Consider the following 67714-nt stretch of genomic DNA (forward strand, 5'->3'; position numbering starts at 1 on the left):
ACCATCTTACTAGCTCTGAAATCTGGGGCCAAAAAAAAAACGAAGCCTATTCCCATGACCTCAAAGGTCACTACCCATCATTCAGACAGCCATAGACTGACGGATCCACCAGGGCGATAAGTATAATATATCATTCTAACATTCTCACATTTCCTGTTGTTGAGTTTTTTCAAATAACAAAATATCTCAGATTTTCCAAACAATAAGCAAATATATCTATTTTGACAATGACTATATAGGCAAGACGACCCAGCGTCTTCAGGTCAGAATCGCCCAACATGTTCCCCATTTCATCCGAGATCATCAACCTACCACCAGAAAATCTCAACTGATAGAATCGTCCATCGGCCAACACTTGGTCAATAAAAAGGAGTGCGGTCTTGTTTTCTCTCCAGAGTGTTTTTCTGTTTTGTACCGAGGACGCACAAAGTTCCACCTGTCTGTCCTCGAAGCACTTGCCATCATTGCTAACCCCCCTACTTTGTGCAAGCAGAGAAACCTCCGGCTTCAATTAGAATTATTTGGGTAGTCAGGTTTTTTTTGGGTTTTTTTTTTTTAACCTCCTCTCCGCTCTTACTCCATACCACTACCAAATATTCTAAAAAATAATAATTTTCAGACTTATGACCCTTGAAAATGTTAGTCTGAACGAAAAGCGCTTTGGGTGTATTTTAACGATCTTGCTTTTAATCAACTTATTTATTTTATTGAATTGTACATATAACTTGCCCCATTATTTTATTTTATTTCTTTTTTCTTTTTTTCTTTTCCTCACCCCGTTTTCCATCTTATTTTAGTTGATTGAATTTACGTGATGGTTCACTTCTTTATAATTATTCTAAAATTTTGCCAATCGAATAAAGTTATATATATATATATATATATTTTACTGTATTTCTTCGGGATATCTGCTGTTACCCAGGATCGATTAAAGCTATCTTAGCATAGTTATTCGACCCTCTTCAGGCTCCTGAGTGGGAGGTCTAATTCCCCAATGAGGGGCAAATTGCTCCCTCGGGTTGGTCACGTTACACAAGTGCTGAAACAAGTGCCAGAGGAGCAAGCAAGACCTAGTGAGGAACATATTGCTATGGACTCCACGGCACAGATGCACAAGCATAAGATGACCCAGATCCACATACATCCAGCAAATTGTACATGACACCAACTGTGATTCTGAAGATCTGAGGCAGCTAATGCAAGACAGGGAAATCTGGAGAGAGAGAGAGTCACATTGGTTCAGGCAAGGAGCACAACCAGATAGATAGATAGATAGATAGATAGATAGATAGTATTGCCCTATACAAAAGATTAACCGTTTATCTGGCCTAACCTGCTCAACTCTGTATTTCAAACAGATTTCTTATTTGAAAAGTCTTTATTGAATTGAAATAAATTTATAATAAAATTTGGGTAAATATTTGGTTGTTTTTTTTTTTTCTTATTTATACATCATTCCATCAGCAATGATCACGTAGAAGTTTTAAGCAATGTGTAATTGTATTCTTTGTATCGCCAAAAGATTAGAAAGAAAGCTAGACAGAATGTACACTTGTATGCTACGAAGAGTGTCAAATATATCTCGGCAAGATTGTCCCAAGAAGTAGCAACTTTATGGTAGCCTACCTGCCATATCTACTACCATCAGGGAGTGACATCTATGTTTTGCTGACAAGACAGAGAAATCTGGAGAAAGAAAATCACATTGTTCCAGGCAAGGAGCCTGACAAGATAGATAACCCTAAACCCTAACCCTAACCCTAAACCCTAACCCTAACCCTAACCGACCAGATAGATAACCCTAACCCTAAACCCTAACCCTAAACCCTAACCCTAAACCCTAACCCGACCAGATAGATAACCCTAACCCTAACCCTAAACCCTAACCCTAACCCGACCAGATAGATAACCCTAACCGTAACCCTAACCCTAACCCTAACCCGACCAGATAGATAACCCTAACCCTAAACCCTAACCCTAACCCTGACCAGATAAATAACCCTAACCCTAAACCCTAACCCTAACCCTAAACCCTAACCCTAACCCTGACCAGATAGATAGATCATCCTTAATTCTACATAAAATCATGCACTAATGATGTCATAAATGGATGACGTCACAACTTAAAAACTGGAAACCATGTTTTAGTATTGAAAAAAAATTTATAGCTTTTTGACAGCTACTATTCATCTTTTTGGCTAAGAACAAAGTGTAGTATCTGTTCTCCAGATGCTGCACTTCATTTTCTTGTTCTCTTTCGGTGGAGGAGAAATCCTTCATGACTGAGACAATTTTTATTTTTGTACCTTTTCTCCACGTTAAAAAACGACCCTGGTGTCTAACTCTGTCCCGTGGGGAGGCATAGTAAATAGGTACAAAGTGTAGTTTCTGTTCTGATACAACCTGGATGGAATGTCATCAGTATGTATGTGTGTGCGAAACAGCACTGGCCCTATTTGGGTTTAAGTAGCTTCATACAAAGGAGGAAGTTCCATAGGAGTATGACATTTACAAGCGGTCCCCAGTTGCATGTATATCCCCATTAGGGGAGATGATGTACGGTTTTTGCAACTCTTGCAGGGAGGTGTCGATGTCCTCCTAAATACAGCACCTGGGAATTCCCATATTGGTCACGTCCTCTGGTTATCACTGCTTTCTCGAAAACTTTGGTCAGTGGCACGTGAACCCAGTTCATGGGAAGAAAATTTAAGGAACTCTGCAACACCATTGTCCGCTGAGCAAGCGACAACACCAATATATCAACTCAGATCAAACAGACAGGCAGAAAAATTTGTGGACACGTTTAAACAAGCTCTGAAGAAGAATCAAGGCATGAACAAAAATGAAAGGAGTATCCAGAAGTTTATTGCGGTTAGGGTTAGGGTTAGGGTTAGGGTTAGGCTAAACCCAAATATGACAGCTGAGTTAATATTTGCAAGAAAAATATACTTTGTGTTTGATAAGATGTCTATTCTGACAAAAGAAACCATCAATAAAAGAAAAACAGATGATTAAAGTCTATTAGTCAGGTAACAAAGTTTTTTTTCTTTAATTTTTGGACTGGAAGAATGTGTTGCAGATGATACTTGCTACAATCACAGGCAGGAGCTAATGCTCGTGGCTCGTGATTTCAAATCCATTTTCTTCCTGGCTTGTCCAATCACAAGCCAGCTCTCAATCACATGACCAAGTGTATGAAAAGTAAAACTGAGAACGCTCTCCCTCTTACTCTCTTTCTTCCTGCTTTGCCCAGCAGCACACATTGCCGGGGGGGGGGGGGGCTTTGGCCCCCTGCCAAAGTTACTATAACAAGCCAACATGGTTCTCTTCAAACTCCCATTTATTTCCACGTATGATACCCACACAAACTTTCTTTATCATGCTGCAGAACTGCTCTCATCGATACACCAACACACACACACACACACACACACACAACCACACACACACACACACACTACAACACGTAAATACACTGAAGACTTTGCTCTTTCTTTCTCCTTTAACCAGCCTCCTTCGTCCCGACGACTGCTGGCTGCAGACACGTATGGACTGAGCTGTTCTTTCCTCAACAAGCCCGCAAAATATTAAATCTATCTTTACACAAGAATCAATGTGGCTGAGCGTATGAAAGGTAAAACTTTACATGAGAACACGTCCACCTACTACTGTTTCGCTCTTGTACATGCTACTAACGAGGATAACAAATAAAGTTGTTTATTAAATGTTAAAATGAAACTCCATTCCGTTTTGTCATTAAATATTAAAAATGTTTTGGAAAGAAGGAATAGTGACCAAAAGAATTGGAAAGCAAAGACATGTCAGGTGTTTCCTTGTTCCCAAATCCAACAAAGCCTAAACCATTGTTAAGATGACTATTGTGCTGTTGACTGAGGTATGGTTTTACGACCCTTGTGTCACAACATTCCGCTGTTGGAAGAAGATAAATGTCGGGTGCAGAAAGTGGCAATGCTTTTGTATGATTCCTTTATGTGTCCTCAGATAAACCTTTTCTCCTGTGTAGTTTTAAGAGGTTTACATTTCCAAGCTTTGCCTTCTCCCTTTGAGAATGGGTTAGCTTATTAATGATTATCTAAGCACTTTTGACCATTCTAAAGGGCTGTCTATTTCTTGAATGTAAAAAAAACTGGTTTTCATCTTGACAATTTTATCATCCCATCCTGTATATCACTTATGCGTTTTTCTATGTAATTACCTTTCACTAGCTTTTTTTTGTTGTTTTACAAAGGCGTCACCATTTATCAAGGCCGAGAGGCCACTCAAGGATAAGGGTTAAAGAGTGTACAGTAGTCAAAAGGACAATATAGTAATCAATAGTAATGGAAGTTCGGTAAATTTGTTAACTTAAGTGTAACGGCTCATCAGAAACTTGCTCACGTTGGACTTGAAGACAACCATATTATAGACAGTTGGAAAGCAGGAAAACGGAAGACAATTTCACAGGCGTGCAGTTCTAAGAAAGAAGCTTTGTTCATGGAATCTACGTATAGGTTTAGGCACAGATAAAGAGTGGGGGGAATTATTGATAGTGTGTACAGCTAGACGAGTGTTTCTTGTGAAAGTTTGGCGAGGGGGGACCATAGATTGAAGCTCAGTTGAACACCTTCCATGAAAATAACGATACATCAGAGACAAACTCGCAACATCTCTTCTGTGAGATAGAGGTTGCAAGGAAGAGAAAAGGACATCTCCTACGAGGCTACGAAGTCTATTTTGAACTCTATCAAGGCAGGACAAGTCTTTTCTAGCAGCTCCTGCCCAGATGTGGCAACAATATTCCATCCTTGGACGTACCTGGCTCTAATATAGATAGAGAATAGCATCAGCAGTGAGATATTTCCAAAGTTCCAAAGTCTAGCAGTTCTGAGGAAGAAACTATTGGAGTAGAAGGCCTTCTTACACCTAGGGATCTCTACTGTGAAGAGGTGGGATTTAGCTACTTGTCGGGTTTGTCGGGGGGGGGATTCACGTCGAGGGGGTGCAAGTGCTTGTAGTTCATCAGAGCATTCACCATTAAAGTATTTGTAGAACAGGCAGAGGGATGCAAATTTCGTCGATGGGACAGAGGCTGGAGCATAAATGACAGGTCAGAACCTATCAGGTTGGCGACTCTCTTTTGAACCCTGTCCAGGAGTGAGAGACAAGTAGCAGATGCACCAGCCGAAATGTGACAACAATACTCCATACACGAGCGAAATTAAGTATAATTTACTGAGCAGATAACTCATATTTATAAACTGACACCAACTAGAACAGAGGGGTTGTTGAATGCTTACTTAGCGTTATACACGATATATCAGAAATAGAATTGTTAATCAAAGTGTGACGATGAACGGGAACAAAAGTCCGATCAGTACATTTTAGAGTCAACTTTGGGTTTTGTGACAGTTTACGGCAGTTGTGAACATTTTGCAGTCTTGGGTTGACGACAGTTACGAGTTCAACAGTTGCGGTTTGGACGCGATTGAATGCAGATCATGGCTTGAACCAAATCAAGAGAGCTTTCTTCTTTTTTTTTTACAAAGGCATCACTACTTATCAAGGCCCAGAGGTCACTCGAGGATAAGGGATAAGAGTGTACAGTAGTCAATTGGACAATATAGTAATTGCTAGTAATGGAAATTCGGTAAATTTGTAAACTTAAATAGAACAACTCATCAAGAACTTGTTTACGTTGGACTTGAAGACAACCATATTCTAGTCAGCTGGAAAGCAGGAAAACGGAACAGAGTTCCACAGGCGTGCAGTTCTAAGAAAGAAGCTTTATTCATGGAATCTACGTTTAGGTTTAGGCACAGATAAAGAGTGGGGAAATTATTGATAGTGTTTTCTGCTAGACGGGTGTTTCTTGTAGAAGTTTGGTGATAGGGGGACCATAGATTGGAGCTCAGTCGAGCACTTTCCATGAAAATAACGATACAGCAGAGACAAACTCGCAACATCTCTGCTATGAGAAAGAGGTTGCATGGAAGAGAAAATGACAAAGAAAAGCTTTAGGAGATCGATATGACCTGACATCAACTGAGGAACACGAACCTCGGCAAAATACGTAGATGTTGACCTTAGCATTTAGAGGGTCGATGGTGTCACACATTCCTCCAGAGTGCAACTGATATCTTCAGAATGTGTCAAAGTTTGTGTTGTTTTTGTGGTTTATTTTCTCTTTTTTTTTTTATATTTGTGAACCCACTGGCAATGTGAGCGCCAACGACATAGCCAGAAGAGAAGACGAAAAAGAAAGAGCACATGTGGTATCACAAAAAAATATCTTCTCTCTTGTCCCAGTCAACTTGACCTTGAGTAAATCCATTGTCAAGGTCGCTGAAAAGATGGTGGTATCATTCTACTGCTCCAGTAGATACCTTACTGCCGATGCAATTCTCTACCTGTATAAGAGCCAAGTACGTTCAAGGATGGAGTACTGTTGCCACATCTGGGTAGGAGCTGCTAGAAAGAACTTATCCTGCTTTGACAGAGTTCAAAATAGACTTCATAGCCTAGTAGAGGATGCCTCTTTCTCTTCCCTGCAACCTCTTTCCCACAGAAGAAACGTTGTGGGTTTGTCTCTGCTTTATCATTATTTTCATGGCAAGCGCTCATCTGAGCTCCAGTCTATGGTTCCCTCTTGCCAAACTTTCACAAAAAACAATCGTCTAGCTGAAACCACTATCAATAATACCCCGACTCTTTATCTGTGCCTTAACCTAAACGTAGATTCCATGAACAAAGCTTCTTTCTTAGAACTACACACCTGTGGAACTGTTTTCCATTTGCCTGCTTTCCAGCTGACTACAATATAGTCGCCTTCAAGTTCAACATGAACAAGTTATTGATGAGCTATCCCCTTAAGTAATCCAATTTACCAAATTATAGGGAAAATCGGTGTAAAAGTGTAAAAATTAGAAAAAATGGAATTTGCCAGGTGAAGGTTATGGCGGTTACCATAAATTTTAATGACGTTTGAAAAAGGGTCACCATTTCGGTCGGTCCCCTTTTTGGGGCACCTCCGACATTAGAGAGAGAACAAGAGTGCTGAAAAAGAACGGCTGTGGAAAAGAAAACATCGGTTATAATTAAGTGCAACGAGACTTTAGGATTGATGATGTTTTATAAAAGTTTCCAAGATATATGGTTACAAAGAGGATGGTACATTTTCTTTGATAAAAGTCTTTACCCAGGGAAACTGATCCATCGCGTGTTGATGCTTCTATCGTTTCCGCATGTCTGAGAGAGATTTCTTCTTTGTATCTCCCTCCAGGACAGTCCTCTATTCCGATTGGCTGAAACCTCTGGTGACGTTGAGAGAAGAAAGGAAGAAAAGAGTAGTGAGAAGGAGAGAAATAAGGGAAGCATACCGTAGCAGCATCATGTTTTAATTTTTAGCCTTACAGCAAACATGTCTTCATAGCTTAGGCATTAACATCAAAGGAAAACATAAATTGTAAGCTAAACATTTTAGTTTCCATTCTCGGTGGTGGTGCACGAGTCATTTCTTTTAAAACTTTTTAAATCATTACTATATATTGGGCCCAATATAATATAATAATAAATACAAAATCTGCATCAATCAAAATATCATATTTAAGCATATTTTATGATCGAGCAATACCAGGCGGCTTATGAAAGCTCAGTGAATTAAAATATCATATTTAAGCATATTTTACGATCGAGCAATACCAGGCGGCTTATGAAAGCTGAGTGAATTAAAATATCATATTTAAGCATATTTTACGATCGAGCAATACCAGGCGGCTTATGAAAGCTCAGTGAATTAAAATATCATATTTAAGCATATTTTACGATCGAGTAATACCAGGCGGCTTATGAAAGCTGAGTGAATTAAAATATCATATTTAAGCATATTTTACGATCGAGCAATACCAGGCGGCTTATGAAAGCTCAGTGAATTAAAATATCATATTTAAGCATATTTTACGATCGAGCAATACCAGGCGGCTTATGAAAGCTGAGTGAATTAAAATATCATATTTAAGCATATTTTACGATCGAGCAATACCAGGCGGCTTATGAAAGCTGAGTGAATTAAAATATCATATTTAAGCATATTTTACGATCGAGCAATACCAGGCGGCTTATGAAAGCTGAGTGAATTAAAATATCATATTTAAGCATATTTTACGATCGAGCAATACCAGGCGGCTTATGAAAGCGGAGTGAATTAAAATATCATATTTAAGCATATTTTACGATCGAGCAATACCAGGCGGCTTATGAAAGCTCAGTGAATTAAAATATCATATTTAAGCATATTTTATGATCGAGCAATACCAGGCGGCTTATGAAAGCTGAGTGAATTAAAATATCATATTTAAGCATATTTTACGATCGAGCAATACCAGGCGGCTTATGAAAGCTGAGTAAATTAAAATATCATATTTAAGCATATTTTACGATCGAGCAATACCAGGCGGCTTATGAAAGCTGAGTGAATTAAAATATCATATTTAAGCATATTTTATGATCGAGCAATACCAGGCGGCTTATGAAAGCTCAGTGAATTAAAATATCATATTTAAGCATATTTTACGATCGAGCAATACCAGGCGGCTTATGAAAGCTCAGTGAATGAAAATATCATATTTAAGCATATTTTACGATCGAGCAATACCAGGGGGCTTATGAAAGCTGAGTGAATCAAAATATCATATTTAAGCATATTTTACGATCGAGCAATACCAGGCGGCTTATGAAAGCTGAGTGAATGAAAATATCATATTTAAGCATATTTTACGATCGAGCAATACCAGGCGGCTTATGAAAGCTGAGTGAATTAAAATATCATATTTAAGCATATTTTACGATCAGACCGTGCACATGATTGGACACAATATGATAATTTTTTTTTTTTTTACAAAGGAGTTACCACTTATCAAGGCCCAGAGGCCACTTGAGGATAAGGGTTAATGAGTGTACAGTAGTCAATGGGAAAATGTCATAGTAATCGTTAGTAGTGGAAATTTTATAAATTGGATTAAGAGGACGGCTCATCAAGAATTTGTTCATGTTGGACTTGAAGACAACCATATTTTTACTCAGTTGGAAAGCAGGCAAATGGAAGAGAGTTCCACAGGTGTGCAGTTCTAAGAAAGAAGCTTTGTTCATGGAATCTAAGCTTAGGTTTAGGTATAGATAAAGAGTGGGTGAAATCATTGATAGTGTTTTCAGCTAGACAAGTGTTTTTTGTGAAAGTCAGGCCAGGAGGGAACCATAAATTGGAGCTCAGACGAGCACTTGCCATGAAAATAACGATAAAGCAGAGACAGGTTCGCAACGTCTCTTCTGTCGGAAAAAGGTTGCAGGGAAGAGAAAAGGACTCCATAATAATAAATAGGAAATGTGTATGAATTAAAATATCACATTTAAACATTTTATCACCAGGCAACGCCAGGTGGCCTGCTAGTATACATACATATATATATATACATATATATATATGTTTTAAGAAAAATAGAAAAACCGAATGAAATTATTAAAAAATCAACGTTTCATCCTTATTTCAGAGGACATCTTCAGGATAATTGAAATAAAAATGTAAGAAAAGAAAAAGTCATAGATCGTGCGAAAAAGACAGTTTTTTAATCCTACCCATTCCCGACATGGGTAGGATTCAAAAACTGTCTTTTTCGCACGATCTATGACTTTTTCTTTTCTTACATTTTTATTTCAATTATCCTGAAGATGTCCTCTGAAATAAGGATGAAACGTTGATTTTTTAATAATTTCATTCGGTTTTTCTATTTTTCTTAAAACATAACGTCAACCACCGCTGGTATTTTTTCATTCCTTATACATATATATATATATATATATATGCATTTTTGGATTTTACCGTCATTGGATACTACTTTACCCTTCACCAGACTATCCATTCACACCGATCTGCACCAGCTTCTGCAGGTAGTACACACATTCTCCAGTGACATCGGAATGAAGTTTGGCCTGGATAAATGTGCCAAGTGTACACTCAGAACTGGGAAGAAGATCCACACAGAAAATATGCCGCTTAATGAAAACATCGACATCAGGGATCTAGAAGAGCACGAGCTTTATAAGTACCTTGGCATTGAGGAAAACGAGAACATACAGCAAAAATGGTCAAGATGAGGGAGAAGATTAGTAAAGAATATGTACGCCATGTGAGGAAAATATACAAAACACAGCTTACAAATAAAAATAAAATAGCTGTCATCAAACAGTTTGCTATGCCAGTAATAACATACAGCTTTGGTATCATTGACTGACCACAAAAATACATCAACCAGCGAGATGTAAAGACACGGAAGCTACTAACGCTTCATAAAATAATATATAGAAATCAGTGTCTACCAAGGCTGTATTTGACCAGGGGAGAAGGAGGTCTGGGACTCTCAGAGATCAATCATCAACATAGGGCAACTATTGTGAGCACTGGTCAGTATCTGAGAAGCTCCCAGAATCACACCCTCTCAATAGTATACGAACATCGAGATAAGAGCCAGCAGAACAACATCAGTCACCCAGCTGGCCAAGCATTTTGCTCAGGGCTGTCTCTCAGATTAGGACGAAACACCAAACAAGTGTGCCACAGAAATAGCAAGAAAGAGCCGGCAAAAATATACCGAGACCTTTCAACAGATGAACCTTAAAGAATGGGACCAACATCAGCGTGCAAAGTATTTTGGGGGGGGGGAACTCTCTCAGGAATACATAGATAAAGAAGATTCCTTGGACTGGCTCAAAAGAGGAGTCCTCCACCACGATCAGGAAAAAGTCATAATAGCTGCTCAAGACCAGGGATTGATGACCAATGAATTCAAGAAGATGGCAGGGATCAGTAATGACAATAAATGCAGGTTCTGCCATACAGAATTGGAAAGTGTTGGTCATCTGATATCAAGTTGCAAAGTTCTCTTAGGGGACGGCTACTATACAGCGAGACATGATGGAGTATGCAAGTACCTCCACTGGACCATCTGTAAAAAATTAAACATCAAGTGTAGCAGCAAGTCCTGGGAACATCAACCTGAAAGAACAGTTGGAAATGATTTATATACCATACATTACGACCATGTAATCCCTACAGCCACTTACCTTGAAAATGCTGCTGTGAAACCTGACATAGTTATATGGAATAAGTCAGAGAGAGTTGCAACCTTGATTGAAGTGAATGTTTCTAATGATGGCGGTCTGAATAGAGCTGAAAGAGAGAAACAGACCAAATACCAAGGTCTTATGAAAAGAAACTGGAATCTTAAAGAGATATCAATCATACCAGTTATCATAGGTGCCACAGGACTTATGAAGAAGAACCTGAAGTCCTACCTAACTAATATTCCAGGTGAACCAAGTGCAAAAGAGATCCAGACAATTGCACTTAAGGGAACAACAAGGATACTAAAAAGAGCTCTCGGTTGGTTTCAATAAAAAGCGGGGCAATGTTGGCAGCTGATTTGACTGCCCCATACCCAGCATTACAATCTTTAAAGGAAGAAAAAAAAAGAAAAGAAAAAGTGAAATCACTTTTTTCTTCACCCTATTCCTTCTGCTTCACTTTTTGTTATCAAGTAAGATCAATGACTTACTTGTAGTTTCATTAAATACTTTTGCAAACAAAATCCGATCCCGCATTTTGCTAAATCCTACCCTCTGATGAGAAGAAAAGTATTTCTTCGAAACTCTGCGGATTAAGGACTATCCATTTATTTTGTGCTTCCTTTTTAAAATTAAATATGTTTTTAACTCTTTTCCAAAGTGTTTTTAACATATTTTATTAACTACTTGTTCTTATATATATATATATATATATATATATATATATATATATATATATATATATATATATATATATAGATAGATAGATAGATAGATATAATTACTATATATATTATAGGTACATAATCACTAGTTGTAAAATAATGAATACGAAATCTGTACAACATCAATAGCTCTATAACAATAAATACGAAATTTGCATAAATTAAAATATTATATTTAAGCGCATTTTACGACCGGGCAACAGCAGGCAGCTTGCTAGTAGATGCATAAAAAAAAAGGCGGGGTATAACTTCAATATAAAAATAGTGCGAGTTCTCACGTGCTTCGAGTAGTTAATTAAGGAGAAAGAGAGAGAAAGAATAAGATAGAAAGATAGATAGATAAATATAGAGAGAAAGAGGTAGAGAAACAGACACGCCTCTTGAGAGACCGCACTTGATTAAAACAATAATAATGGCCGACGATACGACTAGCCTTCTTCAAAATCAACAACAACCAACAGCAAGAAGCGGCTTTTATAGAAATGGCAACGACCTTAATAGGCCTGTAAGTAAAACTATATTATTTGCCTTTAACTTATATATTATAAGTAGTAAAGAATTGCGAACGTTTTAATTTATCGTTTAGTTGATAAAACTCTAAACACTAAAAAAAAAACACGCACACACACACAGGAAAAACGGGCACTTGTGACAAATAACCTCCTATCCCCCAAACACATCGTCTTTCTGTTTTATCTTTTTATTTAAATGTTTTTTCTTTATTTTTAATTTTTTTTTAATTTTTTTAAATTTTTTTTTTAGTAATGAAAGGTAAATATTAAAAAAAAAAAAGTACTCTTTATTTTATAATTGATACTTCTACAGATCTATTTTTTTAGATTGGATTTTCAAAATATACCTGTAATCTAAAATTTGCGTTCCGAGTTACGTCGCTCGTGTGTGAACTTTACCGTCTACTTTATAAACATCGGTAATCTGGAAGAAAGACAGAGCCTGTTTCCTCCGTTTGACTATAGGTGGCGTTACTGTCTGTCCACCCAGTTACGGAAGAACAACATGTATATAATGGCACCCTTGAAATAAAAATGTTTTTTTTTTATATTTTAATTTTAAACATTTTTTTTTTCAAACATATTTACGTTTCTTTGTTTTGTTTTTGCAAACCTTTACGTTTTGTTGCTTGTTTATTTTCAAACATTTACGTTTTTTACGTTTCTATGAGCTCAGAATCTCCTTTAAGGAATACTCAAAACACATGTCACTTAAAGGTAAAATGTTATCAACAATTGCATCCACTTTGTGGTTTGGCAAGGGTTAATTGGCGGCAAAGATCGTAAAAATAAAAAAAGCTATATTTGAGAAAAATGTTTGCAAAAAAAAAAAAGAAAAAACGTAAATGTGTTTGGGGGGGGGGGAAACAAAAAAGAAACGTAAATGTTTCCAAAAAAAATTAAAAGCGAAAAAACAAACGTAAATGTTTGAAAATAAACAAGCAACAAAACTTAAATATGTTTGCGGGTTTGTATTACTGTACACATAGATTCGAAAAAGTTGTCAAAAAACAAATATATAACAAATAAATGTTATCAAAAGCAAGATAAGTTACTTTTCTACCAAAATGGATATATTTTTCGTGTTTTTATTCACTTTAACATTTTTATTCAGCTCGAAAAACCTACATTGTTTACCGATGTATTTGAAAATTCAAAATGGCGCCCGCGCCCGACTCTCGCTTTAACGGGGTAAGTTCTGGAAACGGTGTTATAAATAATAAACTAGACAAAATACTATTAAAAAACTACCGAATATATATCAACCTATGTCACGGTAATATATATTTAGCGAGTTTCTAACAGTATTTTGTCTAGTTTTATATTTATAGCACCTTTTCCCAAACTTACCGTGTTAAAGAGAGAGTCGGGCGCCATTTTGAATTTTCCAATACATCGGTAAACACAGTATGTTTTTCGAGCTGAATAAACATGTTATAAAAACACTGAAAACATATCCAGTTAGGTAAAAAGTTACTTATCTTGCTTTTGATAACGTTTATTTGTTATATATATATATATATATATATTTTTTTTTTTTTTTTTTTGACAACTTTTTCGAATCTGTGTACAGTAATACAAACCCGGGTGCCATTATATACATGTTGTGCTTCCGTAACTTCCAGATACCATAACATCTAAGAAAAATACAAAAAAATTACTTTTAACTAACAATAACTTTCTACTCATAACTTTCTACTCAATGAATTATAATTTTGGATTTGTTACTATTTTCGACATAACAATTATCGACTTTTTTTGCAAAATCGATCTGTCGACTCAATACTAAGACTTAAATTTTTTTTTTTGTTTTTTTTTCTGATTAGAGTATTATTTCCCTTAAGTTTAAATGTTCCACAAATGATTCCTACGCCATGTGAAAAGGCAGTTTGTTCCATAAAGGCGCATTCAACAATTGTCGTTTATGTTACCGCTCGCAGACGCAGCGTAGCGTCGCCGTAGCGACCGTAAACGGAAGCTGTAAAATAGCGGGAAGTAGTTCGTGGGTTCAGGGGTTCAACCACTCTAATTTGTTTTCTTTTATAGGTACTTGAGGTCGCTGTTCTGAAAAAAAAAAAATTACCCCCCCCCCAACTTTTATATTTAATTTCAAATTTTCCGCCATCTGAGAATGCGCGTAGCGTAGATTGCTACAATGCGCGTTCGCGCGTAGCGTAACCAGAAGCTGCAATGGTGGACTGCGCGCTCACGCGTAGCGTAACCGGAAGCTGCAAAATGGTGGACAGTAGTTCGTGGGTTCAGGGGGTTAATACTATGCAAACGGTAAATTTGCCCCAAGTTTGACTATCAGATTCGTTGTCAGCGACCTCAATTACCTATAAAAAAATAAATTAGAGTGGTCGGCGTTTTGTAGTAGCGTATCTGGATATTTACCAAAAATTAAAAAAAAAAAAAAAACAGGTAAATTGTGTAATTGTGGTAGGGGTCAGTTTCCTAAACGTCCATCTAATAGCGTTATGATATTTTTGTGTTTTCTTTCCACCTCTTAACTCGCCTTTACAATGACGCCATGGGAAGGTTTTCGAGTATGCTGAAAACGAATATCACATTTAAATTTGGAGCAGACAAATAGTTTTCCGGATAGTAAGACATTGGTAGGTTGTCATTTGCGATAGTTGTTTATTAAATTATGTGAAAATACAGAATAGTTACAAAACACTCCTTTCATGTTAAGATAGGCTTTCTGACAATAATACCGTCATTGGTGCTCGTGCAGTTTAGTTTACCAAAGACATTGAAAAAGAACTAGGGTTTGTTTTACTGTACACATAGATTCGAAAAAGTTGTTAAAAAACAAATATAGAACAAATAAATGTTATCAAAGGCAAGATAAGTTACTTTTATACACAACTGGGTATGTTTTTAGTGTCTATATTTAATGTAACATGTTTATTCAGCTCGAAAAACAGTGTTTACCGATGTATTGGAAAATTCAAAATGGCGGCCGGCTTTCTCGGAGACGGTAAGTTTGGGAAAATGAGTTATAAATAAGAAAAAAAAAACAGTCAAAATACTGTTAAAAACCCGCCGAATATGTCAGCCTATGTCACGGTAACATATATTGAGCGAGTTTCTAACAGTATTTTGTCTGTTTTATTTATTTATTTATAACTCATTTTCCCGAACTTATCGCCTCAAAGAGTCGGCTGCCATCTTAAATTTTCCAATACATCGGTAAGCACTGTTTCTCAAGCTGAATAAACATGTTACATTAAATATAAACACTAAAAACATATTCAGTTAGGTAGAAAAGTAACTTACCTTGCCTTTGATAACATTTATTTGTTTGTGACAACTTTTTCGAATCTGTGTACAGTAAAACAAACCCAAGAACTATATTGTACGTAATGTATTGTATGTTATGGAATAGTTCTTATAATAAAACTCGCTTAGTTTTATCAATCAATGTGTTCCTATATATATATATATATATATATATATATATATATATATATATATAAAAAGAAAATTAAATTCACCGTTGTTCGTTCGTCTTTCCGCACTTTTCTCAATAACTACGCCTTGGAAATTTTTGAAATTTTGCACACTCATTAAGCATGACATGAGTAAAAAAAAAAAAGTAACAGAACGGATTTTCCGGGACCCCCCCCCCTCTAGGGGTGCCTTTCGGGTTAAAATTGACACGTTTTAATTGCTAATTAAACAAAAAAAATTGATGCCTTGGATTTTTATAAAACTTTCTGAAAAGTTGTAACTAATTGATTTCTATGTAATTTTGTTTGTCTATACTTCACGATAACTCTTTGGTGTAACCCAAGGAAGGGCTCTTTTAGTGCTAATAAAAACACTCCATTTTTTTTTTTTTTTTTTTTTTTCATAACTATTTTACCATATTTGTCCAAAATTTTCTGTGTATATCTATTTAGCAGTTTCGCATGGTGCTGAACTCAAATTTAAATATGTTAAGGCCTTCCTTAGCCCAAGGCCTTAACATATTTAAAGCCGCCTTGGGAACTTTTGGGATTAAAGGGGGGGGGCAAATGATGAACTTAGTTATTTCTTTTTTTTTTTTTTGCATGGTGCAGAACTCAAATTTACATATGTTATGGCCTAAAACTGCAGTTTGTTCATTTTCACCAGGATTTGACGTCCTCTGGGGACTTTTGGAGCTAAATGAGTGTGGGGGAGAAAATATTGAACTCAACCGTTTTCTTTTTTTTTTTTTTTTTTTTAAGGCCCCCCCCCTCCTCGTCGGCGGAAATAGATGTCCGCGATACAATCTGTGCGAGCCTTTTCTAGTCTCGCACAAAAACACGCGTTCACATTTCGAACCACGTTTCTTGTCAAACACATGCACGTACACACACGTACTTATATTCACATTCACACACATGCTAACGTACACACACATACGCGCACATGTACACATGGACTGCGTCACTTCCCCTTAAAGGAAATCCACACATGCGCAAAGAAACAACTACAAAAGTGAGAGACCTGAGCTGTTTCCTTCTTTTCGATTCGGCTACGACCTGGGCGGTCGATGGACCAATCGCTCCCTTTCGGGGCACGCACCCGCACGCCTCATGTCCTCTGCTACTATGTGTGGGGGCAAGATCCAACTGACAGTACGTACACTTTGCATGCTTTCTATCTCCATGGCCTGGATTGACTTTCTCTCTCTCTCTACAACAATAGACTTTCCTTCTCATCAGTTAAGAGCAAGAGACACACGCCAAACCAAACACGTGCTGTAACCTTTCATTTAATTTGTTTCTTCACAAAATAAATTCTAGTTCGTTTAATTCAATAAACGCGTTGTTCATTCCTTTCTCAATTCAATTCATTTTTCCTACTTTGTATGACTGGGGAATATATATAATATATCCACCAGTCCGCTACAAATCTCATTAAAATTTGATTTTCCTCTGTAAAAAAAAAAAAAAAAAAAAGCTTTTTTTTTTTTTATTTTGAGAACAATATTCCATAACGGGTACGTACAATAGTTTTTTCAATATCTTTGTTTTTTAATATCTTTGATAAACTGCACAAGCTCACGTTATTTCAATGTAGTAACATAGATGCACAAGTACAAAGACATTTATTCTTGCAGGGTCCATCATCTCTAGTGACTCTTGGAAGACGCACAGCAATCTCGGTCAAAAACATGACAGCAGTCACTGAAATTCATTGGGAGAAAAAAAAATCTTGGCATAATCTACCTCAGATTTTCAGTAGACCTGGAAACCTTATGTCCTTATTTTAAAGGTGAGTGTTGAGATGGACGGTCATCTCCCTCTCAGTACAGACCAATAAGTCTCCTGTGCATTATGAGTAAGTTACATGAATCTGTGTTAAATAAAGAAGTAGTAAACCACCTCGGCAAAAGTAACCTTAATGACATGCAATATGGTTTCCGTTCTGCTAAATCTACAGGTTCATAAGAGTAGTGATGGGCAGAAATCAGAAGCTCAGAGTATTAATACTGAAGTCCCTCAGGGATCCATCCTGGGTCCAACTCTTTTCCTGATCTACATTAATGATCTTCCAATTCGTAGACATTTATGCTGACAACACTACCGTCTACGCAGCACATCAAAGGCCGTAAACAATCAAGTTCTCTCTGATTATCTCTCCTCTGATCTTGAGCGCATGGTACAATGGGGGAAAGAAGTGGCTGGTTACTTATTAATGCATCTAAAACAAAGCTTCTATCTCTACACCACTTACGTTCTGATGACAATCTGGCATCAGTTGAAATGAATGGGTCTCATCTTGGGAAGGCTCAATGTTTGGACAAGCTTCTGGGCTTGACTTTTACTCCTGATCTAAAATGGAATACATACATCAAATCTGTTGCCAAGGTCGCTGGAAAAATGAGATCCTTGTATCGATCCAGCTACCTGCTGATGCAATACTATATAAGAGCTAGGTACGTCCAAGGATGGAGTATTGCTGTCACATCTGGGCAGGAGTGCAAAGAAGACCTTATCCTGCCTTGACAGAGTTCAGAATAGACTTTGTAGCCTAGTGGGGATGCCCTTTTCTCTTCTCTGCAACCTCTTTCTCACAGAAGAGACGTTGCGAGCCTGTACCTGTTTTATCATTATTTTCATGGCAAGTGCTCGTCTGAGCTCCAATCTATGGTCCCCATCTCTCGCCAAACTGTCACAAGAAACACTCGTTTGGCTGTAAACACTATCAATAATTTTCACCCACTCTTTATATGTGCCTAAACCTAAACATAGATTCCATGAACAAAGCTTTTTTTCTTAGAACTGCACACCTGTGGAACTCTCTTCCGTTTACCTGCTTTCCAGCCAACTATAATATGGCTGTCTTCAAGTCCAATGTAAACAAGTTCTTGATGAGCCGTTCCCCTTAAGTAATCCAATTTACCAAATTTACAATTCCAACGATTACTATGATATTGTCCTTTTGACCAATGTACACTCTTTAACCCTTATCCTGGAGTGGCTTCTGGGCCTTGATAAGTGGTGATTCCCTTGTTAAGAGAAAAAAAATTTCTAAATGTTATTTAGAAAGCCCTTAACATGAGAAGGGCGTTTTGTAACTATTCTATGCTTTCACCTAACAATTTAATAAATAAAATATCCAGTAGTATTGTATTTAACTTGAAAATCTAATTTATAAAACTCATGTCTGTCTCCATATTTTCAAACTCTATCTCTTCCGAAACTAAAAGTCGCTTTGCAACGCTAGGGGCCTCAAATGATTGGATTTTTTACGGACTGTTCTTTTATGGGTCTTTAGCTGGTTAAAATAGTTTTTAAGCGGTCAAAATGGAAAAAATCGTTATACATTTTTGTACATTCATGTTCGTTTATTTTTTTATCAGTTCATACGTGTGTCATGTTGGTACAGTGGTAATGTCACCAGCTTTGAAAGGTTAAAGTTTTGCTTTTGGTTTCGATTCTAGCTGATGGCACCAAAATACATTTTTTTTAGCTTCTACGCTATTGGAACGAAATTTCAGAGATCGTAATACTGAATCTACATATTCCTCATATTTTTAAAATGATTCTATCCGAAAATCAGGAAAATCGATAAGGTAGAAAATTATTTATTAAAGAAAATAAAAATAGAATTTGAAAACGATCGTAAGACACAGTTCAACAGGGGGTAATTTTTCGTTTTGATTTAAACAATATGGCGGCAACCTTTCACTTGCTAACACGATTAAAATTTTTAATTTGGTAATATTGAGGTAATTTCAACTGCATAATTTGGAAGCTACCATTGTAACTTATTAGAATTGACAAAAAAATCAGTTGAAACCATTGTTTTTTTTATCTGAAAACTCCATTTATCGACTACAAAATCTCATCCCAATTCTGTAGAAGCGTTTTTTTTTTTTTTTTTTTTTTTTTTACACTTTTGAAATCACGACTCTAAATGTATTTTAACGACCCCCCCCCCTCCCGCTAGTAACCTTGTAGAATGCTTAAGGTAACACAATTTTTATCCTGTGAGCTCAATTCTGGTGTCACGGTATTAAATTGTTACATGTGTAACATAAGCTATGTTACATGTGTATATTCACTGTCAGTGCTCCAGTAGAAGAATCCCCGCCCTCCAAATAAAAATACAGCTCCGTTTTTGTTTTTCTTTTTGTTTGTCTTTTTGGGGTGGGGGATAGGAGTGCGACATTTATTTGTTATACTGTTGAAATTTTGACCACTTTTTCGTATCTTTGTGGATTTGTAGCAGTTAACAAACTTTACTGTAAGCGGATCAATGCCCGGTGCCAAAGTGATTCGGTCGCACTGCCCAATCAATTGGCAGGGCGCATTGATTTTAGCTGTCCCCTTAAGAATTATTTTGATCCCTTTGGGATCTCGGCTGCGATCGACAGAGGGATGCCAGCAAGCAACCTATACAGACCCCTCTCACTCACTCCTCCCACTGCTACTTGTTGACGACAGCAGTCTGATGGCAGACGACACTTTAAAACACATTTATACTTTCTTTCTTACTCTCCAGTCTGAGATACAATCTCGCCTTTCTTAAATAAACCCTTTGTTGTTGTTTTGTTAAAAGAAATGTCGTTTGGCCTTGTGTTTATTTAAGCAATAATCCACCTATAGATTGCAAAACAAACCCGGACATTTTATGCACCATATTTTATCCTTAATAGTAAATAATAAACAAACAAATTAAATTAAAATTTAAGTGAATAAAAGAACTTGCATTTGAACAGAAAATTCTTGTTTATAATCGCCATTCTGTGTTACTTTGGTAACTGGGAAGCTTTTCAAAGTGGATAGTAGTATCGTAGCAATTTACCCCCCCCCCCCGCGCCTCCTTATTGTTGAACAACATATTTGTAAATGAGAAATTCTGGAATCCAGCAAATCTAAACAACACGGGTGCAATGGTTCAAAGCCCATCTCACTGGAAGAGGTAGACAACTTTACTGAGGCTTGAGTAAAGAAGCACACCCTTTTTATACAGTTTTGCCAGCTGCTCATATGACACTTTAATGGGATTCAATTGATCAGCTTATGTGCAGAAAGAATTTTCTTTTTGCATGTCTGCCAAGGCTTGGGGGTAGGGGTTGCTCGAAGGGGTCACTATATCTTACAACTTTTTACATACTGCCTAGATTATATGTCCGTTTTACGAAACCAGGTCGTTTGAATCTTTTGTTACAAAATTTGCGCTGTGATTTCATTTTCTCTACTATGGCGTGATGTTTGACCTAGAAAACCACGCATTCATGTGCTTTTTTTTAAACGTTTAATTTCATCCTTCATCACTTCTCCCCCCCCCCATAACGTTGTGGTAAGTTGTTAGGCTATTTGCCTCGAGGCTTCGGGTTCGAGCCTGCCTCCCTACCAAAGTTTTTTCTTTTACACCCGGCCAATACCGGGCACTCCCGCTAGTTCAAGTATAAATTGCAAATTACACACACACACACACACACACACACACACACACTAAGAGAAAACAACAAAGCAACGGCGACGCACATACAGAAAAATTATCTCTACGAATAAAACAACTTCAGTTCAAAATGAATAACATTTTGGTGGGAGGAGGGGCGATTTAATATAGTGCTTGTTTCTTGAACAACAGATTGCAAATGAATTTCTTAGCTCCACCGAATCAAAACTTAAGTGCAATGGTTCAGTTCCATTTTGTTAGGAGAGGTATACAGAACCAACTCTACTGTCAGACCCCCAGAAAACAAAAATGCCTCTGTGAAACAGAGGGCCAGGTTTAATTAATTTTGACGATTGTCCGACTTATTTACTTTCTCAATTCCCCTCAAAACTTGATGTTTTCGTCCTGGGACTAGAAAAAAAAATAGCATGTTTTACTTGCTAACTTTTGCATAAGATTGGAGTACAAATAAAAAATATATATATATATATATATATATATATGCAAGTGTGTTCGTGGGGTGTGTGGGTGCCCAATTCAAAGTTTTATGAAAGACTTGGTTTTGAATAGAGGCTGCAAAAGTTGCTGACCATTCCAAGTCAAAAATATTGGAAGCGTCATATTCAAATAGATCTTAACCTTATTGACTATACCCGTGCTTCTCCTGCTGCTGCTAACCCTGCCCGCCCTACACTCATGTTTCCATCATCACACTAAAGACTGCCAAAGGATCGGTCTCGAAAAGAAACATTTTTTTTTTTTATAAGACATTTTGTATTCCTACATGTCAACACAGGAAATAAATACAGAAAAGATAAACATTTATTTTTCATATTGATATTTCATTCATACATATATATTAGTGATGGGACGATTCCAATATTTTTCCCCGATTTCGATACAATTTCCGATTCTTTATAAATCTTTAAGTATTTAACTATAGAGTTGTTATTTTCCCTGATCTCTGTAAAAAGCTCATGTTTAAATGTGCACATATTTTCCTAAATGTAAAATTACACTTATGAAAGATGATCTATAAATTTTTGCTTTACTGGTATTTTAAAATCAATAAATATTATTTTATTATTACCAATGGAAGATTTTTGCTTTAAACAAAATCAAATAAAAAAAAAAAGACAAAAGAATCGTTTTGGCATCAGAAAATAGGCAACAATTTTTTTTTTTTTTTTTTTTTCCCCGATAACAATTCCGATACCCCTAAATTTGTTGATTTTCCTAATTCCGATTCATATATATATATATATATATATATATATATATATATACACACTAGCATTTCAGCCTGGCGTTGCCCGGGTGTTTTGAAGTGTGTTGAGCAAAAAAAAAAAAAAAAGCAGTCAATTTTAACTTTGACTCCTATTATGACCCCTTAACATTTATTGTTTTGGGCTCAAATCAAGTTATTAAGTTACATCCATGTCCAAGAGACCTATATCTAAAATTTCAATTATTTATACCCAAAATTGGTGGATGAGTTTGGTAGTTCTCAAAGGTCAAATCGTTGAACTTTGACCCCTTAACAGCCAAACTTCTGGCCGAAAACCGATCAAAGATTTTCCCAAATCTCGGTACCCTGTATATCAAATTTCGAGTATGTAGACTGAAAATTGGCAGTTATTGCATAGGGAAATGTGCACGCACGCACACATAGACACACACACACACATTCACTTTTATAGATATTAATTTTACTAAACATTTGAATATTTTATTCAAATATTAAATATTTTTTCGTGCATAAAAGTAATCCATGGACGCATGTTTCTGGGTATCACCTGTCTTCAGCATGGCTAAACTTTTGATAATAATTTTTATTTAATTTTAAGAAAGTTTAATTTTTACAGTTCAAAGCAAATTGTTATAAAACTACGACTAATTTTACTAAAGTCACCTTTTATTCTCTACATGCAGGCCGCCCGGCATTACCCGGTCATAAAATACGCTTAAATATATTTTAATTCATGCAGATTTCATATTTAATCAGCCAAATCTCTATTGATGATCATATTATAGCCAATAGATATAGTAATGATTTCAAGAGTTTAAAAAAAAATTGACTTTGGTGCCATTGTCTAATTGACTACTGTACATTCTTTAACCCTTATCCTTGAGTGGCCACTGGGCCTTGATAAGTGGTGATGCCTAGGTAAAAAATGAAACGACTTGAAGCTAAAATTTATATGTACGCATGCTCAGCAGTTAGTCAGTTTTGCCAAGAGTAACGTTTTTTTTTGTTTTTTGTTTTTTTTTCAACTTTAACCCCTTAGCAACTATTTTTACATGCTAAAAAACAAATTGAAACTGTTCCCGAGGTACAAATACCAATATATTAACTTTTAAGTCTATACACCAAATAGTCTGAAAGGAGATTGGTAGAGATGTTTCGCATATACAGATAAGGTTAATTATATAGATAGATATAAAAACGTGTGCTAGAACGTTTTTCATCCTAATTCTACACAATTATACATCATCATCATGACGGGCTCCTTGCCCGGACCAATGTGACTCTTCCTTTCCAGAGTTTCCTGTCTTCCATCAGTTGTCTCAAATCTTCAGGTTCACAGTTGGCGTCGTGTGCTATTTGTTGGAGGTACGTGGATCTAGATCGTCCTCTGCTTGCGCATCCGTGTCGTGGAGCCCATAGCAATACATCACTCACCAATTCACGCTTGCTCCTCAGACAATGACCAGCAAATCGTAGGCATCTTTCTCTGATGGTATTAGATATGGCAGGTAGATTGCCATAAAGTTGTTGCTTCGTGGGATGATTTTGCTAAGATATTTAATATTGTTCCTAGCATACGGATGTATGTGCCGTCTAGTTTTCTTTCCAATCGGAATTCGCATCTCAAAAGCATGGACCGCATTGGATGGGCTACATTCGGTATGGACTTCGAGACTGGCTGACAAACTGAAAAGGCAGTTCTTCAGGGCAGTGGTTGAGTCTGTCCTTGTTTACGGTGCTACAACCTGGACACAATTATACACGATGTAGAAATTATGCGTAAAAAGAATTAAATGTGATAGTAAAATGAAACCAATTATCAAATAAGAAACCACAAAAATGAATAAGCAATTAATGAATGCTTGTTTTTAAAAGGAATATGCAAATTAGTTAACCTTCATGAAGTTGCTCGCATATCCATGACTGAGTATATTTAGAAGTTCATTTTTACAAATTTTAAATAGAAAACGTAGGCTTTTAATATCAATGTCAGAGCGAGAAAAAACATAACGTTATATATAAATAGATTTATCAACTTATTTGATGTAAACTTTTAATACATGAGGATTTGCTAAGAATTTTAAAGCTAGAAAATTGTTTTGATGAAAACATTTTTCATGGTTTTTGTCGGGCAGCATGAAACTTTTTTTTCTTCATAGCAATTAAGTGTAGTGGCAACACACTATACTTTTATCAAATCCACATGGACAATAGATTATGTAGATTTACGGTTGTTTGTCGGAATGCAGTCTATGCTCTCTTTTTCTCCTTTTTTCTTTTTTTTTCTTTTTTTCTCTTTTTCCTCTTTCTTTTTCCTCTTTCTTTTCTCTTTTTTCTTTTTCTCCTTTTTTCTCTTTTTTCTCTTTTATTTCTCCTCTTTTCTTTCTCCTCTTTTCTTTCTCCTTCTCTTTTCTTTCTCCTTCTCTTTTCTTTCTCCTTCTCTTTTCTTTCTCCTTCTCTTTTCTTTCTCCTTCTCTTTTCTTTCTCCTTCTCTTTTCTTTCTCTTTTCTTTCTCCTTCTCTTTTCTTTCTCTTTTCTTTCTCCTTTCCTTCTCCTTTCCTTCTCCTTTCTTTCTCCTTCTCTTTTCTTTCTCCTTCTCTTTTCTTTCTCCTTCTCTTTTCTTTCTCCTTCTCTTTTCTTTCTCCTTCTCTTTTCTTTCTCCTTCTCTTTTCTTTCTCCTTCTCTTTTCTTTCTCCTTCTCTTTTCTTTCTCCTTCTCTTTTCTTTCTCCTTCTCTTTTCTTTCTCCTTCTCTTTTCTTCTTTTCTTTGTTTCTTTCTCAAGTATCCATTAGAATTCGAGCCAACCAGACACATCTGTCTAAAAAAGATTGTCCGAAGTAACAGGTGTTTTGTCCCTGGCGATTCAGTGACGTCATTCTATAATACGTTACTTGCTACGTTCACTTTGTAAAGATTTTCTACTTTGCGTGCGAATTAACTTTGCAATCTTTAGATATATATGCGTATATATAAAAATAGATTTAATTTTACTCAGCACAAACATCAGTTTCAATTGTGGAAATGAAGTTTAACTATTATCTTTTATAGTAAAAAATATGCTGTAAAAGTATATATAAAAAATTTATATACAAACAAGAAAACGCAATCTCTGAAAATTGAAACGCTAAATTAAGGCAAATCTTTGACAAATAAAGTGCTCAATATTCTACGGGATAGAAAATAACGTGTACACTTTATTCTTCCGGTTTTATTTTGATTGATAAAATGCGGAAACATGATTGGTAATACTGTGAAACTGCAGTAAAGTGTTTAAAAGTGATATACACACACACACACACACACACACACACACATATATATATATATATATATATATATATATATATATATATATATATATAAACAAACGGGTTACTGCAGTTGCATAAAGCAACAGTTTCAGAAAGAGTATAAGTTCATCTTTGGAATGGAAGCTCCAATTGTATCTGAAAAAAGGAAATCCTGTGTTCGACAAAGACCAGCGGTGAGTAGATAAGTTATTTTATTTGATTAATGGGGGCGAATTCATAGAATGGAGTGCCAATGGAGGACTGAGTTTTATATCAACGTTGTCGTTTATCATCATTATCATTCTCTCTTCCTTTTCTCTCTCTCTTTCCTTTTCTCTCTCTCTTCCTTTTCTCTCTCTCTTCCTTTTCTCCTCTCTCTTCCTTTTCTCTCTCTCTTCCTTTTCTCTCTCTCTTCCTTTTCTCTCTCTCTTCCTTTTCTCTCTCTCTTCCTTTTCTCTCTCTTCCTTTTCTCTCTCTTCCTTTTCTCTCTCTTCCTTTTCTCTCTCTTCCTTTTCTCTCTCTTCCTTTTCTCTCTCTTCCTTTCTCTCTCTTCCTTTTCTCTCTCTTCCTTTTCTCTCTCTTCCTTTCTCTCTCTTCCTTTTCTCTCTCTTCCTTTTCTCTCTCTTCCTTTTCTCTCTCTTCCTTTTCTCTCTCTTCCTTTTCTCTCTCTTCCTTTTCTCTCTCTTCCTTTTCTCTCTCTTCCTTTTCTCTCTCTTCCTTTTCTCTCTCTTCCTTTTCTCTCTCTTCCTTTTCTCTCTCTTCCTTTTCTCTCTCTTCCTTTTCTCTTTTCTCTCTTTTTCTCTTTTCTCTTTTCTCTCTTTTCTCTTTTCTCTTTCTCTTTTTTTTCTTTTTCTCTTTTTTTTCTTTTTCTCTTTTTTTTTCTCTTTCTCTTTTTTTTCTTTTTTCTCTTTCTCTTTTTTTTTCTCTTTTTTTTTCTCTTTTTTTTTCTCTCTTTTTTTTCTCTTTTTTTTTCTCTTTTTTTTTCTCTTTTTTTTTCTCTTTTTTTTTCTCTTTTCTCTTTTTTTTTCTCTTTTCTCTTTTTTTTTCTCTTTTCTCTTTTTTTTTTCTCTTTTCTCTTTTTTTTCTCTTTTCTCTTTTTTTTCTCTTTTCTCTCTTTTTCTCTTTTTTTCTCTTTTCTCTTTTTTTCTCTTTTCTCTCTTTTTTTTTCTCTTTTCTCTTTTTTTTTTTCTCTTTTCTCTTTTTTTTTTCTCTTTTCTCTTTTTTTTTTTCTCTTTTCTCTTTTTTTTTTTCTTCTTTTCTCTTTTTTTCTTTTTTTTTCTCTTTTTTTCTTTTTTTTAAATTATAACTTTATATTATATAAAGAATCGATGGAAAATTGACTCTATAATAATATATACGAAATCTGCATAAATTAAAATATATTTAAGCGTATTTTACAACCGGGCTACGCCGGGTGTCCCTGTCAGCTTAGATAAATACTTTGCAGTTTTAACAAAAAAGAATTTCCGATGCGTCCATACATATTTATAAAGATGCTCTGTCGACCCAACCCACCTGTCACGTTTCGTCGCGATGAATGGACTCCTTTAAGGATTGCATTTACGACATGTGTTTGCTATTGTTTTTCGTCGTTGCCATTTTGTATGACGTCTTTGTTTTTAGAATGTCGGCAAAATACTCACTTTAGAATTTATTTTTTGTTTTTTGTTTTTAATTCTAATTAAATGAGCGTTTTTAGTGAATGGCGTAATTATCTGCCCATATATTAGCAAATATGCGAGAGAAGTCTGGAGTGCCGCAAAATGTCTTTTCTTTTTTTTTTTTTTTCTTTTTTCTTTCTTTTTTCTTTTTTTTCTTTTTTTTCTTTTTTTTAGGCTCTTCGTTATTAGAGCGAAAATTGAAATATTGAGTTTCATTGATTGTCATCTCAAAGTTAGTAACATGTCAAAAAAATTACGAAAAAGCAATAATAGTTTTCGAAAAGTTATAGTATGAAACCAGGGGAAGTAACTGCAGTCTGTCTTGTTACAATTAATGGTGGATATCACTGACTCATGAAATCGTCAAAGTATGTGTTTTATGTAAAAATTCATTAATATTTAACTAATTGTGACAATTTTCACGAAGGTAACATTGCTTTTAGTTGAAATTAGCATTAAAAGTAGATACCGTTTTTTTTGTTTTTGTTTTTTTCGAATTCCGCTCTAATAACAAAGCACTAGCAGTGTCAGAAGTCGACATTAAAAATGCGTGATAAAAACTTGAATAATTAGACTTTCGAAGCTTGTAACTACAGGGTGGTTACAAAGTCTGGCTACATAATCTACAGGATTTGGATTATCTTATATGAATCAAGCATCAGTTTTTGAGTGGCATAAGAGATTCAAGGAAGGCAGAGAGTCTTTGAGGGATGGTGAGCGATATGGGAGGAGTAAGGAAGTCAGAACACCAGAGTTGGTTGGTCAAATGTAGATTATGTAGCCAGACTTTGTGACCACCCTGTAGTTGAAAAATGTAATTTAAACCCTAATTTTTTTTTTTTTTTTTTCAATAAAAGCAGCAAAGACCAACTTTTAAGATAACAGGTTTAATAGCAAAATATGCAATGTTTTTTTTTTCTAAATCGATTTTCTTTAAAAAAGATTTCAAGAAAATCAACGAATTTTAACTAACTTCGAATATAAAAATATATATAAATTCGAAAAAATCACTTGCCTATAAAAAATACTAATCAATGGGTACTCCCATTCTTCATTAAGAATTTATCCATATTTATTTTATATTCCATGTCCTTTTTAAGCAAGGCTTAAAAAATATTGCGACTTTAAATTGTCACAGAGCGGGTTTGGCTCCCTTTCTTCCAGTTGAGAACTACAGTGGCCTAAAAGCGCCATAATTAATCTCCCTTTTCTATTTCTGACATGTGTTTGCTCTGTCAATAAAAGTTAGTCAAAATGGGTCACCGTACTTGAAAAATGATCTCATTCACTCATAAGTTTACTTTTATAAACAAACCCCTCGACAAATTTTCCATTTTTTTTTTCTTTTTTTTATTATTCTCTTAAAGAAATACATGAGTTATTTTAAAAAATATTTTATTTCTTTTATGGGATGAATTTTTTGTTAAATGTCTAAAATAAAACACTGAATAAAATAGAAAAAACATAGTAAGTGCTTAATATTTATTGGACAATATTTTCAAAATATGAGGTTCCACTTAAAAAAGAAAAAAAATAAAAAATTTTTTTTTTTTTTTTTTAAACTTTTGACTTTACAGGTAAATTTACACATAACTATTCCTTTGTTTTTGTTTTAAATTAGATTATTTTATTTATTGATCTTTTATCTTCAATTTGTGATATATAAATAAACCTTAGGTGAGAAAATTATTTTCATTTTAATAGACATTTCAAAGGGGGGGGTGAATTTAAAATAAAAACGGTTGTCTATATTATTATATTCAGTGTATTGGAAAGAGCATAAAATTTCACATTAAGCCTGCAAATATCGTAAAAATTGAACTAATAGAATAATTTTGATAGATTTTGGCACTTTATAAACACTTCTTTTTATTTTTTAAAAAAAAAAAATCATTTCTATTATTTTCTAAAAAAAAAAACTTTGATAGTTTATTTTGGAAGTATATTCCATAAAGAAATGAAACGTCCCACTTTTAAAAGATCAATTACGAGTTTTTTATATTTTATTCGCAGTTTTGTGTTAGGGGTGTCAAAAATTCCCAAAAAATTCTGACACCCCTAACAAAGCACCTAGATATGGTGATGGTAACTGGTTCTTTTCCATGGGGGTATGATTCGATTCAACGAAATAGTCTGTCTCAAAGCTGAATTAAGACAGCTAAACATCGAACCGTGAATGAAAATACGAAACAAAACGAAATGGAACATAGCTATCTTATTTATTTTTCTCTTTTCAGCAAATTATCGAAATGAAATGAAACGGCTTTATTTTTAATTTTTTTGCCTACATGTTATTGAAAAAAAAGGTTCTTTGTGATAATAGGGCACCTCAGAAGAATTTATAGGACCACAAACTGATTTTATACTGTTTTGTAACGAAAACAAACCAATAAATGACACGATAGTATTTATTTGGATTTCTGCCATTATTATTTTCTTTGAGCGATTCTCTGGACTTCAAAGGAGAAAACATCATGGCGTTATCTTAACATTTCAAAAATTTCCAAGCATAAATGCTACTGTGAGATTAAAATTCTCACATAGTCAAGAACTCTGGCAGGATGAAAAATAGACACGACATCGGAAAGCGCACTTACCTGGTTGATTAATGCAGGTTGTCTCATCTTCTCGATTACAAAAATTATGTTGTGTCATTTTGCTGCTCAGCGAAGCCTGGTAGTTAAGACTTCATAAAAAGTGGTAGGGGGAAAAAAAATCTTCCAAGAAGATTATCATTAGTCCATGGCTTTAATTTTTTTAAATTTTTTTTTTAACCAATGTTCCAATAGAAAAAGGCAGATAATTCCATCAAAAAGGTAAAACTAAAATCTAAATTCTTTGCTGATTATAAAAATATTACATGAAAAAAAAAAAAAAAAACTAATTTAGTAGCTTAAATTGTCTGAAAGGTACCATGACAATATTTGGCGCCAAAAGCCTTCAATTAATAAGAATTTTAAAAATGAGTCTGTCATGCATAAAAGATTTGCTTGGATTTAAGTTTTCAAGTTTAAAACATGCCCACGCTTGCGACTAACAAATTCAAATCCACCAATGAGAAAAGCTGTAATTAAAACAGTGTGTTAAACCAATCAACCAATGAAGTAACACTATTCTAGTCATGTCAAAGGAGCAAAGAAAAAGTAATGGATAGTCATTATTTTTTCTAGTTATTCAATACAAGGTAAATATGTATTAGGCTGTCAATTAGGCGACCAATAATTTTGGTGATCGCAAGGACTTAACTTTTTTTTTTTTTTTTTTTTTTTTTTTTTTTTTTTAAGGAACTGTGTTTCTGTCTGCTATGATAAATGAATTTGTAGCCAATAAACCTAGTTTTAACTAGGTTACCAATATAGTAATAACTAGTGTTGGTGCCCGGATTTGCTCAGGTGTTTGGAGGTATATGATGAGCAAAAAAAAAAAAAAAAAAAAAAAAGGTGGTAGTAGACGGGCAGGCTCGTACCCATACCACGAAGGAGAAAAAGAATGTGTAAAAAAAAAAAAAAAAAAACGGGACGTCTTTGCTGTTACGTCCATCGCCAAACCAGTTTGCGAGTTTGTCTCTGATGTATCGTTATTTTCATGGAAAGTGTTCAACTGAGCTTCAATCTATGGTCCCCCCTCGCCAAACTTTCACAAGAAACACTCGTCTAGCTGTAAACACTATCAATAATTTCCCCCACTCTTTATCTGTGCCTAAACCTAAACGTAGATTCCATGAACAAAGCTTCTTTCTTAGAACTGCACGCCTGTGGAATTGTCTTCCGTTTTCCTGCTTTCCGGCTGACTACAATATGGTTTTGTTCAAGTCTAAAGTAAATAAGTTCTTGATGAGCCGTTCCATATAAGTTATTAAATTTACCAAATTTTCATTACTAATGATTACTATATTGACCAACTTCTACTGTACACTCTTTAACCCTTATCCTTGAGTGGCCTCTGGGCCTTGATAATGTGGTGATGCCTTTGTAAAAAAAAAAAAAAAAAAAAAAAAAAAAAACCAGAAGTGATGAAGGTTTAAATTAAGGCTAGTCAATCGAAAAGAGGATGACTTTCGAAAATATCGGTGCAAAAAGGCGACCCCCCCCTCTCCTTGTAGAAGTGCCCAGTTGAGGGTGAAGGAATTAATGTTTTTAGTCAATTTTTCGATATTTGTCGTCCAAAGGATCGAGTTTCAAAACGATACCGATCTTGTGAAAATCCATTGCCTCTGTCAAGTTTTAGGCAGACATACATTTAAACAGACAGGTGAGACTTATATTATAGAAGGCGCTGTTTGTAGAAATTCTATTATGTCAAATAATGTTATGTTGGACATAATAGATATAAACGAAGGATCATGTTCGTGTCTTAACATTAATTCCCTTCTGACATTAATAGGGGACTTGCAGAACAGAATGTGAGCAATCATTAATCCAGAAGTAGAACCTTCTGTGAAAAAAATCTATTCAGAAAGATTTGTCCAATTTATAAAAGTCCAGTTTAACTTGTTCTACAAAAGTTCTTCTAATTCTATTATCTGCACAGCCTGAGGAATAATTACCTCCAAAATTTGATCCTTGATAAGAGGATTCAGAAATTTCTCCTTTAAATAATCCAAAGCCACGGTATAATTATCCGAAGATCATCCATATTTGTAATCAAGTTATAGGCTTTCCCTTTTCAGCTTAGATTTAAGGAAAAGCAAAATATCTACTTCCCCTAAATTGTTGGTGCAAAGTTCAAATCTTCTCAACATGGTTCTAAATTCAAATTTGTCGGATGATGGAGACCCACTAAACTTTGGACATTCCAAATCCAACCTTAAAGGCTGAAAAGAAACTGGGTTTTTAATCTCATGGCCAGACTTCAATTCATACAGTTCTTCCCTAGTATTGGAAGAACTTTGTACTGAATCTTGATAGTGACAGTCTCTCCTTCTGGGAGGACTTTAAAATGATCTGATCAAAAAAGTCATCCAACTCACCCGACCATTTTGCAATATCTACTGCACTCAACTCAATAGATATCAGGGATAGATTATTGTCTTTTAGCCATATCACTGCCTTTTTAGCGTCAATCTTGGCAAATAAATCTTTAGAAGCTGCCATTATAATTATTAGAAATGTTACGTAGGCTGAGAATGAAATGAAATAATATAGAATTTGAACCAAAGTGATTTTTTTTTTTTTTTTTTCTTTTTTTTTTTTTTTTTTTTCTTTTTTTTTTAATGGTGACTGGCCTGATTACGAAAAAGATATTTTATTTCACTTTAGTAAGATAATGAAATTGTAATTTATTCTTACTAAAATAATAATGGTAAAATAGGTACGCAGGAAAAAATACAAGAATTAACAATTTTGTTTCATTTTAGTAAGAATATAATGAAATTGTAATTTATTCTTACTAAAATAATAACAGGGAAATACATCTTTTCTGGTAATAAAAAAATAAATTATTTCATTTTTGAGTTCCAGTTCGGTGGTAAAGTTTGATGGATTCAGACGATTTTTTTTTTTTTTTTTTTTTTTTTTTTATTTTTTTTTTAGTGGTGATTTGGTAAGAGTATTCCGATAGTCAGATTTACAGATGTCTTTGTTTTTGTTTTTTCAAGTTTGAAACACGAGTAGTATCTAGTTAACTTAAAACAAAATTGCGGAAATTTTTCAACTTTTTGGGTTAGTTTTGACTTAAATAACCACTTAAAAATAAATTAGAGGAATTTATTTTTCCAGAAGTTTTGTTTCATTTCCTTAGGATAGTATTGTATGTTTTTGTTAAATCAACTTCCGCTTCTAAACAACTTTGAGATGAATTATTTTTAGTCGCGGAGGCGGGTAAAAAAAAAAAAAAAAAAAAAAAAAGTCAACATGACTCCTAGGTTTATATAAGATTTACATGTATTCCAATCCTATAGAATTGTTTGAGAAATTCTGTGCTGATTCGCGTAAGTATCTGGTTGCACTGGCTGAAACTGAAAATAACACTCAAGAACCAAATAATCTAAGTTAAAAATAACAGTTGGTTCTTGTCTAGAATAATCTCTGTATTCAAAACGAAAATACATCTTTGGAATCAGATAAAACTAATGTTTTGTTCAGCATCTTCCAGTCGTTTATGTAAACACCTGGAAGATACCGAAACACTTAGCTGTCAGAATACTCCAAACTTAGACGATAACTTTATCTGTATATATATAAAAAAAAAAAAAAAAAAATATCTCTCAACAAAAATAACTTGTACAGCTTTGTTTTTATTTTATTTTTAATTTTATTTATTTTTAAAATCCGAACAAAATCTGAACTGTTTTTGCCCATTGCAGGAGAGGGGGGGGGGGCGTGTCATACAAGAACCTAAACTTTTTTTTTTTTCCAACAGTGACAGTGTTTGTCCAGTTCAGCAAGTTTTATGAGAATTTTAGTATTTAGTCAGATTGGTACTTATGGCGGTAATTAAAAGTAACGAAAAAACAGAAAATATTACCAGTCATGGAACCAAGATGAAATATTCCAAAAATCACATAGAAAAGTAACTTATCTTGTCTTTGATAATATTTCTTTGTTATATATATATGTGTATGTAGGTATATAATTGATATGATATAACTGATTTCTTATTTCTGGACAGAAATCAACCCTCTGAAAAAAATGGGTTCCTTTATTCAAATAAAGCTGAAAATACAGATTTCTCTTAATTTTTACCTAAATTTTATGAGGTGTTCATAAGAAAAAAATCTGAGGACGTTGGTGTCGGGGTTAACGTTGGTGTCGGGGTTAGCGTTGGTGTCGGGGTTAGCGTTGGTGTCGGGGCTGGATGATATGATTTTAGTTTTGCTTTTCACTTTTTGTTTTAATTTTTTTCATTGTTTAATTTAACTAATTTTTTTTTTTTCTTATACTTTCAGCGACTTGCACATCTTCTGTTTGTCGGCTTAATCATTCTTATGGTCTTAGTAAGTAAAATATATTTTTTTATAAATCTTTATCAAATTCTTATTTGATGGTATCTATATCTATGACGGTTACCATAATGTAACTCTTGTTGGGTAGGTCACCATTTCGGCGGGTCCCCCATTTGGGAAGTCGTCGAAATTAATAAGACGAGTGTTGGAACGGTATAGAAACCGACCTGGGAATAATAATCAAGAAAAAAGGCATTTCAAAGTGAAACGGTTTTATATACATTTCAGTGTACAAGTGGTATCAGGTCATAGAAAGTTCGGGATTTTCATTTGTCCCCTGACGCTGGAACAACTCGTCTCTTCGTCTTTTTGCTTCCAAAACTTTTTGTATCTCCTTCTTTCATACCGGAACTGTTCTCTGTCCTGATTGGTTACAACTTCTTGTCACAGAGAGAAAAGAAGGAAGGGAAAAGAAATTCCTAATGAACCGCCCCCTTAAGTAAACACTCCATCAAATCTCCACACTAACGTAATGTACTTGCAATAACCCTTATCCCTGAGTGGCTTCCGGGCCTTGATAAGTGGTGATCACTGTGTAAAAAAAAAAAAAAAAAAAAAAAAGAAATGTAATCGAGAAATAGTAGTCTTGGCTTCACTACATGAGTCCCCCTCCAGTAATGGAGTTCGTTAATATCTTTAGAATTATTATGTCTATTTCTGTTTAAAAATAAAAGTATTCATTTTTCTTTTTCCATGTCGCTTTTCTTCCTGATCTAGATGCTACCAGCCATTTTACTCTCTACTTTATTGGTATCATCTGTTTTGACATCCTTATCATTCTCCATCCTGATTGGCTACAACCTCTGATCACATAGAGAGAAAAGAAGGAAGGGAAAAGTAGAAAGAAAGAGAAATGTAATGGAGAAGTAGTCTTGGCTTAACTACATATCCACGATTATAAATGCTCTTCATCTCTTAAATTTTTTCCAAGTATGTCAAACCGACGTCAATGTTATCACACGAAATGTCTCTGTTCACTGCACAGGCTGTGATTGTCCGCTTTTTGTGCTGTTCTGAAATCAGTCAGTCATTTGTGTACTCTTTAGTCGGCTGCAACCGAAGAATTTTCAGCACTTGACTATTATTGTCACAGAAGAGCTTTTTTTGATTTTACTTTGAAAATTACTTACCTGGCACTTTTGCTAGGAGCAAAGTGTAGTATCTGTTCCGGCAGATACTGCAAGCTATGACTAGCAAAGACCAGATGTGGGGGCAACCCCACATGCCTGACCTTTAACCAGCTCCCATTTCCCACCTCTCGGGAGCTGGTCCCCTTTTCCCTTCCCCCTCCCTTCACTCCTCACATTAAAAATTGGCCTTGTGCCTAATTTGCTCGGTGGGGGAGCAAATAAATACCATCTGTTCCGGCAGATGCTGCACTTAAGATAATTTGTACCAGTCAATGGAGGGGAAACCCTCTATACTGGGACAATTATTATTTTTGGTAACCAGAGTGCCCCCTTTTTGCCTACTTTTAGGGGAGCTGGTTTTTACCTCACATTAAAAACGGCCTTGTGCCTAATTTGCTCAGTGGGGGAGCAAATAAACACCATCTGTTCCGGCAGATACTGCAAGCTAGGACTAGCTATGACTAGCAAAGACCAGATGTGGGGGCAACCCCACATGCCTGACCTTTAACCAGCTCCCATCTCCCACCTCTCGGGAGCTGGTCCCCTTTTTCCCTTCCCCCTCCCTTAACTCCTCACATTAAAAATCGGCCTTGTGCCTAATTTGCTCGGTGGGGGAGCAAATAAATACCATCTGTTCCGGCAGATGTTGCACTTTGTGACCATTGCCCTTGTGGCAATTGGTTATTGGTACATGTAGGGGCAACCCTATATGTACCATCCCCTTCCCCTCCCTCCCCCTTCACCTCACATAAAACCGACCTTGTGTCACATTTTGCTTACGTGGGGAAGCAAATAAATACCTACTTTGAAAAGCACGCATTGGAAGGGGAGACAATTCAAGAATTCCCTAAACTTTTCGGAAGGATTTTTCCGAAAATGGCCTTAAATACACATTGGACGCGAATACCTTTTTGTTACAAAAATTAGAAATTTTGGGGAAAAGAAGAAATCCCGGTGTTATTAGAATTTTCTTGACTTTATTTTAGACTAGCAGATGTACCCAGCGTTGACCAGTATTAAACATGGCATTAAATTCCTTTTTAAAAAGAAACTAAGTAAAACAAAAAAAAAAAACTGAGGCATATGCATGCGATTGTTTTTTTTCTAAACAGTTTACTTTTAAGTAAAAAAAAAAAAAAAATACTTCAGCTGAAATTGAGACCTAAAGAAAGTGCGTTAAGTACGATAACCATTTGACCAGCTTGCCACAAACATTAAAAAGTGTTTTCAGACCTACTTATTCTTAACATAAGGAAGCTGTCATGTTAATGATTTACACATGTGCATTTGTGAAATAGTTGACAGATAAAAATCTGCTGACCCACTCCCAAGTACCAATTTTTAAATTTGGACCTCTTAGCAGCTGTTTTTTCCTGATGAAAACTGGTTAAAAAGTTTTTCACATGTCTGAATATCCTATATACCAAATTTCAAGTCTGTAGATCAAAAATTTGTTGAGTATATAGGTTGAGAGTTGTCCTCAAACACACACATACATCTTTTAGTTGTTGTTTCATGATGTTTTGGCCAACTATTCCTCTGGCCTTCATCAGGTGGTTACTGCAATAGGATAGGAACTCCAAATCTCCTAACTGCATTCTCAGCAATTACTGCCTTCCATAGTTGTCGTCTCACCACGTTTTGGCCAACTAATCCTCCAGCCAGCTTTGGGGAGGATTGAAATTACTATTTTCAGACAATTCTCACCTGGAACCGTAGATTCAACGGCTCTATCCACTGCACCACGGGCCCCAAAGGGCGATCAAGATTTTTTTTTTTTTTTTTCTTCTTATAAATCCATGTCTATTTATTATCTGATCTTCCATGGTCGGGTTCGTACTGAATGGTGTATTATTTAATTGAAATGCTTATATACAGCATAATCACGTTGACAGGCCAGTTCCCGTCAGATCACCGAAGTTAAGTAATGTTGAGCCTGCTCATTACTAAAATGGTGACCAATTTAGGAAGTCCAGGTGCTGTATGTAGGAGGACGTCGACACTTCCTTGCAAAAAGTTTAAAAAAACCTAACGTCATCTCCCCTATTGGGGATATACATGCAACTGGGGACCGCTTGTGGATTTCATACTCCCATGAAACTTCTTCCGAAGGAGGAAGCCTGTTAAACCCTGAATAGGGTTGATGCTGAGTGCACACACACAATTGAAATGCTTATTGAGATGAGTATTATTTATTCATTTATTTATTGTGGACTATTATCCTCATCTTTTAGTTGTTGGCCAAAACGTTATGAAACACCTAAAAGATGAGGATAATAGTCCACAATAAATTAATAAATAATACTCATCTCAATGAATTATAATTAAATTATACACACACAAGCATTCTCACATTTATAGATAAATAGCTTTTTTTTCTTTTTTTTTTTTTTTTATATACAAAGGAGTCACCACTTATCAAGGCTCAGAGGCCACTCGAGGATAACGGTTAATAAGTGTACAATGGTTAATGGGACAATGACTTATTGTTAGTGGCAATTTGACAAATTGGATTACTTAAGGGGCTCATCGAGAACTTGAAGTTATAGTCAGCTGGAAAGCAGGCAAATGGAACAGTTCCACAGGTGTGCAGTTCTAAGAAAGAAGCTTTGTTCATGGAATCTACGTTTTAGGTTTAGGCACGGATGAAGAGTGGGGGGAAAATTATTGAAGTGTTTTCAACTAGACGAGTGTTTTTTCGTGAAAGTTTGGCAAGATCTTCAGCTTTACGCCTTCTGAATGATGCAAGTAATACAAATTTGAAAATTAGTCAATTTAAAAATTTAAAAATGTGTTTAAGTCCATAGTTCAAGTTCAACCGAATCAAAAAAGCAAAATAAAGAAAAATCTTTATGCTGTACGTACCTCATCACGGAATGAAAATGCCATCCTCTAAAAGTCATGTAAATTGATCAATTTTTTTTTTATTTTTTTTATTTTATTTTTTTTTTTAACAAAATCATTAAGTAATTAAGGATCAGCAGGGTTATCTCGCAATTTTAAATTGTGAAGTTATCTGCACTTGTTTTTGTTTTGTTTTTTCAGATGTCAATGTGAGACGATCTTTTTTTTTTTTTTTTTTTTTTATAAAAAAAAAAAACTACTTGATCAGCTTATATGATTTTTGGAATATGACATCTTTGTTCTGTAGCGGGTACATAAATTGGAAATTTTTTTTTTTTTTTTCTGTATTGTTTTTTTATTTAGGTTGAATTTTGGATTTGTCCCCCCCCTCCTCCCAAATTATATTTTTTTTTATTTCATTTCATTTCAGATCACAATCTCGCTAAGCATCTACCGAGGTGTAAAGCTTGGCAGTAATGGCTTCTTGTATTTTATGTTGGGCCTCTCGTTAGTCGGGTTTGTTGTTATCGAACTGCTCATGGTAAGTTTCAAACTTTTATTTCCCTCATTTCAAAAAAAACAAAAATGCTCAAATCATTTTGAGAATTAAAATTATTCGAACTCTCATCATTTCTCAACATATAACGATCTCACATTTTACCCCCCCCCCTCGATATTCTCCAATTATATTTATTATTACATGCACACGTACACATATTGGTCGATGTCACAGTCCCAAATGATTTTGACCTTAATAGAGCTGAACGGGGAAAAGATAACAAAATACCAAGACCTAAAAAATGATCTAAAAACGACATAGTCTCTGAAAGGAATAAGAATTAAACAAAAAAGAATCTGCAGAAATACTTAGAAGGAAGAGTTAGCTCCCTTGATTTCTTAAAACTTCCTGAAGTAAAATAAATAAATAAAAAAACAAAAATGGAATAAATGAGATAGGTAGGATGCCCCATCCCTTGATTGAACAAATTAAAAAGAAATTAGTACTCATATATATACGAGTACTAATTTCTTATCTCATTTATTCCATTTTTTAAAATTTTTTTTTTTATTTTACTTCAGGAAGTTTTAAGAAATCAAGGGAGCTAACTCTTCCTGGAACTTACACTTTCCTTCATACCGATTTAAATATATATATATATATATATATATATATACACGTTAGAAAAGCATTCCATCCAAGGCATGAAAATTGTTAAACAAAATGTTTTTACTATAGGCTTTAAGAATAAAGGTACAAGATTCAATTTGAAATTTATTTATTTTCAAAATGCACTTTTATAAATTTTACAAAGGTATAAAAATTTAATTTAAATTGAATCAAAAAATTACTTTGGATTTATTTTATATAATGTACATTCTGTTGCAGTTTTTCAAAAAAAAAATCATTAAAAATTTTATATCTATATCATTAATTGCTAGATGAAAGATAATGTTTTTTAAAGTGCCATTTTTATTTGAAATTTTTCACAAATCTTTGTGTCTGGGAGTGTTCGTAGATAGGACTTGTATAGGAATGCCTCTTATAAGTAACAAAAATGGGTAATCGAAAAAAATCTGATTGAAGAAGGAACAGTTCGATTTTGACCAAGATTAACACCCTAACATCACAAGTGCATTTGGAAAGTTTTATCACCGCACAAGCAGAAGTGCATGATGTATAAAATCAACAGTAGATTGTTTGATAAGATGGTGATGCATTCGTAATGAATGTTTTTGTTTAGAGCACAACTGAACCATAATACTTGACTTTTGCATTTTAAACTTTAATTGAGGCTATTATATGAAAAAAATGTTATAAAATCAACAGTAGGTTCTCTACAGTGCAATGTAGACTACAATGTATTGTGGGCTAAGCTAGTGTGGTAATCATGTGAAACTTCCTTCAATTGCACCACAGTGGATCTTCAATCGATTAGAGCAGGCAATCGGTCGATTTGATTGATAAATGATCGATTTCGAGAAGAATAAAAGTATCATTCACTCCTGGGTAACATCAGGTCTCCCTGCTAGTTTTTAATTAAAAGGATTAGGTGACCTACTTTATGAGTTTTTTTTTTTTCTAATTTTTAGTGAAGATACTTATTTCTGCATAATAGGTAAGTACGTGAAAGTGGTTTTACTTGGAATGTGATTTTCAGTTGTGACTGAGACTAAAGAAGCACCAAAGTCTAATATTAAATTTCTTTATTTTATATGGATACAATAAAAGTGCAAACCTTTTCATTTTCTGTTCAGTTTTCACCTTTTATTTTATCTAAATATTAATTCACTTGTCCATACATCCAGGGTCACAAAAGAAAATCATCGCAAACATTAATGAGAAATGAATTACCTCTCTTTATAGTCGCTCTTTATCAGTTAAAAATCATTAAAACCATTTCCTCTCCAAAAATTAAACAAAAAAAATCACATGGCTGTTAGTTTAGTTTCAAATTTTCTATTTTATTTTATAATTAAAAAAAAATCATTTTGAAAGGAGACTGTAAGTTTTTTTTTTTTTTTTTTTTTTTTTTTTTTTTTTTTAATTATACAGGTTGGTCGGTATAAAAGCGGGGGAAATTTGTCAAACAACGATTTATTTTTACAAAGAATAATTTTTAGAAAGATTTTCAAAGACAAATGTTATATCATACTCATAGATACTCAAAAGTGTCAAACAACGACTTATTTTCACAAGTCACACGGCACCAATCAAAAAATAATCATTCACTTGTCCGTACGTCCAGGGTCACAAAAGAAAATCATCGCAAACATTAATGAGAAATGAATTACCTCTCTTTATAGTCGCTCTTTATCAGTTAAAAATCATTAATCACCTGCTTCTTACTTAGCGTAATGTGAAGCTCTTTGTTAATAAACAAATGGAGCACTATAAACGTATCAATGTTTATATGAAAACATTGGTGATATCATTCATGAGCATCGATTCCATAGCTCAGGTAGTAGAATAGCTGACTATCAACTAGATCATTGTATGTTCAACTCCTGGTTTTGGATGAGTGCTAGTCTAGTCACACTGAACAACTGAGATACAGCAAAAGTGTCTGTGGATGATAAATTAGTAACACTAGACCTGTAAAAACGAGAATAAATTTAAAGCTTCTAAATTCCATAAAAGTCGTGTCGATATAGATCTTTGCAACGAATAAAATGCTTTTTACTTTTAAATAAAGAAATAAAATATTATGTCCACCATTTTGAAAACAATCTAAAAAAAACAACAAAAAAAAAACGGATCTCAATGATATAAACTTATGAGATGTATGTTGTTTTTAAGTGATTACTGGAAATTCATAATTCCCAATAATTGCTTAAAATTTATTTTCTTTATAAAAATAAAACTACTTGACCAATTTATGTAATTTTTGGAATAATATTTTTTGTTTTGTTTAGATTTTTATTTATTTATTTTTTATAGTAACGAGGGAATTCTGAACAAGAAAAACTTTTCTTTTGCTATGGAAGATAAATGGAGAATAAATCAATTCTTCTAGGTGATTGTGTGTTTTTTTTTTTTTTTTTTTTTTTTTTAGGACTTGCTACACTGACTTAGAGTGAATGCCCTTGGCTATTAGCAACCCTATATTAAAAAAAAAAAAAAAAAAAAAATTCCCTCGGCTATTTTTCTAGATTTACAGGATTTTTTACCATGTTTTGTGGTAGCCCTTGTCTGAATTTGTAAATACATCTCATTTTCTTTTCATCCGCAGGTAAACTTTATTCGAAAGGGTGATCTTGCTCAAGAGAAGTCTTGGTTCCTTTACTTTGTTGGTGGATGTGTCGTCTTGGAAGCAATTTTCACAGATATTTTACTCATGCGATGAAAAATGTGCTTAAAATTTTAATTTTTTTTAAGCGGACAGTTCAGTGGGGGCGGATAATAAATAATTTTGACACTTTTGTCATGTGCGAACCATCCCCATCTTGCTCCTTTTTTTTTTTTTTTTTTTTTTTGTACTAACTTGCTTCTGTACTGATTGCCGTACAAACACTCTAAAACCAGAATGTTATTTAAATGTCCACATAATGTGATATTAAGGATCTTACTGTTGGCCGTATAGGCTGGCTTCAAGGTGATGCCTGTAAAAGGCCTGGTAGTTATGCAACTAATGTTCACAGCCTAGTGGGTCCAGTATGATTGTGAAACAAAGCCAAATACTCGTACATGTGACACAAAAAAAAAAAGAAAGAACATTTGTAAAGATTAAAATTATTTTTCTCAGATTCATTTTTTTTTTTTTTTTTTTTTTTCTGTTTTTTTGCGTTCTTTTGAGAAATATCTTCAAAATTTGTTTATAGAATTTTTTTTTTTTTTTATACTGTCCAGAATTCACCCTAATTTAAAAAAAATATATATATAATATATATATCTGTATGATGTACATACCTGTCACCAATCGAAAATCATATGATTTTTTTTTTATTTATTTTTTTTTTTTTTTTTACGATTAATAGTAAATTGTAGCCATAACAAGGTTGATGTTGATCTATATTTCTGTCTCAGGAGTTCGAATTAAGTTATCCCCCTTTGTGTTCAATATGACTGAGCAAGAAACCTCATCCTTGCTCCATGTATTAATTTGATTTTCATTGTCAAGATAAACTACTTGATTAAGTTAGGTGATTTTTGGAATATGGTATTTTCATTCCATGATGAACATCATAAAGATTTTTGGGTATTTTTTTTTTTTTTTTCAATGCCGGAGGGTTATTGAGTGTACATAGTCAGTGGGACAACATCATAGTAATCGTTAGTGGGAATTTGGTAAATTGAATTACTTAAGGGGAAGGTTCAAGAATTTATTTACATTGGACTTGAAGACGACCAAATTATAGTCAGCTGATGACACGACCATCTACGGCAACACATCAAAGGCTGTAAATGACAAAGTTCTCTCTGATTCTCTCTCCTCTAATCACGAGCACGTGGTTCAGTGGGGGAAGACATGGCTGGTTACCTTTAATGCATCTAAAACCAAACTCCTATCCTTACATCAACGCTCTGATCCCCATCTGGCATCAATTGGGATGGATGGCTCTCGTCTGAGAGAGGCCCTGCGTTTTGACAAGCTTCTGGGTTTGACCTTTACTCCTGATCTGAAATGGAACACGTACATCAAGTCTGTTGCCAGGGTCGCTGGAAAGATCGTGGGATCCTTCTACCGCTCCAGAAGATATCTCACTACTGATGCAATTCTCTATCTATATAAAAGCCAAGTACGTCCAAGGATGGAATACTGCTGCCATATCTGGGCAGGAGCTGCTAAAAACAGCCTATCCTGCCTTGACAGAGTACAAAATAGACTTTTTGGCTTAGTGGGGGATGCCCTTTTCTCTACCCTGCAACCTCTCTCCCACAGAAGAGACGTTGCGAGCCTATCCTTGTTTTATCGTTATTTCCATGGCAGGTGCTCGTCTGAACTCCAATCTCTGGTCCCCCCTCGCCAATCTTTCACGAAAAACACCCGTCTAGCTGAATCCACTGTGAAAAATTTCCCCCACTCTTTATCTGTGCCTAAATCAAAACGTGGATTCCATGAACAAAGCTTCTTTCTTAGAACTGCACGCCTGTGGAACTCTGTTTCGTCTGCCTGCTTCCCACCTGACTACAACTTGGATGTGTTCAATCCAACGTTAACAAATTCCTAATGAACCGCCCCCTTAAGTAAACACTTCATCAAATCTCCACACTAACGTACTGTACTTACAATAACCCTTATCCCTGAGTGGCTTCCGGGCCTTGATAAGTGGTGACCACCGTGTGTGTGTGGGGGGGGGGGAAGCTGGAAAGCAGGCAAATGGAAGAGTTCACCAGGTGTGCAGTTCTAAGAAACTTTGTTCATGGAATCTACATTTACGTTTAGGCACAGATAAAAAGTAGGGGGGGAAATTATTGATAGCGGTTTCAGCTAGACTAGTGTTTTCGTGTAAGTTTGGCAAAGAGGGGACCATAGATTGGAGCTCAGACGAGCACTTGCCATGAAAATGATAAAGCAGAGACAGGCTCGCAACGTCTCTTCTGTGGGGAAAGAGACTGCAGAGAAGAGGAAAGGGCCCCCCCCCTCTCTCTAGACTACAAAGTCTATTTTGAACTTCTATCAAGGCAGGATAAGCTGCTTGTAGCAGCTCTTGCCCAGACGTAGCAACAGTATTCCATCTTTGGATGTACCTGGCTTTTATACAGGTAGAGAATTGCATCAGCAGTGAGATCTTTTCTTTTTTTTTTTTGCTGATTAGGTTGGATTCTTGACAAGAACCAATTTTTTTTTATCTATGTAATTTATATATCTATAAAAGTGAGAATGTGTGTATCTGAGGACAACTCTCAACCTACATACTCAACAAATTTATCTCAATACTTGAAATTTGATATATAGGGTATTCAGACATGAGAAAAACTTAGCGGCCTTTTTTCTGGATGAAAAAAAATTAAGTGATTAAAATTTAAAAACTGGTACTTGGGAGGTGAGGGGTTGTCGGATTTTTATCTGTCAATTTTTTCACAACTGTGCATGCTTGAATTGTTAACATGGCAGCTCCCTTATGTTAATAAGTAGGTTTGAAAACACTGTTTTTTTAAAGAATGTGGCAAGCTGGCCTAATGGTTATCATACTTAACTCCTTGTCTTTAGGTTTTGGTTTTGATCTCGGCTCGAGTATTTTAAAAAAAAATTTTTTGCTTACAAAGGGAACTGTTTAGAAAAAATACTCGCATGTACGTCTCAGTTTCTTTCCATTTTTTTTTTTTTTTTTTTTTTTTTTTTTTTTTAAAACGTAATTTAACATTAGCAGATATACCTGGTATTAAATGTAGTGTTTATATAAAGTTATACACGTGCATATGTTTATATATTTTAATATGGGATTTACTCCATACCTAATTAATCTTACATTATGAGTTTTGGAACACAGCACTACGTGTAAGAGGTTGTAGTGTGGGTTTTATTTAGTTTTCTGCAAAGGATTAAAAAGGAAGTGATAATCCTTTTTAAGAATTCGGATTTTTTTTTTTTGTTGTTAACTGTTAGACGTTGCTTCTTCATATAGTGAAAAATCGAAATATTAATTGTCAATTTGAAATTAGGAACATCCAAAAATTATGAAAAATGATAAGGTGGAAAATTATGAATTAAAGTAGTTTTTGAAAATGATTAACTTATACATAAACAGTATTAAGTCAGGGGAAGTAACTGCAGTCGGTCTTGTTAGAATCAATGGCACATATAATGGAATCATAAATGTGTATTGTATAATAATGCAGTAATATTTAACTTATTGTGACATGACAATTAAGTTGATGACATTAGTTTTGAGTTGATATTAATACAAAAAAAATTTTTTTTAATTTTCGATAATTGATTTTTTTTATTTTTTATTTTATTTAAAATTTTCGCTCACAAAGAAACACCTAAAAACATGACTTGATGTTTTCTAAATTTTTAAAATGAAACCTGTAAATTAAGTTTTTGCTGCAGTAGACCGATGTACCCACATGCCCCCCCCCCCTCACCCCACCTACCCACCCAATGTTGTTTGCTATGGGTTTACTTTGCCATATGTTGGAAAAGAATCTCTGAATCTGGTATTAAAAAAAAAAAAGTTTGGCACCAAAAAAAAAACAAAAACTTCTGTTTGGTTAGGGTGTTTGCTAAATGGCGAGAGCAGTGTTCAATCCTTGGTAGAGTCATCCCAAAGACACAAAAACACTGGTGCTTAATGAATGAACAGCCAGTATTATAAGATGAGAATGAAAGGTATGTAAATACCCCTGACAAGCTTGTCTAGCAGCAAAATACCACCCCTTCACTGTAGACCTCCCTAGATGCCGAAAAGCCTTCTACTCTAATAGTTTTTTGTTTTTTTTTTCCCCCTTCGAACTGTTAGTCTTTGGAATTCCTATCCTATTTCCTGCTTCCCAGACAGCACTAAAATGCAGAAGTTTAAATGTAATGTAAATAGTCATCTCACAACTCCCTGTAGACATAGTCCCAAATAGTATCCACTTATATCGAAGTGGCAATATGCCTTGCTTGGAGCGAACAAGTATGCTACAATGTGACCCTACCAGTAAGTCGCCAACCCCAAACGTTGTGTGTGCTATGGCTTTGTTCTCCATCTTTCTAGTTCTGGCCGCCTTGTCATCTTGTTCCACTGGCGACCATCGATGGAGACACACACGGATCCACAAGTATAGAAATGGAATAAAACAAGATCCAGGAACAAAAAGAAAACGCAGACTTCGATACTTTACATTTATGGTTGGACTATGGGCGTGAATGCGTCCCCCATCAACCCTCTACATGCTAGTCCCCATGTACGTTCTGCCGAGGCTGTGTCAGTGTCCGTCACTTACCATCAGTTCATCTCCCCATCTCACTCGGGAACCTCCAAGCGACCAACTGCTCTTGGCTGTATCCAAAATCTAACTGCCCACTTCAGAGTTCAAGACTCAACTAACTAACTGACCTCCACCCCCGTCAAGCGTAATTCCTATTGTTCCCCTGACTCCCACTAACCCTCCCACCAAAATACCTACATGTGCATTGTTTGATCTTTAGTCCATTGTTCTCTACCACCGGTCACTTGTCACACTCTGAATTTATGTTTACTCTTACCTTTCTTTGTCTGTTAAGAACAAATTTTTGTCCATTGTCTTCTGATAAAACTATTTCCTACTTTCTGTATTAACTGTCGCAGGACAACAACAGTCTCACAATAGAGTTTTAAAAAAAAGTCTGTTACTTGTATCTATTATGAAAAGCTTTTTATCGGTGCTATTTAACATATTACATGATATTACCAAGTTTGTATCATTACTAGAAGTATTTTTAACAGATTTATTCCACAACTTACCGATTAAACGGTAATGTAGAAGCCACTGGATGCATAATGATTAAACTCTGATGCGAACATTTTTTTTGTTTAACTCCCAACTGTCACGGTGGTGGATCGCCTTTTGTTTTCAAGGGCAATAACTCTTCTTCAGGCCAAATGAAAAGATCTTTAGGACAGCATGGAGAGTCCTGTCACCATCCTGTTGGACTCTCTGCAGATGTATATCTTTTCGATGATAAGGTTTACTTGCCTAGCAGAACCAAGAATGAGTCATACCAGAAATACAGGGTGACCCAAGAAAAACTGGCCCCAACTCTAATTAGGCCCCGTTTCTTAGTGTTTTGTCCGAAAGAAATGAAACTTTGGTCATAACTAGTTTATTATATTCAAAACATCACATCAAAACACTAGGGTCTTTGGCCTTTTTTTTTTTCTCCGTTCTACAGCATATCTTCTAGATGGCCTCCATTTAGCTTTCGTTTTTTTTTTTTTTTTGGGGGGGGGGGGGTCACCCGGTATGTATAGGGGACTGTGTCCACTGTTAGGCCAGAGTTAAAAAAAAAAAAAAAAAAAAAAAAAAAAATCGCCGGATCAGGTAGAGAACTCACCTGGCTTTGTTTGGTGTCTTAATACAAAGACCCATTAAATCTATTCGTTGCATCTTTTACTGAGAAGCTACTATCCGATTGGAAGAACAGATTCTACATTATCTAGGTTATTTATACGCCCACAGATACTTGTGAATGCAAACTTCAAGGAAGGAGGCGAATTGGTTTTGTTTGGGTTTGAACGTGATTTCCACATTGGATGTCACTTCATTTTATTTCTTTTAATTTGTGGGTAGAGTTATAGTCACTTAACGTACTTCCTAACTTCCGGCATGGCTGCTAACGGAAGAGGTGACAAGGCGAATCAATTCATTCACTTTTTCTCTTATGCCTATATCATGCATGTACTCTTTATTACATCTTTTCGATCGTTTTTTTTTTATTATTATTTTATTTAATAATCATTGAAAAGTCTTTTTCGGTCTTATTTTAATTAATTATTGAAATTATTTTTCTATTTATTTATTTATTTTTTTTTTTTTAAAGAATGATTGAAAACACTTTGTAAAATCTTTTTAAACTATATATTATTTGAATTCTTTTGAGATGAGTAATTTGCATATTTTTTATTTATTTACGGACTGTTATCCTCATCTTTTATATTCGTTTTTTCGGGGCTCATGGCATAGTGGATAGAAATGTTGTTGTATCTCTACAGTTCCAGGTGAGCATTGTCTGAAGATAGCGGTTTCAATTCTACCCAAAGCCAGCTGGCTAGAGGATTGGTTGGTCAAAATATAGTGACACGACAACAATTATGGAAGGCAGTAATTACTGAAGATACAGTTGAAGATTCAGCATTCCTACCCTGTCGCGATTAACAAACTAACGAAGGTCAGGGGAATAGTTGGCCGAAACGTTAAAAAATGAACAACTGTAAAAGATGAGGATAGTATTATGTATTGGATACTTGTTTATAATTTTGTTTTGATTTTAATAATTGTATTTTTATGCACATATCTTTACTCCTATAAATCCGTTTTTCTTTTGTGTGTATCGATATCCATATTAAAAACTCTCTTTTCTACTTATTGTATTTATTTGCTTCCCCACCAAAGCAAATTAGGCACAAGGCCGTTTTTAATGTGGGGTAAAAAACAGCTCCCCTAAAAGTAGGCAAAAAGGGGCACTCTGATAACCAAAAACCCCCTCCATTGATTGGTACAAATTATCTTAAGTGCAGCATCTGCAGAACTGATACTGCACTTTGATCCCGGCCCGAAGGCCAAGAAGTATTTATTTGCTTCCCCACTGAGCAAATTAGGCACAAGGCCGTTTTTTAATGTGGAGAGAGAGGGAGGGGTAGGGAAAAGGGGACCAGCTCCCGATGGGTGGGAAATGGGAGCTGGATAGTGACAATTGGTATGAAGGATTGCCCCTACATTGATCAAGGTCTTATATGTGGAGTTGCCCCCACATATGGTCTTTGCTTGCAGTATCTGCCAGAACAGATGGTATTTATTTGCTCCCCCACTGAGCAAATTAGGCACAAGGCCGTTTTTAATGTGAGGTAAAAACCAGCTCCCCTAAAAGGGGTCACTCTGGTTACCAAAAATAATAATTGTCCCAGTATAGAGGGCTTCCCCTCCATTGACTGGCACAAACTATCCTAAGTGCAGCATCTGCCAGAACAGATACTACACTTTAATCCTGGCCCGAAGGCCAAGAACAACAGAAAAAAGGCAAGACTTTTTTTCTACTTATTTAAGAAAATACAATTTTCTTATATATGGGTTGTAAAATTGCATTCACTAGCAAAAGATCTAGCTAATTTGCATATTCTTTTAAACATTCATTTTAATTAATTCCCTATTAGTTGCTTCGGTTTTCTGATGGGATAATCATCTTTAGTTAACTATTACGTGTAATTATATTCATGCAGATATTTACATGCATAATATTTGCATAAAAAGTGTATAATAAACACAAAATTGTTTCTATATATATTTATATATACATATATATTTGTTTAACAAATTTTGCCTAGATTTTTTGACATGAAACTTTATATATAAGGTATTTGAATCCATGCAAAACTTTATATTATGGTTTTAACGCGGAAAAATCGGTGTGAAAATTAAAAAAGAAAAAAATGAAATTTGCCAGGTGAAGGTCAAACGCCGGCATTACGAATGTATAACATAGTTGCTATTGGTTCATTTTTTAATTTTTAGCCTTGCAGTAATCATGTTTTCATAGTCCAGTCATTTACGGCAGAGGCAAAATAAATCGTGAGCTGAACGTTTTGGTTTCGATTCTCGGTGGTGGCGCATGAGTCTTTTCTTTTCATACTTTTTTAAATCATGACTATATATTTGCATCCAATGAGATATATATATATATATATATATATATATATACACGGTCTCCGCTAATCAAGCCAGAGATGTCTCGTGGTGCGGGGGTTCGAATCGTTCGGCTGGTGTTAATCGTGACACCCTGCACTGAAGAATCCCGAAAGGATGAAACACTAGTGTCTGTAGGTATTTAATTATTATAGCAAAAAAATAAAAATAATTATATAATATATATATATATATATATATATATATATATATAGGGAAAATGTCTGTCTATCTTTTCTCTGTTAGTTAAGAAAGAACATTTTTAAAATAAAAAAAAATTGTAATTTCATAAACGTTTTTTTATAAAATTTCAAATAAAATAAAAACTTATTTTTTTAAATTTTGTTATTAAAAGTGCAAATACAGACTATTTGTTATTTTTACCTGTATATTTTTGTTAATTTTATTGTATATTTTTCAATATCTTTTTCTTATATTTTTTTTTTAATAAATCGCTTCACAATAGAAATACTGAAGAACAATAAAAGTGAAGGAACTGATTTGCATTGTCAGCGATTCCACACCGGAAGTTAGGAAGTATGTTAGCTGACTATGACCCGTTTTCTTGCTTGGATGGCAGAACCAAGAATGAGCCGTACCAGAATTATATATTTATTAGGTAAACACTGGGCAACGCCGGGTAGAAAGCATTTATCTGTTTATCCGTCTAGCGGAGTAAATAACAGAGATTGAATCGTAGGAAACACTATGCTGAGCAAGCATACAGGTGCGCAAAGGGTCTTGTTGTGACATGTATCACACTTGGTTGACTGGTAAATTCGCACCGGAAGTATCCGAATGGGGATCGAGCATGACGTGTCAGGATAAGGCAAGCGTGATGTGTTAGAATAAGCTGAGTTAAATTGTTGAGTTTGTTTGGAGATGCTGAAGAAGCAAGATGGGTTAAACAGGTCTCCCATAAGAGGGCAACGGTTTCCAAATGGATGCAGAGAAACCACAAGCCAAGATTCACTTCAGTTCTGCTGTGAAGAAATGCCTATGAGTGAATAAAATATATATAAAAAACGCACATTTGTCTTGGGTCCCTGTCTTTAAGCATTTTCTTTTAAACAGGCTCCAGCTCCCCTCAAAGACGGTTGGCGAATCCCCCAGATGCGAGCAGCAGAAACAGGTACGTCATCATATAAGGTGTATTCTATATTCCGACACATAATATAATTATCTATCTAGTGATGAGCGATCAACAGAGATTTGAATGGTGACATGTTTTGACCAATCATTTGCACCGGAACTATCTGAATGGGGACTGGACATGATGTGTCAGGTGTTTCGGTTTGAACAAGCTGAGTAAAGTTTAGTGAGTTGGCGTTGAAGCGCAGAAAAAGACAGATGGGCTAAAATGGTTTCATAATGGAGACATAAAAGAAACCCCCCGCCCCAAGCCACAGAGTCATTGGTCCGTTCATTTCTGCTGACAGGATGTCTGGGAGTGAATAAACCATATAATAAAACCACACATTCATCTTGGATCCCTGTTTAAATGTATGTATGTATGTATGTTTGTATGCCTGCCTAAAACTTTCAACAGTGGTGATGGATTTTCACAAGATCCATATCGTTTTAAAGCTCGACCCTTCAAATGACAAATATCGGAAAATTGGCTAAAAACATTAATTCCTTCACCCTCAACTGGGCACTTTTCTTTTATTTTATTCAAATTAAAACAACGTTTCTATATGAACTCACACCCTTAAAGTATTTCATTATTTCTAATAGATCTTTACATCAAATGGCTTCATGCCTTGTCTGGAGCGATTTCCGTATTTAAATTAAAATTAAAATTGAAATAGCAGAACCAGTGGAAATTCCACGGTAATTGAAAAATTTTTTTAAATACATTATAAATAAGATTAATAAAATGTAAAATAAAACAAGCAACAACAAATTTAAAACATTTTTTGTTTTTAGCAAATTCTTTTTTTTAACCTTTTAAAGTTAAAAAGAATCGATTTAAAAAAAATTTGGATTTTTTTTTTCAATGAACATTCAACATCACAATAATCAATTTCCTATCAATTATAGTACAACAATTTTTAAAGTCATAAAATGGTCAATTCTTAATCTGATACAAAAATCGTTTGCAAATTTTTAATGTAATACAATCACTCATACAATAAAATTTCTCATACAAACAAAATATAGGTGAAAAAATATTATTATATGTATATATATTCACTTAGTAGATAATGTCTTAAAAAAAAAAAACGGTTATTTATCAATAACTATTAACATTTAATGAATGACAAAATTATATGTGAATAAAATAATTTTATTACTTAGCTGTTAACGTTAGTCAACTGAAAATAGCTTAACTAAGTAATTAAGAAAATTAAATGTCACGAAAGGTTTTTGTTTTGTTTTTTCTGAATAAATTTTTTTATATAAATCATAAAGGAACAGATTTCAATTCACTCGCACTTTTTTTGTTTTTTTAATTTTAAAAAGAAACTACAGAGTGGTCGCTAGAAAAGCGTGAAATTTGAAAGTCAGCTTAGATCACTAATAAAATGCGTGATTGCTATTTTTTGATTGGTGCCGTGTGACTTGTGAAAATAAGTCGTTGTTTGACACTTGAGTATCTATGGGTATGATATAACATTTGTCTTTGAAAATCTTTCTAAAAATTATTCTTTGTAAAAATAAATCGTTGTTTGACAAATTTCTCCCGCTTTTATACCGACCAACCTGTATAATTTAAAAAAAAAAAAACCCCAAAAAACTTACAGTCTCCTTTCAAAATGATTTTTTTTTTAATTATAAAATAAAATAGAAAATTTGAAACTGTAAACTAACAGCCATATGATTTTTTTTGTTTAATTTTTGGAGAGGAAATGGTTTTAATGATTTTTAACTGATAAAGAGCGACTATAAAGAGAGGTAATTCATTTCTCAATGTTTGCGATGATTTTCTTTTGTGACCCTGGACGTATGGACAAGTGAATTAATATTTAGATAAAATAAAAGGTGAAAACTGAACAGAAAATGAAAAGGTTTGCACTTTTATTGTATCCATATAAAATAAAGAAATTTAATATTAGACTTTGGTGCTTCTTTAGTCTCAGTCACAACTGAAAATCACATTCCAAGTAAAACCACTTTCACGTACTTACCTATTATGCAGAAATAAGCATCTTCACTAAAAATTAGAAAAAAAAAAAACAAACAAAAAAACTCAAAGTAGAAGATCACCTAATTCTTTTTATTAAAAACTAGCAGGGAGACCCGATGTTACTCAGGAGTGAACGATACTTTTATTCTTCTCAAAATCGATGAAATCGTTCATTTATCAATCAAATTGATTGATTGCCTGCTCTAGTCGATCGGAGATCCACTGTGGTGCAATTGAAGGAAGTTTCACATGACTACCACACTAGCTTAGTCCACAATACATTTTAATCTACATTGCACTGTAGAGAACCTACTGTTGATTTTATAACATTTTTTTCATATAATAGCTTCAATTAAAGTTTAAAATGCAAAAGTTAAGTATCATGGTTCAGTTGTGCTCTAAACAAAAACATTCATTACGAATGCACCACCGTCTTATCAAACAATCTACTGTTGATTTTATACATCATGCACTTCTGCTTGTGCGGTGATAAAACTTTCCAAATGCACTTGTGATGTTAGGGTGTTAAGCTTGGTCAAAATCGAACTGTTCCTTCTTCAATCAGATTTTTTTCGATTACCCATTTTTGTTACTTATAAGAGGCATTCCTATACAAGTCCTATCTACGAACACTCCGAGACACGAAGTAGATTTGTGAAAAATTCCAAATAAAAACGGCCCAGCCATTTCAAAGTCCATAGAAAACACATACAAAGTGTGTTTTATATATAAATAGCGATAAGAGTCGGTCTTATTGTATTTAGCTGATCCGCCCTTGATAAGAAGTAATGGAAGTATCCGTAAAGCAAGGGAGATAAGCCAGTCTGTTATTTAAAAATTGTAAAATTAAATGCTATCATACGATAAAATGCAGGTGTCCCAAAAGAAGCTGATGGTTAAAAAAAAAAAAGAAAAAAAAAAAATCATAACTTTCTTAATTTTTTATATTTTTCTTTTATTTTTTCCGATCATCTAGAGTAATCCTTCCAAGGTTATCATGAGTTGTTATACTACAGAGGAGTGGATATTTATCGTAGAGTTGTATTTTCAGTTGAATGAGTCAATATCAGAAACTCAAACACAAGACAAAACTTCAACACAAGTAATCCCCCTACTCCCAATGTAAGAAAAGCTATGATGGCTCGATTTCATGAGCAAGGTCTGTATGTGACCTCCCTAAATCTGGTAGACCCCCTACGGCAAGAAGTGATGAGAATCCTCAGAGATTAGCTGAGAGTGTGGCCGAGGATCCATCTACATCAGTAAGAAGGAGATCAAGTCAAATTGGGGTCTCTCGATCATCTCTTCACAGAATGCTTCATGAAGAGGGCAAATTTCCATATAAAATTCAATTGGTGTAAGAGCTTCAGCCAATGACAATGGACACTGCCCTGCAGAAAGTACAAGTGTGAAAATTAAAATGGTGGACATTTGAGTAACATCATTTTTCATAACTAAAATTAGCACTTGTGAAAAACATACCCTAGATTAAGTTGTGAAAATAAAATTAGAATAAGTACACTATGATATCTTACTATATCTCTAAAAATCACGGAGAGGCTCATCTATCAACATATGAAAATTGGTAAGCATACCTTAAATATTGAGGAGGTTAATCAAATTTCAAATCCGTCAGCCTCTTTTGGGACACTGTATTTATAAAACTGTGGATCGTTCTTGCTTGCTTCAATCTTGTCTCTGCATATGCACGTGCAAATATGCATGCGAGTGCGTATATGCAGACGGATGAATATCCATCTGGGCTGGAATCTTGTATATTTTCGGTTCAGTTTCGATTCTAGCTGATCGCACTCAAGTCATTTTTTTTTGTTTTTACTTTTGAAATCACAACTGTATTGGGTACAATTGTTGTACTGTGTCGATTTGCCCTTAATAAAAGAAGTAAAGAAAGTATCCATAAAGCAAGGGAGATAAACCAGTCCATTAAAATTAAATGCGATCATAGGATAAAACTGAAAGCTTAATATTCATAAAACTGGAGATAATACTTGCTTTCTTCAATCTTATTTCTGCCTATGCACGTAAAAATATGCATGCGAGTGCGTGTGTATCGGGCGGATGGATATATATCTTTCTTTGCTTGCTTGAATCTTGTATATTTTTGGTTTGATTTCAATTCTAGTTGATTGCACTCAAGTCTGTTTTTTTGAAATCACAACTAAGTATTGGGTACAATATAATATGAAATAATCAATAGAGAATTGAAATCTGTATTAATTGAAAAATCATAATTAAGCACAATTTATAATTGGGTAACGCCGGGCACCCTTTGCTAGTTTACAATTTTTTTTTTTTTTACTTGACTTTCTACTTGACTTTTTTTTTTTTTTTTTTTAATTTTTGGTGAGGATAACTTATTTCTGCAAGATAGGTAAGTACATCAGTGTTTTCACTGGAAATTCAAATTCCACTTGTGGCTAAAACTATAGAAGCACGGAAACTTCTAATAGAAATGAGAGCACTCTGGATTTTAGAATCTTTTTTTTTTTTTTTTTTTTTTTTACCCAGTAAAAAAATAATTCGTTTTTTTTTTTTAATAATTTTTTTGTCTACCAAGTTGCTAGAACCTTACCTCATTTTTTTTTTTTACCCAGTAAAATAAAAAAAAAAAGCAGATTTCTGCTTAAATTGATTATTGATCTGCTTTTTTTTTTTTTTATATATAATTTTTTTTCTACCAAATTGCTAGAACCTTATTTCCTCATTTTTTTTTTTTCCCAGCTAAATTTTCTTCCTGTTAAGTTGGTTTTGTCTCTTCCCTCGTGAAACAACATGCTCAGGAGCTATTGTTCACTCCTGCATCAGTTACGACGCGAGCACTTATAGATATGTTATAGTTTGGGCTATGACAGCAGCATATTCTTTTCATTTTCTTGACTCTTTAGTGTGTATCCGTTGATATCTTATATGCTTTTATATAGAGTGATGTGGTTCTCGGTTGATTAACTATCTCAGATAATCCTCGAGTCAAAACAATAAGAATATTCTCTCGTCATAGACCTAGTTATAATACATCTTTATTGTAGTCTCTGGGTATTAGTGGATTTTTTTTTTTTACACAGTGATCACCACTTATCAAGGCCCGGAAGCCACTCAGGGATAAGGGTTATTGCAAGTACATTACGTTAGTGTGGAGATTTGATGAAGTGTTTACTTAAGGGGGCGGTTCATTAGAAATTTGTTAACATTGGACTTGAAGACATCCAAGTTGTAGTCCGGTGGGAAGCAGGCAGATGGAACATTCCAGGAAAAGAATTCATCTTGTCTGGTTGAGTATCCAGCTTAGCGTTACTCAACGTAAGATTGCTTGGAGAAGGTGCACCACCTATATATATATATATAAAAGCAAAAATGTGCATATGTCTGTTCACTTTTTGTGTATATCCGCAAAAGGCTTTTTTCGCCGTGATTCTCAGTCGGCTCGCTCCTTAAAACTTTTTATATCGCATCTAAATCATAATAACTACAACTTAACAACAAGGGTCGCATGTATTTAATTTGCCCGACTTTTACCAGCTCGCTGCGTCTTCGAAAAGCGAACGATCTGGCTTGCAGCGCAAAACTAGGTCAGACATCACACCACTTCCTCGCACCTGTTTATTTCGCGTTACAAACTTTCACTTAACGTGCTTATCAGTTCCTCTCCCCTCATGGCCGAGATGGTTAGGTGTCTGGATCCCCCCCCTTTTCGTTTCCACCTTCGCGCCAAGGCTTCAGGCCTACCTTCCTAAAACTTTTTTTTTTCTTTTACCTGGCCAACATTTTCTTTTTTAAGGGTCACCTATACTGAATTTATATTAACAATGGCCTCCACATTTTGGCCAAGTTTCAGGAAAATCTAATGGATGGATCAAATGCTATAGGGCAAAATGTGTAATTTTTGGCCATTTTGACCTCTTGAGGCCCTGGAGCGCAACAGGAATTTTTGTAAAAAAAAATTTTTTTTTTTTTACTGTGCCCATCTATTTGATGAAATAGAATTTGTGCCAAAATTTCAGGAAAAACTAATAGACGGTTATCTGGCAATAGTTCGGACTAATGGATGCACGGAAACATGGACGCCACTGAAAACATAGGTCCCTCTCCAATAAATCGGGGACCAATTAGTAACAAAATACAGTACAGTATATAATACACATGTATATAATCAAATAACATTATAAATAACACCGTAAGGTGAGGCAAATACCGTAACCAGAGGCCAGAAAAACATTGTATTTCAAACTTTCACAAGAAACACTCGACTAGCTGAAAACATTATCAATAATTTTCCCCACTCTTTATCTGTATCTAAACCTAAACATAGATTCCATGATCAAAGCTTCTTTCTTAGAACTGCACGCCTGTGGAATTGTCTTCTGTTTTCCTGCTTTCCAGCTGTCTATAATATGGTTGTCTTCAAGTCCAACGTGAACAAGTTTCTGATGAGCCGTTCCACTTAAGTTAACAAATTTACCGAACTTCCATTAGTATCGATTACTATATTGTCCTTGTGACTACTCTACACTCTTTAACCCTTCTCCTTGAGTGGCCTATCGGCCTTGATAAGTGGTGACGCCTATGTAACAAAGAAGAAAATAAAAAAAAAAAAATTATAACCTGAAAAAGAAATATTTTAGGGCCACCGTATCCTTTGGAATATTTGGCCAGGGTTCACTTGTAGGGTGAAGTATCCTTATTTCAGGTTGTCCTGACAATTGTTTATAGTGACCAAAGAAATTAGAAGATAGTGTCTTCTATTTTTTTTTTTTTTGCAAAAGTCAGTATTTCATAAATCTGGTGGTTCAGCGATTTTGTTTCACGGCATATCTCTTTCCAGGTTATTTTAATGCCGAATCCAATAATTTTGGGAATAAGTTTTTATGCTTCGAGGTCTTTATATTTCAAAAAGTTTATTCATGTGTAAGGACTGTAGTGTGTCTACAGAGACAATAAGTGCACAGTTTGATGTCAAGTGTGGCAACTTTACACACAATTATTCTTGAGGAACTGAAGATGCAGAAGATTTGCACGAAATTTGTCTCAAGGGTGCCCAGACGTGTCATGACAGCAGGGAGATGGTCGAGCAGATCAATTTAGATGCTGCAGTTTTTTTTTATATAGGCATTCCCACTTATCAAGGCCAAGAGGCCACTCGAGAATAAGGGCTAAAGAGTGTACAATAGAAATTGGACAATATAGTAATCGTTAGTAATGGAAATTCGGTAAATTTGTCAACTTATATGGAACGGCTCATCAAAAACTTGTTTACGTTAGACTTGAAGACAACCATATTGTAGTCAGCTGGAAAGCAGAAGTTCTTGTGACCTGCGATGAAAGCTGGATCTACTGCGATGACCCAGAGACTAAGAGATCACAGTGAAAACATGCCTCCCAGACCCAAGAAGACCAGACAGATAAATCCATCCAGAAACTTACGATTTTTTTTTTTTTTTTTTCGGCACAAGCATGAATAAATATCAATCCTTCTCGGGTAATTTTCAAATATTTATACATGGTGTTTGGTTTGGTTGTTTTGTAGAGAAAAATTGTTTTTGACTTTGCAGAACCTAGTTGAGTTTTGCAAAGGGAAAGAGGTGGGGACAAAAAAGTTTTATGGCATATTTTTTTTTTTTTTTTTTTTACATGGAAGTCACCACTTATCAAGGCCCGGAAGCCACTCGGGGATAAGGGTTATTGCGTGTACAGTAATCAATGGGATAGTATCGTAGTAATCGTTAGTAATGGAGATTTGATAAAGTGTCTTACTTAAGGGGGCGGTTCATCAGGAATTTGTTTGTGTTGGACTTGAAGACATCCAAGTTGTAGTCAGGTGGGAAACAGACAGACGGAAGAAAGTTCCACTGGCATGCACTTCTAAGAAAGAATCTACGTTTTGGTTTTGGCACGGTTAAAGAGTGGGGAAAATTTTTGACAGTGGTTTAAGCTAGACGGGTGTTTATCGTGAAAGATTGATGGGACCAGGGATTGGAGCTCAGACAAGCACTTGCCATGGAAGTAATGATAAAACAAAGACAGGCTCGCAATGTCTCTTCTATGGAAGGGCATCCCCCACTAAGCTACAAAGTCTATTTTGTACTCTGTCAAGGCAGGATAGGCTGTTTTTAGCAGCTCCTGCCCAGATGTGGCAGCAGTATTCCATCCTTGGACGTACTTCGCTTTTATAGATAGAGAATTGCATCGGCAATGAGATATGTTCTGGAACGGTAGACGGATCCTACCATTTTTCTAGTGACCTTGACAACAGACTTGATATACGTGTTCCATTTCAGGTCAGGAGTAAAGGTCAATCCCAGAAGCTTATCAAAACATGGGGCCTCCCCTAGACGAGAGTCATCCATTTCAATTGATGCCAGATGGGGATCAGAGCATTGATGATGTAAAGATAGAAGTTTGGTTTTAGATGCATTAAAAGTAACCCACCACCTTTTCTCCCACTCTACCACGCGCTCAAGATCAGAAAAGAGAGAATCAGAGAGAACTTTGTCATTTACGGCCTTTGATGTGTTGCCATAGATGGTCGTGTCATCAGCATAGATGTCAGCGAATGATTTAAGTATGTGTTTTGAGAGATCATTTATATAGATCAGGAAGAGAGTTGGGCCCAGGATTAGTACTGTGGGGCTTCTGATTTCTGCCCATCAATCACTACTCTTATGAACCTATCAGAGAGAAATGATTTAATGATTGAGAAAATGTTTCCAGTTATACCATAGATGGAAATCTTGTGAAGTAGGCCTTTATGCCATACCTTATCGAGGGCCTTCGATATGTCAAGAGCAATTGCCCTAGAAAGGAAGCCTTTGTCGAGAGATTCACTAATCCTATGAGATATAACTGTTAGCACATCTGCCGTAGATCTGGCAGAACAGAAACCATATTGCGTGTCACTAAGAAGGTTATTTCTGCTGAGGTGGTTGACTACTTCTTTATTTAATATGGATTCTAGCAACTTACTTATGACACAGGAGACTTATTGGTCTGTACTGAGAGGGAGATGGCTTATCACCTGAATTCTTAAATACAGGGCATACTGATGAGGTTTTCCAGGGTGTGGGGAACCACTTCTTAAGGCAACGCTTAAACAGTTTTGTAAGTATGGGGGCAAGTTCTGGTTGAAGCCTTTTTAACACTATAATTGGAATGCTGTCAGGGCCAGTTGCTTTACTGGAATCAAGGTTCTTGATTAGTTTGGCGACCTCACGCACAGATATTTGTATGTTGCATAGTGTGTTGTCTGTTATAGGAGGAAATACGAGGAGTTGATGGCCTTCGTCGCATCGGGTAGAATTAACTGCAAAGTTCTTGGCAAATAGTTTGGCCTTGTCTGATGCTGACGAGATGACCTCAGATCCATTGATGATGGTTGGGATAGAATGCACGCTTCTGTTCAGAATACTGTCTGCTATTTGCCAAAACTGGTGGGAACCAAGACACTGCTCAGCTACTTTGGATATAATGGACTGAGCATATAGATCTCTTGCATTTTTTATTACTCTTTTACAGTGGTTACTGACGTTCCTGAAAGCAGCTTTAGTCTCAGTACATCTACTACGTTGGTAGGTATGGAAAAAGTGATTTCTGTGCACGATGGCAGCAGCACATTCTGAGGAGAACCATGGCTGGAGGTTAGGTTTTTGTTGAAATTTTTTAGGTGATATTAATTGGTCTATGCCTACAATTAACCATTCGGTCAGGTCTGATACTATAGAGGACACATCCTTTTTAAACATGGAATGCAGAGGTAGATCAGATATAAATGTACGGAAGCTATCCCAGTCAGCCATAGAGTATCGATATACAGTATGGTGGAGAGGTACGTCTGAAGACTTATTACATTTCATTTTTATCTTAACTGATACAACCGAGCGGTTGGAAGATCTGAGGAGACAGAACGGAACATGCGCATAGCTCAAGGGAAGTTGTGAGAAAAAGGCCTAGAAGGCTTGCATACTGACCGGTAGTATCGGGCACACAAGTGGGTTTGTGAACAAGTACGGTGGAGAGGTACGTCGAGTTTGGTTGTTTTGTAGAGAAAAATTGTTTTGGTAAAAGTGCATTTAAGGTCATGAAATCAGACAGCCTGATCTGGTAGCACCAGAAAGTATTTCATAGAAAAAAAAAAAAAAACCAAAAAAAAAAAACCGAAAGAAACAAAAAAAAGAAAAAAAGAAAGAAAGAAAGAAAGAAACAAAAAAAAAAAAAAGAAAGAAACAAACAAAGAAAAAAAAAGAAAAAAAAAGAAAAAAAAAAAAAAAGAAAAAAGAAAAAAAAAAAAAAAAAAGAAAAAAAAAAGAAAAAAGAAAAAAAAAGAAAAAAGAAAAAAAAAGAAAAAAGAAACAAAGACAAGTTTGTAATTTAAAGTTTTATTGTTATTACAGCTTAAGGTTTGTTGTTGGTTGTTTTTGTTTTTTTCTTGTTCCTTTTTTTTTGTTTTCTTGTTTTTATTATAATTATTTTTCTTCCTCTTTATTTTTGGTTACTTTTTTTTCTTCTTTTTTTCTTAATAGTCAGAAAAATTGAAAGACTAAATACGGCTTCAGTCGCAAAATACTGAAATAGTGAGCGATGACATTTTGGTTCTCATATGTGGATCACACATTGGAAATTTTATTTTCAGCTAGAGAGAGAGATAGACAGAGAGAACAGAATCCAGACTTGATATTATTATTATTATTATTATAATAATACGATTGCATGGACTTAAAAAATAAACAAACCATACAATGTATCGATACTATTATTGTTGTCATCCTTTTAGTCAGGTATCCATTATATATATACATATATATATATATATATATATATATATATGTATGTATGTATGTATAAAAACAGAAAAAGGGAGGGGAGAATATCCAACAGTTAAGTTAAAATAATAATTGGAATAATATTTTATGGCAAACAGGTTTTGCAACGTCTCAGTATAATTTGTACCCCCTTCAGATATATAAAAACGAAGAGAAAAAAAAAAAAGGTGCTAATAATTTTACCGAATTTAGTTTTAATGTCGTTTCTACGTTGTCACATATCGGAAAAGTAGAAATTGTACAAAAAAAAAAAAAGGCGTAAACTGAATAAAACCTGCTTCACATAAGATTTTTCCAGTTATTTTTATATACATACACACACACACATACGTATGTATGCATGTATATTCTGATGCTATTCGATATACACACCTTCTCTAAGCTCAAACCAAATAGAGAATAGTTCGAATGATGGAGGCTCAGTCAGCGTCTATTGTTTATCATAAGATTGCCCAACTGCATAGAAAGGCCCTCAAGGAAGGAAGGGAAGAGGAGAGGGAGGGGGGTAGCTGGCTGCTTCCTATTTTACATAGGCTTTGCTTTTTTTCGTTTGAGAAAGAGAGATGGGGCTTTGTTGCTGTATGTGTGTGTGTGTGTTTGTGAGTGTAGGTGGATGGGTGTTGGGTCTCACTAAGACACTCCACTTTTTATGCAGGCACACGTGCTCAGTCTTTTTGGGGCAAACAACTTAATCATCACATTCTAAAAAAGAAAAAAAAAAAAAAAAAATCTCCCCTTTTTTTTTTTTTCTTTTAAAAATTAAATCACATGGCGCTAGACTGGTTCCAGGATGTCCAGTTCTGAAACAGAAAGGGGAAAAAAAAAAAAAAAAAAAATTAGAAGTTTATAAAAATTTTTTTTTTTTTTCAATTATTTTATTGAATCAGAAACACAGGTGACTTAAAGCCTACAGCAAACGATGTCAGATAAATAATTCTATTTTCCTATATAAAAAAAAAATACATTATACAGTTCGGTACTTGTATAGTTTAGTCAAGACATAAAAAAATGAAAATATCGAAATAAGTTTAAATTGTATGAATCCGTCATGGAATGAAGTTCTCCAAAAAAAAAAAAAAAAAAAAAAAAAAAATTTCACTTAATTTCATCAAGTAGTTTTTGTTTTACAGCAAAAAATAAAAATTGTTATGATACCGAGCAAAAGGTTTGATTTTTAGGAAGAAAAGCTAGTATTACAGATGGGGAGGGAGTATAGGTGCTTTAAATTGAGTTATCTCCCCGTGGCTTGTTTTAAAAATCCAAACAAAAATTTAAAAAATTCAAAGATGTCTACCTTCAACGCACTGTCATAAAAACGTGTTTTCAGCTGTAAAAACAAAAAACTACTCAATCAAATTAAGTGAAATTTTTTTTTCCGGAGATCTTCAGTTCAAAACGGATACGTGCAATTAAAAATTTTTTTTTTCTTCTTTGATATTTTCATTTTTTAAACAGTACACGTACCAATTTTCTTATTTTTTTCCCCCCTCAATATTTTCATTTTTAATGTCTTGATTAAACTGCACAAGTGCCAACAGTTCATAAAATAATATCTAAATCATTAGGTACCTCCAACGCGCGCCACAGTTTTACCCCCCCTCCCCATGTAACACAATGTAATTTAATTTAATATTATCCTAACTTTTTTACCATTTAATAGAAAAAGCTTAAAATAAACTATTTTTTAAATTTTTTTACAGCATACAAAATAATGACAATGTGAGACAAAAATCGTGTTTACATTATCGACGCTGTAAAACAGGGGTGGGCAAACTTCTCAGTGCAAGGGCTGCATTAAAAAATTCTAAATTTTACTGGGCCGCATAGTATATTTTCCAATATAATTGATATTTAAAAAAGACAAAATAAAAGGATTTCAGAGAAAAAATATAATTAATTTTCATTTATTAGCATTTCAAAGTACTATAGAAGATTCCCATAAAACACATTTATTTGAAAGATACAGTAAATTTAAACTTTAAAAGAAAACAATTTTATTAATATGTATTTTTAAGTATAAGCTTCACATGAAACACATTTGAAAAACAAATAACCTTGCTTGAGAAGAAAAGCAATTCTTAACTCTGTTTAAAGAGATTAAAAAATATCTTAATATTTTAGAATAAAATCTTAAAAGATACACATATAAAGTAACTCAAAGGACAAAACTGAATTTATATATTAAAAAAGAACTGTCACATGAAGCACATTTATATTAAAAATAAAGTAACTCGATTTTAAGAGGAAAACATATTTCTATTGATATTTTAAAACAGTAACTTCATATGAAATATATTTATTTGAAAAACAAAATAGCTCAGCAACTGAGCAACAGAAGGATCAAAATGACTCAGTGAGAATGACGCAACTGACTGCAATCATTTACCAGTTGGTTGAAATTAGGTGTCAAATTGCTTGTACTGATTCTTAACACTGATTGAAGATTTAAGTCTGTGAGAAGTGATCTGTTCTTTGACTTGTTAATTTTCACATATGTAAGTTGGAGCAAATAACACAAACATCTTCCTTGGAAAATTTTTCATATTTTTAAACTTTTCTGGGTGCAGAGATGTATAAAATTCAACTAGTGGTTTATTTTCAAAGAGCCTTTTTAAAGAGCTGTCGGCTTGCAAATCAATAAGATCTACCTGTATTCTTCGGCAGCTGTTTCAACATCACATACAAAAGGTGAGCTGAGCAAATCAAACTGTCCTTCAATTGCCTTGAAATCAGCAAATCTTCTGATAAATTCCTCTCTTAGAGCTATCAAGTGGGAACTGTATTTGTCTGATAATGCTTGTGTAACAGCTCGTGTTTTCAACAGCGGAAAATGAACAAAGTTTTGCTCTTTAAGCTGCTTGGCAAAAAGTTTAAGTTTCAATTGAAACGCTTTCACTTCAACATACAATTCATTTTGCGTTGTAGTTTTGTATTTATCTCACTCAGCTTTTGCAATATGTCTACAGCAAATGCAAAATCACAAACCCATTCGTCACACTCCATTTCTTTTAAAAAGTCACAAGGAATTTCTTTCATATCAAAAAACATGACAACCTCTGCTTTAACGTACCATATTCTCTTCAGTACTTTCCCCACACTTAACCATCGGATATTTGTGTGATACAGCACATCAGTAAAATCTGCCTCGATATCTTACAAGAAACATTGGAACTGCCTGTGTTTCAGTCCCTGTGCTCTTAAGTTCACTGCATGCGCTACTGGATCCATAACACGTTTGAGTTTCAAAGATAATTTACAGAGGCTTTCTTGATGTATGATTCAGTAAAAAGACAACACACTGTGCGATGGAAAATCTTCTTTGATTTTTTTATTCATCAAGGTTACAAGGTCACAGTGTTTGTCTCTGAGTGAAGGAGTGCCATCATTTCTAATACTTGCCAGTTTATCCAGGCTTAACCTAGACCTGATTAGACTGCTAATGATACTGTTGTATAAATCGTTTCCAGTGGCTGTGTCTTTGAGAGACTCCATGGATAGCAATTCTTCTGTAATTTCAAAGTTTTTGTCAATTCAAAAATGGATAAGCATCGAAAATTTCACGAAAATCTGACCATTAGTTGATTTTTGCTAGGTTTGTTAAACGGATATGTTTTCAATGCTTACTACGAGGGAACGTTATTTTAAAGCACCAATTATGTAAACACGATTTTCATCTCGCAATTTCATTATTTTCGTACGATGAAAATTTTTTTTTTTTTAATTATTACTAGTTTATTTTGCTCGTCTTCTTTAAAATGGTACAAAAGTTATATTGATAATATTAATTTATAATAAAGTTACATCGTGTTACATACGGGGGGGGGGGGGGGGTAATTCTGTGATGAATTTTGGAGGTTCCTACAGAACTTCTAATTTTGTTCCAGTGCTAAAAATAATTTTCTAATTGAACACGTGACCAAGAAATCGTACGAAAATAAAAAAAAGAATATCAATCAATGTTTGAATTTATTCACAGACAACTAAAAAACAATGTTTTTACTTGGCCTTCGGGACAAGATCAAAGTGTAGTATCTGTTCTTCAGATGCTGCACTTCAATTTTTTGTTCTCAGTCAGTGGAGGAGAAATCCTTCACGACTGAGACAATTTTTATTTTTGTTCCTTTTCTCCACGTTAAAAAACGACCCTAGTGTCTAACTGTCCCGGGGGGTGGGGGCATTGTAAATAGAAACAACTATTGTGATTTTATTTTCAGAAACAGGAATTATAAACAAAAAATTATATATATAGGAAACGAACATGTTTTGGGGTTTGTATTACTGTACACATAGATTCGAAAAAGTTGTCAAAAAAACAAATATATAACAAATAAATGTTATCAAAGGCAAGATAAGTTACTTGTCTACCGAACTGGATACATTTTTTGTAATTTTATAATAAATTTTATTAATACATCACCTAAACACCCGGGAACCCCTGCTAGTATATCTATAAAAGTGAGAATGTGTGCGTGTGCCCGAGGACACTTCTTAACCTACACTTAATATATATTTAAGGAACGAGTCTTGCTCTTAAAGGTGTACAGAAATATATAAAAAATGATACCACAAAGAAGTCAATTTTTATATATTTCTATCCACCTTTTAGAGCAAGACTAGAGAGAGACAAAGAATAGTTACCACTTTGTCAGTAGCATCTGTAACCGGTAACTTCCATACTTCCTTGGGGGTGTGCACCCCAAACATTGAGGAAATCTGAGATGGATGCGTCGCTGGTCCAAAAGAGACACTTGGAATACCATTACTGATTCGGTGGTGCAACAACAAATGCTGGTTACTCTGAAAATCAAATAAGGCAGAAAATGAAAAACAATCAATTTAAAAAAAAAAAACACAGAACAACAATTTACAATATAAAGAAACAACAGTGGGGTTTGTTCGAAAAAAAAAAAAAAAAAAAAAAAGCAACCAAATATATAACAAATGTTATCAAAAGCAAGATAAGTTACTTTTTTACCTAACTGGATGATTTTATTTAATGTAACATATTTATTCAGTGTTTACCGATAGATTTGAAAATATAAAATGGTGCCGGACTTTCTGTTGAACACGGCAAATTTGGAAAAATGAGGAAAAACTGAACTATACAAAATACTGTTAGAAACTCGCTCAATATATGTTACCATGACATAGACTGACACATAACACCATTTTATAGTTTTTTTTGTTTTAACTCATTTTCCCAAACTTAGTGTTCAACAGAGTCCCCCGCCATTTGCAATTTTCAAATACATTGGTAAACACTGTTTTTCAAGCTGAATAAACATGTTACATTGAATAAAAACACTAAAAAATTATCCAGTTTGGTAGAAAAGAAACTTATCTTGCCTTTGATAACATTTATTTGTTATATATTTGTTTTGACAACTTTTTCGAATCTATGTGTACAGTAATACAAACCCCAATCTTCAGTCAGTGGAACGAAATCCTTCATGACAGAGACAATTTATTATTTTAAAAAAAATTTCTTTTTATTTATTTTTATTCTTATCCAGAGTGCCCCTTTTTAAGGAGCTGGATTTTCCCCTAGATTAAAAACTGACTTTGTGTCTAACTCTGCCCTCGTGGGGA

The 67714-nt window shown here is 34.6% G+C and overlaps 2 protein-coding genes across 18 annotated transcripts in view; one reads left to right on the forward strand and one right to left on the reverse strand.

Moving 5' to 3' along the window:
* Positions 1 to 12139: 12139 nt before the first annotated feature.
* LOC145266344 (uncharacterized) lies at positions 12140 to 42600 on the forward strand. 2 transcript variants are annotated; one of them, XM_080121936.1, is made up of 4 exons: positions 12140 to 12342; positions 34325 to 34372; positions 38786 to 38896; positions 42087 to 42600. In XM_080121936.1, exons 1-4 carry the CDS (start codon positions 12250 to 12252, stop codon positions 42198 to 42200), a joined length of 366 nt encoding a protein of 121 aa, XP_079978062.1. In that variant the 5' UTR covers positions 12140 to 12249; the 3' UTR covers positions 42201 to 42600. The 2 variants fall into 2 exon arrangements, with proteins under 2 accessions (XP_079978062.1, XP_079978063.1); XM_080121937.1 differs by lacking the exon at positions 12140 to 12342 and adding an exon at positions 25867 to 25971.
* Positions 42601 to 62740: 20140 nt separating this feature from the next.
* Positions 62741 to 67714, reverse strand: part of LOC145266346 (ankyrin repeat domain-containing protein 17-like) — a 331800-nt gene continuing 326826 nt past the window's right edge. For all 16 annotated transcript variants that reach the window (XM_080121948.1, XM_080121947.1, XM_080121940.1 and 13 more), the window contains 2 exons: positions 66764 to 66922; positions 62741 to 62925 (listed from right to left, as the gene is read on the reverse strand). In XM_080121948.1, the coding sequence (XP_079978074.1) occupies positions 62890 to 62925; positions 66764 to 66922 (195 nt within the window). In that variant the 3' untranslated portion in view covers positions 62741 to 62889. The remainder of the gene's footprint in view (positions 62926 to 66763; positions 66923 to 67714) is intronic.

Source organism: Euprymna scolopes, chromosome 41 (assembly GCF_053919585.1).
Source record: "Euprymna scolopes isolate OS-2025 chromosome 41, ASM5391958v1, whole genome shotgun sequence".
NCBI classification, from domain to species: domain Eukaryota; kingdom Metazoa; phylum Mollusca; class Cephalopoda; order Sepiida; family Sepiolidae; genus Euprymna; species Euprymna scolopes.

Bases quoted from the DNA above. Each gene is read 5' to 3' on its own strand.
- LOC145266344 (XM_080121936.1), top strand. From the start codon at position 12,250: ATGGCCGACGATACGACTAGCCTTCTTCAAAATCAACAACAACCAACA. The intron at 12,343-34,324 runs GTAAGTAAAACT...TTATACTTTCAG, and splicing joins GCAACGACCTTAATAGGCCT to CGACTTGCACATCTTCTGTT. The intron at 34,373-38,785 runs GTAAGTAAAATA...ATTTCATTTCAG, and splicing joins TAATCATTCTTATGGTCTTA to ATCACAATCTCGCTAAGCAT.